The sequence below is a fragment of the Eleutherodactylus coqui genome, chromosome 8 (genome assembly GCF_035609145.1).
Source record: "Eleutherodactylus coqui strain aEleCoq1 chromosome 8, aEleCoq1.hap1, whole genome shotgun sequence".
NCBI classification, from domain to species: Eukaryota; Metazoa; Chordata; class Amphibia; order Anura; family Eleutherodactylidae; genus Eleutherodactylus; species Eleutherodactylus coqui.
In genome coordinates this window covers 199,949,847-200,021,935 of record NC_089844.1, presented here as the reverse complement: position 1 = coordinate 200,021,935, position 72,089 = coordinate 199,949,847, and the positions used below count along the sequence as shown (strand labels likewise).

General features: G+C 47.9%; 1 pseudogene; it reads left to right on the top strand.

The window, feature by feature from the left end:
• Positions 1-21,699: 21,699 nt before the first annotated feature.
• On the top strand, positions 21,700-57,979 carry LOC136577345 (sulfotransferase 1A1-like; annotated as a pseudogene).
• The last annotated feature ends 14,110 nt before the right edge of the window (positions 57,980-72,089 follow it).

Below are 72,089 nucleotides of genomic sequence, written 5' to 3'. Positions count from 1 at the left end.
TATAGGTGAATACCGGGGCATGGGTCGCATCCCGCTGTGAGAATTCTTGCAGGCCGCCTTCCTCAGACGGTGATGTCACATTCATCCGTGCCATGACATTTATATAACTCTGCCCCATTCAAGTGAATGGACTGAGCTGCAATACAAGGAACCAGCACTACACACTGCGCAACACTGAGCCTGGTATACAATAAAGAGGCCGCAGCGCTCACCCAAGCATCGCAGCCCTATTAAAAAGCTGATGCCAGAAGTCAGCCCACCCAACTGATTAGATATAGATGACCTATGACAATATGGAAGACCCAGAAAACCCCTTTAAACAAACACCTGATGTCACCGGGTGCCACATACTGCTTCATGTTCCTCACAGTTACTTAGTAGCGGACCTGTACATATAGAACATCCCGCTCATTGATGAGCAGTAGTGATTTCTTACATTCCCCCCGTGTATCGGCACATCTGCTTCTATATCATCATAATGCAGAAGCTGTAACGCATCCCACCAGTCACAATGTGAGAACCAAGTTCTTCCAATGCCCTTGCCAACGCCCGGCAATTAGAGATGACCCCTTTCTGCTACAGCCTGAACTCTGCGGTCATGGCTTGTTTGTGTCACAGCAATACCTGGAATAAATCACCATATGGAATATATCGGATGAAACCAGAAAGGTTTGGTGGGTGGTGGATACACCATAAAGCCCATTTAATGTCGGTGGGTCGTACCTGCAATAGTGTGATTATGGGGTCCACCTTGTAAGCCAGGAAACACAGCTGATTAATCAGACTCTTGTAATTGTACAGCATTTTCTTCCCCGTCTTTGGATCCAGACTGCGAACTCCTGAAGAAATCCCATCAGTTCAGCATTCGTAAAAGTCCCTCATTCAATCCCCCTGAGGAGGACAACTCACCCTTTCAGTAACAGATAACGCCAGCTCGGCAGCCGCACAGGGCCTTGTGGGTTGTGGTGGTCCCAACATCACAGTGTACAAAAGAAGAAGGCACAGGGGGCGTGGCCTGGAAGGGGAGCTGGATGGACGCACGTTGTCACAGCTCTCCTCCTAACCTCTCTAGTGACTGAACAAGCGACGGGAAAACCAGCTCAAATCCCCGCCATTCTACCCCTGGAGACCACCACCCTCTTACAATATGCCCAAAAGGGTGAAAAAGCTCTCCCCCAAGAAACTTTTATGCCACACGAAGCCGGCGAGAGGAGCTTAAAGATGGCAGACCCGGATTCCTGTGCTCCGTGGGAGAGGAGGGGCCACAGGACGCCATAATAGGACCTGCTGGGGGAGACACGGGCCACGGCGGAGGAAGAAGCTTTCCCAAACTACCTCCAGGAAGGAGGAATCTCCCCTCTGTTTCACCGTGTGAGACACTGCTGACAGTGGTCGCCGCTGATATGGAGGGCTGCCGCTCAAAGCAGAAGCCGGGAGATTCCCCTGCCGCTGATGTGGTCGGCTCCCCAGTGGATTTCCCTGCTATGCACCCTGACGCCGGCGCCGAGGGCTGCTCGAACCAGAGTCCCGGAGCCTCCCGCGCCACACCTGCGGGATCTTCGGCCGCGATCTGTATGGAGGCAGGCAGTGACAGCTCGTCCAGACGCATGAAGGCTCTCCTGCTCTTCCCGGGCACGCAGCTGCTCCGCTTGCTGTTAGTGCTGCCGCTCACTTAGACCGGGTGCATACAACTTCTGCTGACATGGTGGACTGCCCCCGGACTGTCTCAGTAGCGGGGCTCCCAGCCGGGATCGCTTCTTCAAGCCCCAATAAATGCCTGCACCCTACCTTTGGGGCCCCCGCGGGCAGGGGAAGTCCCTTTCGGGAGGCATCTCCTGCCAGTCTTTGGGCCGCCAGCCCTGGGGCGGACGCTGACAGCCGTCTTAAGCCGACAATTAAAGCCTTCACCAATACAGTGTCTGCTTCCTGGGCCAGTTCAAATGCTGAACTCCATAAGCCAGGTACTTTCCTGGAAGATCACAATAACCCAGCATGGGAGGATGATGCCTCTTCAGACATACGAGCCCCTCCTCACGCAACTTCTCCTGAGGAGTCTCTGAGTAAATTGGCACCCATAGCTGACAACAGCCACCCAAACCGGGCATGCAAAAACCACACCGACATCTCCTCTGCCAACTATGCCGTGACTAGCAGCAAGAGAGGAAAGCAGAACTCGCCATCCAATACAGAGGTGACAAAGAACAAGAAATCAAACTCTTCCAGCCCTTGAGGCAGCGAGCTCGCTACTCCTCTAATCCCGATTACTCGCCCGAAATGACCCTACAAGATATGCCAGCTTACAACCAAGCAGCCTCTGAAATGTTGATGAAGGAAGCAATGCTGGCATTACCCACCTCAATACAAAAAGACATTGCCAACAGCCTCGCTGGCATAAGCGCGTCGGTGGAAGAATTGGGAGGTCAAGTGGACCATACAGAGCGTAAAATGGGAGAATTCGCCCACAACTCATTGGTGGACTCACATCACAACTAAGAAGAAGAAGTTGAAACTTTGCGAAACAAGTCGGCAGATATCGAGGATAGAAACCGCCTGAATAACGTCAAATCCAGAGGTATCCCAGAATCAACACCCCCTACTGAACTCGCCTGATCCGGGCGGTCATCCCACAGTGCTCCTCTTTAGATCTTACCATCGACCGAGCCCACAAACTACCAAGAGCTCAGAATCTTCCGACTTCCTGCCCTCGAGACAGTATTGCACGAATCCCCTTTTTTCATATTAAAGACCAACTGATGCGGGCCTCGAGACAACTGCGGGCATTACCAGCTCCTTCCAGAACATTACGCTCTTTGCCGACCTCTCAAGCCACAATAACAGCAAGGAAAAAGTTGGCCCCTTATTGTAAACTTTTGCAGCAATGCAGGTGAGCCATTTGTAGAATTGATGTAACTAGAGGATGGCAGTTGTAGTGCTCACCAGCAATCATTAGTTTGGGATGAAACAAGCGGGCATCTTCCTCTAGTCTGTCGCAGTCTATATAACCGGCGTTTGGATTCACCTGAAACGCAGCCGCATAAATCATCTCATAATAGAAGAGCCATATAGACAGAGTGCATGAAACCAGAGAATAAGTGACATACAAGGATGCCCTCAGTGTAACGGCCATCACTAGAGCTCTGCAAGGACCCGCTGCAATGGCTGCTTACCCGGTACGGCATAGATCCAAAGAAGATGGATGTGGCAGAGGTTTTCTTCTTGCCAGTCATGAAGCCATGGGTAAGGTGCCCCCCATCAGGCAGGTCCAGTCCCATGATCCGTCCATGAGGCTCCACCAGAGCCGTGTACACTGCAAAGTCTGCAGGGGAACCTGAAACCAGAAGTTATAAGGAGATTAGAGCAATAAAGTCCATCAGGTGACGGATCCAGCGCTCCACAACACATCCACAATACCCCGGATGTCCGCATCTTCTGGCAACCTTTATTCAGTCAGGAACACGTACAAAAGACCCCCGTCTGTGAGGGAAGTGTAGCCAGCCCTATATAAGTGACCAGGCCACACTGTAGTTTCTGCACAATGCCTGGTGAGGGCGCTGTTGGACATGGATAAGCAGTGAAGGGGCCACAGTGCTAGATCAGTGCTGCAGTCACTTCATCAACCAGCGAGGAGCCCAGAGATGGTAAAGTGCCGACCTCCATCAGCAACATATCACCAGTGTATAATATAGGAATACCCCCTTAAAGCGACCCTCCAGCCCCGGACAAACAGACGGCCGGACCGCTATGCCCATCTGATGCGCATGTGTGTTAGTGTGCAGCCGCAGTCTAAGGATGTGTTCACATGCGCAGTCCGTCCTTGAGTCTCTCCCTTTATGAGCCTCGCCTGGTTCTGGTTTCAAAATCCACATCCAAACCTCCATGTGTAAATGACCACATCCTGAGACACGGCACGCTGCTCCGACTGGTTAATGCTGCGCACGTGGGCAACGCTGGCCAATCACAACAGGTGTAGTGTCTTAGACTACCGATGTGTACTCATTCACAGTGTGCAGCAGTCAGAGAACCAGTGCGGCCATGTTGGGTTGTCTAGGACTGGAGGGTTACATCAGGCTTTAGTTTCCCCACTGAGACTAGTGTCACACGGCCGAGCGCTATTTGGGGCAAGGAAACTGGTCCGAGTATCACGCTTGTGCGATGTCCCCGCGGATGCTGGGCATGTGTGTCAAAAACGCCTCCCATGACTTCAGTGCGGCTGCGATCCAATGGGAAACCTCGCATCGCACGCTGTGTAATATATCCAGCCCCATTAAAAACAAGGGGTGAGGCGCCCAGAGATAAGACAGGCAGCGGGGGAGGAGAACAAAAAGCTCATGCATATTACCCCAACCAAGAGAACAGGGCTCATAGTCGTGCGTCTCGCAACGCGGGATTTTCTTGCCTGCATGAAAGCAGCCCGAATGGCACAAAGACCTCCAATACTGTGGAGTGTAACATGGCATAATGCAGGTGTCCATGACATGCAGAATCCATGGAAAGCTGGATGACAACTGCGATGGCCACCGTAATGGATTCCATTAGTGGTCAGCACAACAACAATCACAGGAAATGGCCGTATACTTACTGACTTAGGGCTTATGCAGACGACGGTATTTCGGCCGGGTATTCCCGCCGTCTCTCTCTGCAGTATATAAAGGTTGGGTGTCAGCGGCTCATAGTTTTTAGAGGTTTCAATCTCGGTGAATAATGAACAAACTCACCTGGTGCTCAGCGGGACTCCCAACCTGAGAGCCCGCTGGCACCCCATATCCAGGATCGCCCGTAAACCACCCTGGGTTCCAAATCCGAATTGCGAAGAGTCGACTAAGGGATGCAGCCCACCACGGGCTGTGATACAAAGCAGCAATCCAAAAAATAAACAAAAAGTGCCCCGCGCTCATGGATCCAAGGATACGCTGTAGGACTCTGCCGTCCGTATATTACTTCTTTATTTTACATGCAACATGTTTCGGCAAGTTCCTAAGCTCGCCCTTTTCAAGCAGAACATAAGCTAAAACAATACTCACATTTAGACATTTCACTAAATTACAAAATGTTACTCCCATTCCATGATGGACACCGCTGCCGGGATTGTCTCTCTCTGCAGGGGGAGGAGGAAGAGTCGGGAGCAGTGCTCTGAGCTCCTGCCACCTCTCTGCCTCCTCTCCACCCCCTCTCCGCCCCTCGGCACTATCTGCAATGAGAGGAGGCGGGACAGGGCGGGGCTAAGTTGTGGGGTTTTGTTCAATTAGCACCGCCCCCGTCCCACCTCCTCTCATTGCAAATAGTGCAGAGGGGTGGAGAGGAGGCAGAGAGGGGGCGGGAGCTCAGAGCACTGCTCCTGGCTCTTCCAGCCTCCTCCCCCTGCAGAGAGAGACGCCGTATATCGGCCTGCGTGAATACGCGGTCGATATACGGTCGTCTGAATAAGCCCTAAGGAGGGCAGATTGCTGCATCCTCTCACCATGCAGGTAGCAGACTACCAGATGAGGGAGCTAATTACACCTGTGAGGGACACTACATGCAAGGAACCTTGACGAGGTTAGTGGGCCGATGTATCTTGGCCAAAATCCAACTAATGCCTTGCATTTATTATCTATCATTCACATGCAGTGCGGCTTTAAGACTCCAGGGGGAGCCCAGCGTGGCAGTACCAATGTGGTTCACTGATGGAAGTGTAGGGCAACCTGCCAAACTATTATGGCGTCATTAATAGGTTGCTGGTCTGCATGGTGCACTACATGTATCAGAATGGTCTGCCACTTTGTATTTACTCTGTGTGGGAGTATACACCAAGCAGCCACCCCCACTATATAGGAGGCTGTGTGAGTGGCTGTCTCATCGGTGTCCCTCACAGGTGTAATTAGCTCCCTCATCTGGTAGTCTGCTACCTGCATGGTGAGAGGATGCAGCAATCTGCCTCCTTAGTCAGTAAGTATATGGCCGTTACCTGTGATTGGTTTAGGTTTCCCCTTCTGTGACGTACCATTAGTGGTCAGCACCCGGCATCTATTACCCATGTAGGGAACCAAGATGCCTTGGAGACTTGGATGTGCGGGTCATTCTGTAAGACCCTTTTACATGGGAACAAACATTTGTCAGAAGGTTATCTCCCCGATCATCCGCCCGCCTGAATGCGCCCCAATCAGCTGATGAACATCCAGAACGCCCGCTCACCGGCTGACCGGGTCTTATCCGTGGGCAGGACATCCTCCGTGTAATTAGGGGGGCGGCTGTGGACAAGAGCTGCTGCTGGTGAAGGATCACCAATATTAGTGACCGTTCCCCCCAATACTAGTGATCCTCCGCGCCGCGAGCGGCAGAGCGAGGACTGATCGGCCGGCTATACTGTCAGCCGCTCATTACAGCCAGCAGGGGATCCGTCTTCTGTGTAGAAGCGCCTATAGTGCAGTCAGAGCGGAGCGCCTCGATGTCTGACCTCTGGACCATTTGTTTCAGGAGGTTCCAGGACCATCTGGTTATGAGATGCCCACAGATCGGCATGCCCGCCATTCATCACCGGGGAGTCGGCCGTCATCCTGCCTCAGATACTTCACCCCTGGAGCAAAGACAAAACACAAAGCTTTAATTCTGCAGCATTTCAAGATCTTTGCTTGCTGTTAATGAATGGAAGCATTCTTGTTTACTCCCAGAGTTGTATCCGGTCCGGGTAATCCTCTGCGAAGCCGGACCAAACACCCAGATACCGGGGTCTGAGGGAACAAGGCAAAGCGCTCTTTAACCCCTTAACGCTGCAGGGCGCCGGATCTTTATTACAGCTGACACCTGTGGGCAATAGCTGCAATCAGCCACGCGGCTGCTTGGCACTATTTACACTTTAAATGCCCTCAATGGTGTTCAGTGGTCCCATATTGCCCCCCTACCCGAGATGAGATCGCAGGGAGCAGTGTGGGTGTCATGGCAACTGGGGGTCTTCTGAAAGGCCCCAGGGCTGTCTTGGCAGAGTGCCTTTCAAGCCGCCCCCGTGGGGATGCCCGATCGCAGTATGATGTAAAGCATCGCCAGCTGTGGTCCCCTGTGGGGGCTAAAAAGGAAAAAAATTTGAAAAAAGTTGTACTAATTATTTAAAAAAAATGATAAGTTTAAAAAAATTTTTTTTCCATGTTTACAATAAAAACCTGAGTAATAAAACAAAAATCCATATCTGGTATCGCCGCGTCCGTAAGAGTCTGATCTATCAGAGTAACACGTTATTTATGTCACATGGTAAACGGCCGGGAAAAAAATAGTACAGAACACCAGAAATGCCCCCCCCCCCCCCCCCCGTCTGAAAGTAAAAATGCAATGAGAAGCGATCAAACAGTTGTATGTATTCCAAGATGGCGGCAACGCAAACAACAGGACGTACCGCGCAGAATGAGCCCTCGCACAGCGACGGGGAAATAACTAAGATACAGCGGTCGGAGGACGGCGGCAGAACAACTCAAAAACATTAAATGGCTGAAAAACAAGAATCTCACAGAAAATAACGTTCTGTCACTTTTGTTGCGGTTTTTGTGCCGTAGAAACGAGACAAACGAGAAAACGGCGGAATGTCGGATTATTCATCTTACTGCATTTAGGATTCCTGCACATTATATGGAACCGCGGAAAACTACAACAAAACACCCTGATAACAGCGACAGCAACGGGCAATAACGGAGGCGGGAAAAACCAAGATGGACAAGAGGACGGCGTCCTTAAAGGGTTAAGGGGCAACTGGGACCAACCTTTGTACCCGCTGCGGCTCACCAGCAATCACACTACTTAAAGAACGGTACCACAAACTAAATCCCCATCTGCCGGGGCAAAGGTGACCTCCTCCCCCTCCTCCTGACAGCACCCGACCGCAGGGGCAGAGGCCGACCTTCCCCCGACAACCCTCGTCCGCCGGGGCAGAGGCCGACCTTCCCCCGACAACCCTCGTCCGCCGGGGCTGAAGCCGACCTTCCCCCGACAACCCTCGTCCGCCGGGGCTGAAGCCGACCTTCCCCCGACAACCCTCGTCCGCCGGGGCTGAAGCCGACCTTCCCCCGACAACCCTCGTCCGCCGGGGCTGAAGCCGACCTTCCCCCGACAACCCTCGTCCGCCGGGGCTGAAGCCGACCTTCCTTCGCTCAGACAATCCCCGTCCGCCGGGGCTGAAGCCGACCTTCCCCCGACAACCCTCGTCCGCCAGGGCTGAAGCCGACCTTCCCCCGACAACCCTCGTCCGCCGGGGCTGAAGCCGACCTTCCCCCGACAACCCTCGTCCGCCGGGGCTGAAGCCGACCTTCCCCCGACAACCCTCGTCCGCCGGGGCTGAAGCCGACCTTCCTTCGCTCAGACAATCCCCGTCCGCCGAGGCGGACCTCAATGACAGCCAACTTGATATCACAGTACAGCCCGCCCGCGCCCCCAGCTCCTCTGTGGACCCCCGGGCTGCCCCCCGTACACCCTCCCCGGTCACTCACCTCTCCGCCGCCCCCTGTCTGCTCCCGGTCCCACAACGCGGCACAGTCTGACAGCCATAGCTGGGTGCTGAAATCTTACTGTCCAATCATCCAGAGGCACACGCAGCGATTGGCCAATCACTGTCAAGTACTCCTTCTCGCCAGCCAATGAGAGGACGGCAAATTTCACGCGGGAAAACGCAGTTTCTGTCAAAGTGACAGCCGGGATGAAGGAAGGAGAACGTGAGAGAGTGATACATGCCCCGCTATATGTCTGTGCAGGGGCCCCGGGGGCCACAGTGTGGGGGATATTACCTCAGATGGCAGAAGAGGGCAGGACATTGCTGGACTAGCAATCCCTCCCCCCAGCGTCTGGTCACTGTATTACGTCTGCAGTGTGTGGTGTAATACGCAGGACCGATCTCCCATAGACTTTACTGTGACTCAGCATGAGAAATACGTGCGCAAAACATCATGGCGCGCTCCATGTTGGCACACATACCCATCAATACTGGGTACTGGGCATGGCGGCACGCAGCAAGTACCCATGTCACTGCATACCTCCTGGCACACAGCTAACTGCGCCCGTGTGAGAGGCCTTAGGCCGTGTTCACACGCAGGGGATCTGCCGTGGATGTACCACATGGCCCCTCGCACTGTCATCCACACGCCGGGGACGAGATCCGCCGCGGACATTGACTGCGGAGGGGATTGTGGGTCCGCCGAATGCCAATCATAGCGCCGGATCTTGTGCCGATTCACCTCGTCAGATGAGGGGCGAATTCTGCAAATCCGTGCGGACATAGCCGCAATGTGCGCGTGTTACTAGCCACGGCTATGTATTGGGCCCCACCCCCAGGGCGTTGGTCCCGGACCGGATTCACGCGCCGATGTGTTTTTGCGGATGAGTATTTGTGCCACAACTGCAGGTTTTACTGAACTTTTTGTACAAGCAAGTCGTGCGCAATTGTGTGTGAAAAACGACCGCCGACGCTTCCAGCCAGCAAAACGGCCAAATTATTTAATGTGCGCCAAACATGTTCATTTACTGCGCAGGGAAATAGAGCGCGCTGTTTGTTCGTGCAACGTAATTGTGTACGCAAAAAAAGCGCTTGTGCGCAAATTCACTGAAATCAGCGGTTCTGTTCTCAGCATATCGCACAGACGAAAATGTAATGCGCAAATGCGCCCGTGTGACTCCGCCCTGAGACTTGCCACAAATGGGCACATTTGCATGCGGTTTTTGCGTCTGAACATTTTGTGCGCGCGATATACAGAACATAGAACCCGTATGCGTTCACGCACAAGTGCGGTTTTGCTTGCGTAATTCCATATCTCAAACAATAAACGCGGCTCGCTCCATTTTCCTCCACATTTGCACAGGAAGAGAACTCATCGTGAGCCCATTACACTGATTGGCCATTTCACTGGCTGCGGCATCGTTACGTGTTTTTCTGCACGCACAAATACGCAACGCTCATTCTGAAAAACCGCAGCACAAATGCGAACGCAAATCCGCTGCCGCTGGTGTGACGCAGGCCTAAGGCTGAGCCGCGCATATTATCACACGCCCACAATACGTATCCGTCATACGCACATGCTGCAGGTGACATCACAGCCGGACGCCATCAGCATTGGAGGTTTTGGATTCCGCATATTTTCTCTTACTGGACGAATACCGATCCAGATTTGTCCAATAGGAAAGAACAACAAAACGAGGCGAAAACAGAAATAATGCTGAATTTTCAAAAAATGGCTGCGAAAAATACGTCGGAGTGAAGAGATGCACAGATTTACATTAGCGCCGCATTACAGTCCGCAAAACACGGACCAAATACGGAAGTAAAATACGCCCATCTGAACGCGGCTGAATGTGATGAAAGTTACCATCCGGGAATTCCTGTTTCCTCTGAAATAAACCAAGTGATACAAAAACGGCGAATAACATAAAATGGCGCTAAACACTGCCGCTGCTGTAAGTAGGAAGAAAACCCATTTGAGAGCCCAAAGCAGATTGTAGAAAGTGACCCGAGCCTAGAGCGTGTGACTCTATCCTGCTCAGCAGGGACCGGCCGGCCACTGAGCACTGGCCCATGAGCAGCGGCCCCCCTGGGGGCTGTTCACACACGCCCGATTTGGGGGGATTTTCTGTACCAGTTTCTGTGGATTTTGATGCGTATTTTGGTCCATATCCACAGCAGATTTCACCTCTTTAGGCCTCGTGTCCACTGGTTAAATAGATTTAGGAAATCCGCGCTGGTGTCCCGCACACGTGATCCGCGCCCATAGGGATGCATTGGACACCCGCAGGTAAGTAAATACCTGCGGGTGTCCTTTTTCCCTACCGTGTGGATCGCACGTGCGGCAAATCACCCGCAGCATGCTCCATTGTACTGGATCTTATTTTCCTCCAGCAGGTTTCAGGGTATTCTGTAGCTTCCTAATTGCACAGATAATGAAAGAAACCAATCGGACACAAGCCATCAGCCTTGAATCTCAACCAGCTCTCCGGAGTTACAATTCCCAGAGCCCTAATTTATTGAAACACATTTACCTGCCCTTTATGGGCGTGCAACAGATTACATCAGTAACATACACATATTCTTATTCGCTGGGTCATATAGAATTCCCCGCCCCCCTCCCCACCTTCTCTCAAGTCTCAAGTGTACCTGTGGACTTTGTCCTCTCAGCATGCGCTCAAGCTAAAGGAATTCCTTTGAGAAGTTTCAGTCTGGGGGAGGTAGAGCTGGGGAAGCACCCAATAATGAATACAAGTATACATATAGTATTGTGATTTAACTCTTAGAAGCTGCTGTGGAACTTTGTATTAGTCTAACATTATAAAACACACACATCTTTCACTATGCCATTGTCCAGCAATTACCATAATGAGATTATGCAGCCATTTGCCTCTACAGAGTTAAATCACTACAGCTGCGTAATACATCTAGTTTATTACAAATCAATAGACATTTTACGCTAACTAATCATCATGTCTACTACAATCCCCCCTTAAAATGTCTATTCTCTAACTCTCCCCGTCAAGTTTTCCCAGTTCTCTGCGCGTGAGCCTATAACTGGAGCACGTTGAAGGTTCGATTTAGGGTCTTCAAGGCGGTGTAGGACTTGTCCACTCCTTCTGGAGATACATCCAGCAAACTCATTGTGGAAGCGGCTTTTCCAGCATCAGTTTCACAGGTCTCTCTGACACGGGATAACACAGCAGACTAGAACGGAAAAGATAATCAGTTCACATACAACAGCGACACCTATCTGAGCCAGGATCCTTTGCCACCACTCATCCATGGAAAGTACTGGTCCCGAAGGTTAGCTCTTTTTAGTTAGTACGGTCAGCTTCTTAATGGCAACTGCGTCTTTACCCGCGGGTCACGTGTCGTCTGAGATTAGGTACAACAAGTCTCCCCTATCATCTTACAGACACTCCCCTTTTTCAGTTAAAATCATATCTAAGGCCATTCTATTTTGAAAAGTCATAGTCGAGGTAAGTCCTAATTGGTCAACTAGTCCCTATAAGGCATCTCCAGTGTAATTTATAAACCGCTGCTAATTATAATAAACATAATTAATCCAGTCAACATTTTATTTACCATAATGATCGGAAAAATGGACTCGAATCCAGCTTTAACTCGGCCTCTAATTTTTAAAACTCGTCAGGTACCCCCCTTGGCTGTCCTATGACGTCAATGTATGCGTGAAGATCGAAACTACCACCTGGGGTCTTTCTTCTCGCTCTAGTGTAATGTTACAATACTAGTAGTGTGCACAGGTACGCACAGCGTGGGACTCCCTGATCTTCACCCACACCAATGTCCCTCCTGGAGATAGCCCTGAAGGTGGTCAGGTCCAGGCCGCCAACACTGACCCTATACTGCCTAGTGACAAGACTGGAAGGAACCGCCGTACCTATGCAGAAAACAAGGATAGACCAACATGACAGGATAACCACAGAACACAGCAGAGTTGGATCGAGATAAAGTAACTATTGGGGGTAACCTCATTATCCTCAATGCTGTCTGACAGGATGTGGAGGAGCATAAGTGCTTTACTAAGGCACACTCCCCTGCCCAATTACCTTCCAGGCGGGTCCTGCACCTCATGTTCCCACAAAGCCAGTAAACGTCTCCTAAGGACTGGACCTGATTCTGCATCCATTCCCCTCCTATCGTACCGTAGGAGGAGCAATACCCGTTAGTGAATTCCCCAAAAATCTCCCTCCCCCCTGCCCGTTTGCATGGCAGGTGTAGTTTCCAGGGTAGTCAGTAATACTCTCTCTGGTGCAAAACACTTAAGTAGTTATAGAGTATTCCTTTTTCCACTTCTCACAAACAGTGTAATTGGTGGAAGTGTTAATGACGAAACTAAGGAAACACTCTTCAGCATCTACAGTGAGATTTAGGGGGACCATCCCTGAGTGTGGTCGGGCACTACCGCACACGCAACAGTTAGACTTGTTGCTCTTGTTATCATTGTACCTCATCAACTCCAACCAGAGATTCTGGTCGGAGTAGCCAGTCTCTTCTGTCAAGGTGTCCTCAAAGGTAGGGTCGGCTATGATCATCATGTTCTTTAAGGTCTTTATCTTACGGCGGAGAGGGTTAATTATGGGCAGAGGACTAAGTGAAGGCCTCCATTCGGGAGCATCTACCATATACCTTATTTTAAACTTCCCTAAGGGATCTGTCCTCCCGTACCGGTATGTCCCCAAACTGTAAGTCCCCCGGGCTTGGATTTTTCATGGTTAGTGTAAGAACCATATTAAAACCAAGTAACATACTAAGTTCAGCCTTCCAATACCCACTGTCCTTATTATTCTTAAGGAAGGTCATACGACTCATTAGGGATTTCCCGCTATCCTTATTATTCTTATTTAAGGCACTTTATAGGACCAGTCGGTTCCTGTGTTCCATCCCACTGATCCCCAATAACGGCAGTCTTCTCCCCAGACATTATCAGTGGCGCACACATATTGTATTCCCCGGGTATATAAGTCATATAACCAGCTGGACTGAGCTAAATCTGATCTGCGGTGGGATTTTGCGCCTAGACACTGGACCACAGTACAATAGTCGAAGGAATATGCGGCCACTTGAGTGTTGGACGAGTTATACCAGAAGGTAACCGTACCCTCATATTCTTCCGACTAAGGATTCCAGTTGCCACCCTCCTCTCTCACTAGCCCCAACCAGAGTAATGTCCTCGGCACAACTAAGACTGGTCTCCCGGATCTGAGGCTTTCTTACAGTATGAAGCGTGGATCCATATAGGTCTTTCGGCTAGTTTCACAGCTGTGGCAGTAGTCAGAAGCACCTGGTAGGGACCATCAAATCGGGGCTCAAGAGGGTGCTTCCTGAGGAACTTCTTGACACACACCCAACCCCCAGGCTGCAAGATATGTGTCGCAGTGTCTGCCTCTAAGTCTGGAAGAGAACACCTGTGCATAGGTTTTGGTTAGTGCTTTAACAACGGACATCACATACTTAGTCAACACATCAGATTGTAATTGTAACTACTGAGGATAGTAGCAACCTAGCCTTGGGGCTAGCCCAAACAATCTCGTAGGGAGATAATGCATGATCCCCCCTGGGTTCATATCTAACACTGAATAGGGCTATTGGATGACAGTCTTTCCAAAGTAGCCCCATTCTCGGCGTCATTTTAAGTATCGTGCTTTTTAGCGTGCCACCAAGTCTCTCCACCTTTCCACTACTCTAAGGCCTCCTTCCCACGAGCGTGACGGGCTCCGCAGCGTAATATTCCGCTGTGAAGCCCGTCACGGCGCCCCCCAGAGCCCCTATACTTACCTGCGGGAGATAGCGTGAAATCGCTTCCCCGCCCACCGCCGCGCGTCACCGCCCGTCACCGCCCACCGCCCTCGCGTCACCAGCCGTGTCACGTGCATGGCCGGCCGTGTCACGTGACGCGGCCGGACCGCGTCATTTGGCGTCATATGACGCTCGGCGGTGGGCGGGAAAGCGTTTTTTCACGCTATCTCCCGCTGGTTACAGCGGGAGATAGCGTGAATGGACGGCTTCCATTGACTGCAATGGAAGCCGTCAGTGCGTACAGCCCGTCCTCACCCGCAGAAAATAGAGCATGCTGCGGGTGAGGACGGGAGAAATCGCGGTGCGTAATTCCGCGGTGGAATTACGCATCGTGAGCATTGTGCTATTAGGTTCAATAGAACCTAATAGCTGCGGGCAACGCAGCGGATTTTTGCCGCGAATTACGCGGCGGAAATCCGTTCGTGGGAAGGAGGCCTAAGGGTGGTAGAGTGTGCAACAGGCCTGGGATACACCCAGAGCAGACATGACATGTTACATTCACCTGCGAAGTTCGTACCTCTGTCTGACTCTGAATCACTTCTGGTACCCCATATTCACAGTTTACCTCGTTCATGAGCTTCTTTGCGGTTACTTACTTGTTTGCCTTGGTAACAGGGTCGGCCTCCAACCTGCAAAGACATCAACAACAACAAGCGCATATTCATACTTCCCAACAAGTGGGAGCTGAATGTAGTCAATTTGCAATCCCTGAAATGGGTAGAGTGGTCTAGGCAAGTGTGATGTGGCAAATTTACTTCTGCCCTGTCTCACCTATGGCATAGATCATGCTAAACTGGACAAATGATGCAGCAGCTACAGAGAACCCAGGAGTCGCTCGTCCTCTTTCAAGCATCAACGTCATTGCTGCTTTACTAGGTGGGTCTTTCCGTGCGTCAGCTGGGCCATCATGGGATACAGGAACTGTGGTAGGCAAGTGCTGTTGACTGTTCACCATACACGGTTCTATTTCTGCTGCTCCCATTTTAGTCCATTTATCCTTTCCTTCCTTGCTGGCTTGTAACTGTAAAGTCTTTAGCATATCAAAGTCCAAATTCTGTCAATGTCCAAAGTTTTTGCCACTGACTCATGCTGTCAGTATCTTTTCTTCTTTCTTCCACGGCTTGAGGGCCGCTGCCTTTGCTGTGCTGTCGGCGAGGGTGTCGTCTCTCACTTCTCCATTGTAGGAATCCGTGTGAACTCTCCTCTGCCAGGTAGTAGTAGGGCCTCCATGAGACTCTGCACCGCTGCACCATTCTCAATTGGTTGTCCTGCTAAGGTAAAAAACTGTCTGGCCTTCCATATTGGGCCGTAATCATGAGCTATGCCAGATGCATACCAGGAGTCAGTGTAAAGGGTTGCCGCCTTACCTTTCGCCACTCTACATGCCTCAGTGAGGGCTTTCAGTTCCGCTTCTTGTGCTGAGACATGCGGAGGCAGAGCTTCTGCTTCTAGGACATCTTGTTGTGTGACCACTGCATATCCGATGTGGAGTCATCAATCCTCACCCTAGTACCATCTGCAAAAAGCTCAACATATGCATTGTCAACAGGGGTTCCAGTAACTGTTTGCATACCTGCAGTTTCTTGCTGTATCAGTACTAAATAATCATGTTGATGTTCTATTTCACATGGATCAGAGTCTTGTAGCACAAAATCATTTATTTCCTTTTTATTTTATTTATTTATTTTTTAAAAATCCAATAGCTGATCTACAACACCTAGATCACCTATGACCTAGATCACCTATGCCTCCCCCCTTTTGAACCGGAATACTCAATTGAAAAAAGAGTAGTCGGGTTCAAACTAGTACAACGTTGAAAAAGGAAACCAAGAGGCACAAAAACAAGCACTTTGTAGGTCAAGGTGACATTGTATGCAGCGAAGTCTGAGCGAAAATATCCTTTTTTTTCAAGTCACAGTTAGCATTTCTAACACAAGGAGGCGCAACGCAAGCAAAATTTACAGCCACCCAGTGAAATAGCATCCAGGGAATTTCACCGTTTAACTTTCACTATCCTGTCAGAATATAATTATACCTTCAGTGTAGACTGACACTAGAATATACAAAGACATAAGGAAAAAAACTAAAAAGAATGCGGATGAATTGACATCCTACTCTGAGCAATTAAGTCCCTCTTTCTCACGTAAAAACCAAAACTACTTAGTCAAATTACGTGAAAAAGTTTGCTGGGTGACTGTAGGGAAATTATTCCATCTGTAGGATCCTTCCTTAAAGGGGTTGTCCCGCGCCGAAACGGGTTTTTTTTTTCCAACCCCCCCCCCCCATTCGGCGCGAGACAACCCCGATGCAGGGACCTAAAGAAAGCTTACCGGAGCGCTTACCTTAATCCCCGCGCTCCGGTGACTTCTATACTTACCGGTGAAGATGGCCGCCGGGAACCTCTTCCTCCGTGGACCGCAGCTCTTCTGTGCGGTCCATTGCCGATTCCAGCCTCCTGATTGGCTGGAATCGGCACGTGACGGGGTGGAGCTACACGGAGCCCCATAGAGAACAGGAGAAGACCTGGACTGCGCAAGCGCGGCTAATTTGGCCATCGGAGGGCGAAAATTAGTCGGCTCCATGGGAACGAGGACGCTAGCAACGGAGCAGGTAAGTATAAAACTTTTTATAACTTCTGTATGGCTCATAATTAATGCACAATGTACATTACAAAGTGTATTATTATGGCCATACAGAAGTGTATAGACCCACTTGCTGCCGCGGGACAACCCCTTTAACTTCATCTGTCTGAACATCCATTGGAGAAGCAGGCAGCGGAAAACAGAGCCCCTGGGAACACACCATGAGAGGGCGTCCCCTACTCATGGGTTCACGGCTTCTGTCCTCCATGCATCAACTCCAATCTTCTATACACTATAAACCAGCTTAGTCATCTACTATGTCCTAAGCTGCATCTTCACAAAGAACAAAGGTTTGTTTCCCTGAACTTATCACACATCCAAGGTGGCCACATTTTGGAGTGTAACAAACTCTGGTCAAACAAGACCTTACTTCAGACAATCTTGATGTTAGCACTAGATACAGTGGCATTGGGGAATGTAGGCCTCCCAAGTGCAGCAAGATGGCCACCAGAGGCAGAAAGGGGCCACCAGAGGCAGAAAGGCCCAGGTGAGGCAAGATGGCTGCTGGAGGAGGAAGGGGCAGGGGCTTAGTCCTGTCCCGGATCGGAATGACCGGAAGTAACGTCACACACCCTGAAAGTGAGCAAATGGGGGGAAGTAATTTCAGGATGGGGGCAGGGCTCACCACACTTGCTGCAGAGTCACACTATGTGGGGGTTTTAAACATTGCAAGTGCAGCCGCCATTATAGGGATGGGCTATAGTCAACACAAAGGCATTACATTGTTCATGATACAGGCAATACACATCCCCCACTAAACTCCCCCCCCCCAATTCTGCTCGCGAACCCCTTTCCTACATTATACAACCTCCTAGCAATCTAAAGCACCATTCTGTCTGCCAGGGCCTCCTGCTTATCTTCTGAAAACCTTTCTGCGGTCTGTCTACAACCCAACATTCCTTTCTTTCAGCAACTTTCCTGATCCTTATCTTTGCTTGCTTTTTTTCCCACCATTCTCTAGAATTCCTAGACAACCTAGATCTATGCCGTATTCTATTCTGCCTGCTCATTCTATCCTATTTGAAATTTCTGGACGCAGTAAAACTTTACTAGATTCCACCTATCTCTTCTTACCTCGCAAATCACAATGTACATTAACTGTATAAACACAAAACAAAAGGAACAGACGGGTTAACTGGGAAATGCTCAGTGGCTTAACATCAGCCCACTCTCTTATCAGTAAAACCCCCAGTAACAAACACTGCACATTCTTTAAACAAGACCTTTGACTATACACAAAGACTGACGATTATATTCAGTGACCAAGACTAACAGTATTTGGAGTATCAAGCCGTCTCACACCACGGCTATAATCCCCGCGTATCCCTTTCCACATATGAGAACATAACACGCTCGATCATACAGGTAAATACGCCTATTTTAACCCCTGCGTATCCCTCCTTACGTATGAGAGCATATACCACGCTCGATCATACAAGTGCATACGCCTATTTAAAATTTTCCTGGCCTCGCTCTCCAAGTGTATTAGAGCAAACCGTGCACTATTACATAGGAGAGTGCGCCCCGGGCGCGCTCCCTCAGGCTTATACAGCCAAGTCCGCCCTTCTGACACATTAACCCTCACAGAATCTGTCTCTTGGTCTTGTATACACAATCTTTAACCGCCTCAGACACAACATTCACAGCATACAGAATACCACTAGACAGGTTAAACGGTGATAATCGGGTAGACAGAACTATATTACCTGCCTTTCAGTGATTTATTACTCTGGCTGTAGAGGTGGGCAGATAAACAGACAGAAGTCATCTCACACAGGTAGATTAACATAAAGCTATCTTACCATATTCCGTAGATTTTCGGGCCCCTGAGTTCTGCGTTTTATCTACCAGTCTCTGTATCTTTCCAGAATAAAAAAAAAATCACAAATCTACCCGGCCCACCAAGGGACGCCAAATTGTACTGGATCATATTTTTCTCCAGCAGGTTTCAGGGTATTCTGTAGCTTCCTAATTGTATAGTGTGCACACATAATGAAAGAAACCAATCCGACAAAAGTCATCAGCCTTGAAGCTCAACCAGCTCTCTGGAGTTACAATTCCAGAGCCCTAATTTATTGAAACACATAATACCTGCCTTTTATGGGCGTATAACAGATTACATCAGTAACGTATACATATTCTTATTCGCTGGGTCATATAGAATTCCCTGCCTCCCTCCCCACCTTCTCTCACGTCCAGTGTACGTGTGGACTTTGTCCTCTCAGCATGCGGTCAGTTAAAGGGGTTGTCTCGCGAAATCAAGTGGGGCTATACACTTCTGTATGGCCATATTAATGCACTTTGTAATATACATCATGCATTAATTATGAGCCATACAGAAGTTATTCACTTACCTGCTCCGTTGCTAGCGTCCTCGTCTCCATGGTTCCGTCTAAATTCGCTGGCGGCTTGCTTTTTTAGACGCGCTTGCGCAGTCCGGTCTTCTGCTCTGAGCACGAGCCGCTTCAGTGTGCTCGCCGCTACAGCTCTTTTGCGCATGCGCAGACGAGCTGTATCTTCTCGGGAGCGCGCTGGAGCGGCCATTCTGCTACCATCCTCTCTTAGAGGAAGGTGCAGAGCCGCCCAGCCCTCCAGCAGAGCTGCCCAGCCCAGCCCAGCCCAGCCGCCCAGGTAAGTGATCGGTGACGGACTGACGGGGGTGACGCGTGACTGACTGCCGCTGTGGCCCCGGAGCCTACCATTGTGGCCCCGGAGCCTACCGCTGAGCCCCCGAGCCTACTGCTGTGGCCCCGGAGCCTACCGCTGGGCCCCAGAGCCTACCGCTGGGCCCCGGGGCCTACCGCTGGGCTCCGAGGCCTACCGCTGGGGAGCCGGGGCGTAGCGCTTGGGAGCCGGGGCGTAGCACTGGGGAGCCGGGGCGTAGCGCTGGGGAGCCGGGGGCTAGCGCCGGTTACCTGCTCCCTGGCGATGGGTGACTGGTCGGCCGCGTTCAATCCCGGGGTCCGGTCGGCGGCTGCGGGGCGTCTGGTTGTCAGGGAGACACAGCTGGTAGCGTCTTGGGAGCGCGCACGTCGGGCTACAGCAAGCGACGGGAAAAGAGCCGGCGGCCATCTTGGGAAAATTTTTATAAGTTGCTGAAACGCTGGAACTGTAAGTACAAACCAGCTAGAAAAGTCATTTACAGGGGGGCTTAGTAATGTATGCTTAATTAGGGGGACTGGGCAAAAAAAAAATTCACTGCTTCCTCGAGACAACCCCTTTAAAGTAATTCCTTTGTTGGAGAAGTTGAAGGTGGGGGGAGGTGGGAGGAGAACGCCCAAAATGCATACAAGTAAAACACACAGTATAGGAATGTGATTTAAAGGGGTTGTCCCGCGCCGAAACGGGTTTTTTTTTTTTCAACCCCCCCCCCGGTCGGCGCGAGACAACCCCGATGCAGGGAGGTAAAGAAAGCTTACCGGAGCGCTTACCTTAATCCCCGCGCTCCGGTGACTTCAATACTTACCGCTGAAGATGGCCGCCGGGATCCTCTGTCTCCGTGGACCGCAGCTCTTCTGTGCGGTCCATTGCCGATTCCAGCCTCCTGATTGGCTGGAATCGGCACGTGACGGGGCGGAGCTACACGGAGCCTGCATTCTGCACGAGCGGCTCCATAGAAGACTGCAGAAGACCCGGACTGCGCAAGCGCGGCTAATTTGGCCATCGGAGGGCGAAAATTAGTCGGCACCATGGAGACGAGGACGCCAGCAACGGAGCAGGTAAGTATAAAACTTTTTATAACTTCTGTATGGCTCATAATTAATGCACAATGTACATTACAAAGTGCATTAATATGGCCATACAGAAGTGTATAGACCCACTTGCTGCCGCGGGACAACCCCTTTAACTCTTTCCTTATGTAGTGGAGCTTTATATTAGGCTAAAGTTATAAAACACACATCTTTCATCATGCCATTGTCCTGCAATTACCATAATGAAATTATGCAGCCATTAGCCTCTACAGAGTTAAATCACTACAGCTGTGCAATACTTCTAGTTTATTACAAATCAATAGACATTTTAGGCTAACTAATCTTCATGTCTACTACAAATGCACTGCTCAGATATGCTGATGTGAAGGAGCCTGCAGGCGGGTGGTGCTCCACCGCAGGCACAACGCTGCTCCTGCCTCACACTTTTGGGTTTCTCTAGTCTGGCTGTCTTGGCCTTGCGCCCTTTGGGGGACCCTACACACCGGTATACACCCTGTGAGACCCAACGCTCAACCACCTCCTAATTCCAACTGAAAAGGTAAAAGTGTTATCAATTTGGTACATTGCACACTCTCTCATTGCATCATTTAAATGCCCCAATCGGCGTTTGGAGGTCCTGAACGTCCCACTCTGCCTTCAGTGTTATCGGAGAGTTAGGATCGGTTGTCATGGCAGCCTAGGGCCTCCTGAAGGCCCCCAGGGATGCCATGAATGACCATCTATCAAGGCACACCTTTATAGATTACCCTTTCAGAACGCGGTATAATGCAATACTATTGTACTGCAGTATACTGTATGAGCGATCAAAAGATTGCAAGTTTAAATCCCATTAAAAACAAGTTTATAGGAGTTTTTTATTAAATATTAGAAAGAAAATTAAAACTTGTAACCCCCCCCAATAATGGCACAATTTTATTTCCTAGGTCTTTTCACACATTAATACTTCAGAGTTTTCCAGCACATTATGGGGTACACCAAAGAACGGAGAAAGGCTGCAGCAGGAAGGGTTAAACAAGTTCTATAATTATGCTCTAGTCACATCCAGAGCTGCATTCTCTTCTCTTATATAGGCTACAGCCATGGCTAATCGTCCTGCGATGAAGGTGGTCGGTGGGATGCCCCTCCTAGGGCCTTTTGCAGAAAACTGGGAGAGTGTTCAGTGTTTCCAGGCCAGAGAAGAGGACTTGCTGATCGCTACATACCCGAAATCTGGTGAGACTGAGGAACTTTATACACAGGGGCGTCCCTATCCTTGTCAGTCCCAGAGTCTCTGCTCTTCAGGTAGTAGCACTGCTGGCTGGGGTATCGGTATGTGGCACCGCTCCTCTTCCACTGTCCTTGTAGCTTCACCAGTCTTGTTGCGGGTCTGACTTGTCGCTACCTCTGACCTACCCTATAAACCTGCCCTTGTGTGCTCTGCCCCGCTCCTGAGTGCTTCATAATACCATCTTTAGGCTGCCTGTCCACGGGCGTTGCGGTATCTTGCGGGAGATCTCTGCCATATGGGAGCAGGGGCTGTCAGACGGATCTCCGCTGTCAGCCTATCTGACAGATAGGCTGACCGCAGAAAATCGCAGCAAATCACAGCATGCTGCGACTTGCTGGCTGCAGCGAAGAATCGCAATGATTCTCCACTCGTGGACAGGGGGCATGCGCATACTGTCAGGGGTTGAACCGGCGACCCAGCCCCTGTGCTTGAGGGGGCCCAGAGGCCGTCCTCCACCATATACAGGTACACTTTCAGATCGCACTGTCTGCGGCCGCCTGATTAGTGCGGTCTGGCCGACAGCATGAGCCAGAGACGAGAGTAGGAGGAGGAAGGACTAGATGAGGACAGGGGAAGAGGAGGGGGGATGAGGGAAGGAGCAGAGAGGACACAGACTCGTGCACAGCATGGCATGGAGCATGGATGATGAGGTCCTCTCCTTGCTGCTTCCCTCCTGCTGACACTGTGTACAGCTGCTCTCCTCACCACAGAAGTAGTCCAGGCCCCGGGGTATCTATCTAGTATCTATCTGGCCTCATGTCCACTCGCACGCACGGATTTCACTGCTGAATCCTGCACATGCGCACCAATTTCTTTTAAAAAATCTGTCTTTCCGCATATCCGCGGCACAGCACAAAAACAGCTGCGGATACGGACATCTTCCATAGGCTTCAAAGGAAGCTGCGGGAGCCGCCTGTGTGGCAGATCCACAGGAAAATGGAGCATGCTGCGATTCCTTCTCGTGCATGCGACCCGCACGCCAGGAAGGAATTCATCTGCATGCTTTTAGCTGCCTTACTGATGCTAATGCATCCCTATGGGCAGCAAGAGGCACGGATCTCCCTGCAGGGGCCACGCGCCAGTTTTATAAGTAAAATCTGCACGTGGGCATTGGCCCTCAGGTATAGGGAGGGGGGGAAAAAGGGCCTGGGGGGGAGGGCGGACGGCCCAAGCGGAACTTTTGCACCCGGGCCCGTGGTACGCCTTTAGGTATGCCCCTGGTTCACTGCGTTCCCTGCGGCCGAATTATCACTACAGGGAATACAATCCAAACCCGCCCATGGACCACCAGCCTTATGCCTGCATCACACGAATGTATTTGCAAAGTGTTTGCACGTACAATATGTAGTGAATAGAATGCTCTGCAGCTCGGTAGCCTCACGCACGTGCCATGCCTGGCCCACGTCTTTAATTTGGTGGTTCAGCGCTTTCTGAAAAGCTACCCACGCTTGTCAGACCTGCTCGGAAAGGTGCGCCAGCTCTGCGCACATTTCCGCAAGTCCCACACAGACGCTGCCACCCTGTGCACCCTGCAACATCGGTTTAATCTGCCAGTGCACCGACTGCTGTGCGACGTGCCCACATGGTGGAACTCTACGCTCCACATGTTGGCCAGGCTCTATGAGCAGCGTAGAGCTATAGTGGAATACGAACTCCAACATGGGCGGCGCAGTTGGAGTCAGCCTCCTCAATTCTTTACAGAAGAGTGGGCCTGGTTGGCAGACATCTGCCAGGTCCTTGGAAACTTTGAGGAGTCTAACCAGATGGTGAGCGGGGATGCTGCAATCTTTAACGTCACCATTCCTCTGCTATGCCTCTTGAGAAGTTCCCTGCAAAGCATAAAGGCAGACGCTTTGCGCTCGGAAACGGAGGCGGGGGAAGACAGTATGTCGCTGGATAGTCAGAGCACCCTCCTGTCTATATCTCAGCGCGTTGAGGAGGAGGAGGAGGTGGAGGAGCATGAGGAGGAGGGGAAAGAAACAGCTTGGCCCACTGCTGAGGGTACCCATGCTGCTTGCCTGTCATCCTTTCAGCGTGTATGGCCTGAGGAGGAGGAGGAGGATCCTGAAAGTGATCTTCCTAGTGAGGACAGCCATGTGCTGTGTACAGGTACCCTGGAACACATGGCTGACTTCATGTTAGGATGCCTTTCTCGTGACCCTCGCGTTACACGCATTCTGGCCACTACGGATTACTGGGTGTACACACTGCTCAACCCACAGTATAAGGAGAACTTTTGCACTCTCATACCCGAAGAGGAAAGGGGTTCGAGAGTGATGCTATACCACATGACCCTGGCGGACAAGCTGACGGTAAAATTCCCATCCGACAGCGCTAGTGGCAGAAGGCGCAGTTCCGAGGGCCAGGTAGCAGGGGAGGCGCGGAGATCAGGCAGCATGTATAGCATAGGCAGGGGAACACTCTCTAAGGCCTTTGACAGCTTTCTGGCTCCCCAGCAAGACTGTGTCACCGCTCCCCAGTCAAGGCTAAGTCGGCGGGAGCACTGTAAAATGATGGTGAGGGAGTACGTAGCCGATCGCACGACCGTCCTCCGTGACGCCTCTGCCCCCTGCAACTACTGGGTGTCGAAGCTGGACATGTGGCCTGAACTCGCGCTGTATGCCCTGGAGGTGCTTGCTTGTCCTGCGGCTAGCGTCTTGTCAGAGAGGGTGTTTAGTGCGGCTGGGGAATCATCACGGATAAGCGTACCCGCCTGTCAACCGACAGTGCCGACAGGCTTACACTCATCAAGATGAACAAAGCCTGGATTTCCCCAGACTTCTCTTCTCCACCAGCGGACATCAGCGATACCTAAACAATACGTAGGCTGCACCCGCGGATGGAAGCATCGTTCTCCATCACCATCAAAAACGGGGACCTTTTAGCTTCATCAATCTGTATATTCTATTCATCCTCCTCCTCCTGCTCCTCCTCCTGAAACCTGACGTAATCACGCCGAACGGGCAATTTTTCTTAGGCCCACAAGGTTCAGTCATATAATTTTTGTAAACAATTTTTATACGTTTCAATGCTCATTAAAGCGTTGAAACTTGCACCTGAACCAATTTTTATTTTAACTGGGCTGCCTCCAGGCCTAGTTACAAATTAAGCCACATTAACCACAGCGATTAATGGGTTTCACCTGCCCTCTTGGTTGGGCATGGGCAATTTTTCTGAGGTACATTAGTACTGTTGGTAATTTTTTTGGGCCCTCACCTACAGTGTAATCCAATTAATTTTTTGCCCACCTGCATTAAAGCTGACGTTACATCAGCTGTGCTGGGCACTGCAATGGGATATATTTATGTACCACTGGTGGGTTCCTGGGACCCACCCATGCTGTCGGTCCACACGGAGTTGTAACTGCATGTGTCCACTTCTAAAGAACCCCAGTCTGACTGGGGCATGCAGTGTGGGCCCAAGCCCACCTGCATTAAACATGACATTACCTCAGCTGTGATGGGCAATGCAATGGGATATACTTATGGACCGCCGGTGGCTTCCTGGGACCCACCCATGCTGTCGGTCCACACGGAGTTGTAACTGCATGTGTCCACTTCTAAAGAACCCCAGTCTTACTGGGGCATGCAGTGTGGGCCCAAGCCCACGTGCATTAAACATGACATTACCTCAGCTGTGATGGGCAATGCAATGGGATATACTTATGGACCGCCGGTGGCTTCCTGGGACCCACCCATGCTGTCGGTCCACACGGAGTTGTAACTGCATGTGTCCACTTCTAAAGAACCCCAGTCTGACTGGGGCATGCAGTGTGGGCCCAAGCCCACCTGCATTAAACATGACATTACCTCAGCTGTGATGGGCAATGCAATGGGATATATTTATGTACCGCCGGTGGCTTCCTGGGACCCACCCATGCTGTCGGTCCACACGGAGTTGTAACTGCATGAGTCCACTTCTAAAGAACCCCAGTCCGACTGGGGCATGCAGTGTGGGCCCAAGCCCACCTGCATTAAACATGACATTACCTCAGCTGTGATGGGCAATGCAATGGAATATATTTATGTACCGCCGGTGGGTTCCAGGGAGCCACCCATGCTGTTCGTCCACACGGACTTCACAATAGGGAGTTGTACCTGCCTGTGTCTACTTATAAAAATCCCCAGTCTGACTGGGGCATGCAATGTGGGCCGAAGCCCACCTGCATTTAATCTGATGTTAGCCCTGCTGTCCAGGGCACTGCAATGGGATACATTTATGTACAGCCGGTGGGTTCCAGGGAGCCACCCATGCTGTGGGTGCACACGGAATTCCCATTGCGGAGTTCTACCTGCCTGTGACTATTTATAAAAAACCCCGGTCTGACTGGGGCATGCAGACACCTTGACAGAATGAATAGTGTGTGGCACATAGGTTCCCCATTGCTATGCCCACGTGTGCAGCTCCTGATGGCGGTGGCACAGGATTATATTTCTCATTGCTTCTGTACAGCATTGTGGGCTATCGTCCTGCCCCTTTTAAAGAGGGTCGCTGCCTAGCCGTGCCAACCCTCTGCAGTGTGTGCCTGCGGTTCCTCCTCATGGCAGACGCACTTATAAATAGACATGAGGGTGGCGTGGCATGGGGGCAGCTGAAGGCTGCGCAGAGACACTTTGGTGTGTGCTGTGGACACTGGGTCGTGCGGGCGGGGGGGGCAGCATCTAACCCAGGAGAAGTGGCAGCGGAGTGTCATGCAGGAAGTGATTGTGCTTTGAGGGAGGTAGTGTGGTGCTTAGCTAAGGTATGCATTGCTAATAAGGGCTTTTCAGAAGTTAAAATTGTTGGGGGGGGGGGCACTCTTGCCGCTATTGTGGCTTAATAGTCGGACCTGGGAACTTGAGATGCAGCCCAACATGTAGCCCCTCGCCTGCCCTATCCGTTGCTGTGTCGTTCCAATCACTTTCTTGAATTGCCCAGATTTTCACAAATGGAAACCTTAGCGAGTATCAGCGATATACAAAAATGCTCGGGTCGCCCATTGACTTCAATGGGGTTCGTTATTCGAAACGTACCCTCGAGCATCGCGAAATTTTCGTCCCGAGTAACGAGCACCCGAGCATTTTGGTGCTCGCTCATCTCTAATTGGTACGGGTTGAGACCTCAGGTGCCAGTTCAGAAGAGTTTTGTAAACTAACTGCTCTCTTGGTGGATCCGGCTCATGTATTTGTCTTGACAGCCACTGCAGAAACTGAGCTTTCCGCAGGTCCTGACAAATAGTAAGCCACGTCCAATTCTGCAAAACAAATGTTCTCCTGAGTCATCGCTTAGCCCAAGGAACTAGACATCTGACATAGGAACAAAAGCCATACCTGTACTTACACCTGCTTCTAAACTCCGCACCTTTCTGGGCTTTGTTTCATGCTGCCGCCCATGGATCCACTCTGTTTCCTCTCTTATGCAACTACTCTATGACTGTCTTTCAATCATTCTTTTCTCTCTCTCACCCCTGCACCCTTTTACACTTTATCATTTATTCTTTTCTGTACTGAATTTTCTGGCCATATGACGACAGTATTGACACAAAAGCACGGGGGACAACCACGGCCACTTGGATACTACTCCATGAGGCTGGATCCAGTGGCTCGAGGAGCTCCCTCATGTATGTGCGCTGTGGCAGCAGTACAGGCAATGGTTGACAAATCTTCGGAGTTGGTATTGAACTACCCCGTAGTGGTCCTCACCCCTCATGACATCCGGAGCATATACACGCAAGTGCAACCCAAGCACTTCTTTCTGGCCCATCAAATCTAGCCACAATGTGCTCCTGTCATTCTTTTCAATGTTACTACTACCTTGAACCCGGCTACTCTTCTTCCAATTAAGTATCCTAGTTCAAAAGGGGGGGAGGAGAAGACATAGGTGATCTAGGTATTGCAGGTCAGCTATTTTTAAACAAGGTTCTGATCTGTTTGAAATAGAATACCAGCCTGATTGTCTAGCGGTAATCGGTGCAAGGGGTTTCAGGAGTTCCAATTCAGCTGGCAGAAACTGAACCGCTTGAGGTAATATTTAAAGGGTAGCGATGCCTCACGCGCTTCCTTGTGCTGGAAGGTCCTGAAAGCATATTGGGAACCGATGTGATGGGACCCTTGGGATGTTGTATCGAACTTCACCCGTCCGGTGAGGCTCGTATACACCCCGGGTCTGAAAGTCACCCGACCTTCTGTCGGATAGCAGCAGACCAAGCGACACCTCTCCCTGTCCTCACTCTTATGCACGCAGAGGAGCAAGATTTTAATGTCATTCTCCGAGCCTTTGGGCTACCAGACAGACGGACCTTGGCAGACTGTCAGTCTCATTGGTAATGGTCTACCTAAAGGAAGGGGAAAAAGCCCCCTTGGTCCGTCAGTACCCCCTGGCACATGTCCAGGAAGATACAATTGCAGACACTGTCTCTTCTTTATGTTAACTTAATGCCCTTAAGGACTGTGTCTTCCCAGCCAATACCCCTTTTGTTCCCCGTTAAAGAGAAAGAGTTTAAAGGGCCAGCCAGACTGTCAGTATTTGTTTGCATTTATTTTCAGAGGAAAGCAGTACTGTTGGACAGTGCTGCCATAAGGGGCACAGAATAGCCCAAAACCAGTTCACCAGATGCATGAAGCTGGTATTAGATGCCTGGCCAATTCCCGAGGGCACCGCCCTCTTGTAATATGTTGATGATTTACTTTTTTTTATGTACTCCTGACCCAAATAGTTACCTCAATTCATCACTAAGCCTTCTGTGTTTCCTCCATCAGAGTAGAATGGCCGCAAAGCCAGCAAAGACAAACTTCAGTTCTGCAAATCTCACGTAGTGTTCCTGGGCCACTGCCTAGGTCCAGGTGCTAAACACCTGACGCCAGAGCGCACGAAGGTGGTAAGTGACATGCAACTTCCCACCTCCCATGCCCAGTTGCGTACCTTCTTGGGACTGGTTTCATACTGTCGTCCGTGGATACGCTCTGCCTCCATGACCATGCAGCCTCTGTACGACTGTTTGGGTTCACGGCCATTTGCCCTAACCCCGCAGGCCGAGTCAGCCTTCCATCAGCTGAAAGTACAGATAACCAGACTGCCAGACTATGACAAACCTTTCCAAATGTACATCACTGAGATGGCGGGACACGCCACCGCTGTACTGACACAAATGCATGGTGACAAAAAGCGACCTGTAGCATACTACAGTGCCCATCTTGACGCGGTGGCTAGAGGGTCTCTATCATGTGTCCGAGCGGTTCTAACAGTCCAGGCGCTACTGGACAAAAGTTCTGACGTTGTCCTAGATCAGACCATGGTGATCTACACCCCACATGACATACATGGTATCCTGACACAGGTAAGCCATAGACATCTGTCTCTTGCCAGACAGATAAAAATTGAACTCGCAGTGCATTCCTCCTCGAACATCTCATTCCAAAGGTGCACTACCTTGAATCCAGCCACCTTACGTTTACTAGGTGACGTAGATTCAAATGGGGGGAGTAAGTACAGGGGACCAGTTGTTTTACAACTCCCTGAGTGACGAACAGGAGGCATTTGACACCCGAAACCAGCATGACTGTGTGGCCCTCATGGCCCAGGAAATGGCTGGGTTTGCGCATGTCACAGACAAGCCCCTGCAGAACCCTCAGTTTGAGCTGTTTGTGGATGGATCCAGATACATGAATGACGAAGGAAGGTTTGTAACCGGTTTTGAAGTAGTCACACTGAATGAGATACTTGTACAAAACCACTGCCGCTACACATGTCAGCGCAGGCCTGTACAATCGCGAAGGATACCACTGCTAACATCTACACTGATTCCAGGTACGCCTTTGGTATTGCACTTGACTATGGGCCTATCTGGCGCGCGCAGAGCTTCACAGCTCAAGGCAAGCCGATCAAGAATAGAAAAGCTGTAAGTTTACTAATGAAAGCCATCATCTTGCCAGAACAGGTGACCATAATAAAGGTTACTGAAGCCCCTGTTAACAAATGCATATTTTGAGTTGTTTTTTTTTTATATACATGGTCCCAGGGTGAGGATGGACAACTCCACACTGGATATGCAGTGGTCACACAACAAGATGTCCTAAAAGCAGAATGCCTCCGCATGTCTCAGCACAAGAAGCGGAACTGAAGGCCCTCACTGAGGCATGTAGAGTGGCAGAAGGTAAGATGGCAAACATTTACACTGACTCCCGGTATGCATTTGGCATAGCTCATGATTACGGCCCAACATGGAAGGCCAGACAGTTTTTTAACCTCAGCAGGACAGCCAATTAAGAATCATGCAGCGGTGCAGAGTCTCTTGGAAGCCCTACTTCTACCTGACAAAGTGGAGAGCTCACACCAATTCCTACATCAGAGAAGCAAGAGGCAACGTCATCACAGACCACACAGCAAAAGCAGCGGCCCTCAAGCCGTGGAAGAAAAGAAGAATTTGACAAAAACTTTGGACATTGACAAAAACTTTGAACTTTGATATGCTAAAGACTTTACAGTTAAAAGCCCGCAAGGAAGGAAAAGACAAATGGACTTAATATGGGAGCAGCAGAAACAGTACGGTGTATGGCGGACAGTCGACAGAACTTGCCTACCACAGTCCCTGTGCCCCATGATGGCCCAGCTGATGCCCGGAAAGACGCACCTCTCAAAGTAGCAATGATGTCGACGTTTGAACAAGGAAGGGTGGCTCCTGGGTTTTCTGTAGCTGCTGCATCATTTGTCCAATTTTGCATGATCTTTGCCTTAAGCAACAGGGCAGAAGTAAATTTGCCACATAACACTTGCCTAGACCACTCTACCCATTTCAGGGATTGCAAATTGACTACATTCAGCTCCCACTTGTTGGGAAGTATGAATATGTGCTTGTTGTTGTTGATTTCTTTTCAGGTTGGAGACCTACCCTGTTACTAAAGTAAATAAGCAGGTAACTGCACAGAAGCTCATGAATGAGGTAATCCGCAGATACGGGGTATTAGAGACAATTGAGAGTGACAGAGGTACACATTTTACAGGTGAAGTGATGCGAGAGGTGATGTCAGCCTTTGGGGTGGAACAAGCGTTTCACACCCCATACCACCCGCAGAGTTCAGACAAGGTTGAAAGACTAAATGGTACGCTTAAGTTGAAAGAAGTGTTGTTTGGCTCTATGCCAAGATTGGGGCTGTATCATCCACAGGCCCTACAGCAGGGCTATGACACAGTAGCCGAATATGTAAAGCACCTGTGTGACCAACTAACAATAACACAGAATCTAGTCTTTTTCTTCCATTCCAGACCCAGACAATTTAGAGGTATCACACTCTCTACAACCTGGAGACTGGGTGCTCGTAAAGAGGCGTGTCTGGAAATCCCTAGGGCCCAGATTCAAGGGGCCCTATCAAGTCCTGCTGACCACACCTACTTCAGTAAAAGTTGAAGGAACTGTTGCTTGTCTTGGGACTAATGGGACTTTTCACGCCCTGCTTTGCCCCCCCCCCCCCCCATGAGAAGGAAAAATGAAGGACATTTTGTTTATTGATGGACTTTTTGGACTCCTCACTCCATGCTTCGCCCCTATGAGAGGGTGCAAAATGACAATGCCCAGAACCACTTTGTTAGACACCACCAAATACTGGTAGATGGACTGAACACCGCACAGGTGAAGGACTGTTGGACTTGCACACACACACCTGGTGCCACTAGTTTTCTTTTCCTGGTTGTTACTGTTCCGCCAAAAGAATTGCTTACATGGACAAATGAAAACTCAGAAATCTGAGATAGCTGGTGGGGTAACACATTTAGTTCTTTGAACCCTGCCAATTGGTTCTCTGGTCTGGGAGGGTGGTTCATGGGAATTTTACAAGGTATGCTTCAAGTAGCAATGATTTTGCTCGTCACATATATATTGCTTTAAAGTTAATCACGTCTTGTACCACACGTTGTAGTGAAAAAGCTTTTGCTAAACTTTAACCCAGATGGACTTTGGGACCACCACATGACTCTAGGGAATCTGGCAGGAGCTGGCACCACTCGGGTGAAGTACCTAGCATGATGGTGGACCCTATGTCCAAATGGGGGAATGTGAGGGGTTAATTCGTGTTTATGCTTTTCTAAAGAGAAAGATAAGTGTATTTCATCTTCTTAAGCTTAACCACAAATACATGTAAGGGTTGACGCTTTTAAAATGGACTACAAAGACTCCATTTTGTCTCTTTGCTTGTCTGCTATAATACACATATATTTTGTATTAATTTCAACTTTCACTTGAGAAAAATGTTAGATTTCAGTTAGAATGATCCACCTGGAAATATTAATTGGATTACCACTAGGTTTCTGTCCTGTTCTTATCTTTAAATAATTCTAGTTGAAACTTAGTAACAAGCTTACAGGAATGTACCTCCCGATTACACCTACACAGAGGAAGACATACCGATAAGAGGCTGAGATGTTTTAAATCAATACATGTGCTTATTAATTGTAATTGTATCTGGCATAAAGCCACTTGCTTCGTAGAAATGTATAAAGATTGAATACATTGTACATTAAACAGGCATTTCTTTGGTTAACACATACGGTGTGGTATCCATTGAACTCCTCAGAGTATACTCGCAAGATTCAAACAGATTGGGAAGCAGACAGCATCAGCTGACGGGTCCCCTTGTGACCCCCCCCAAACAATATGGTGTGTATGGTGGCAGTAGGTCAGGGGGGCAGTGATATGGTCTGTATGGTGGCAGGAGGTCAGTGGGGCAGTCATATGGTCAGTATTGCAGCAGGAGGTCAGTGGGGCAGTCATATGGTCAGTATTGCAGCAGGAGGTCAGTGGGGCAGTCATATGGTCTGCATGGCGGAGGGGTCTCTGCATACACAGTGTATTATAGAGGTAATGTATCCATTGTTCCCATATAATCTTATTTCCCCCTATTTATACTTGAGTGATGTATTATATATAAGGGATGCACTATATACACGGTGCAGACAGGATCGCTGAGCAGAAGAACGATTTATAAAAAATCACTGATTACAGTTGTGTTTGTATTAGTTTGTAATCAGTATCTTCTACCACCAGGTGGCGACATTGCACTGCTGAGGCAATCACTAGTACAATGCAATGGTGTGTTGCTGCCACCTAGTGTTTCTACACAGAATGTGGATTGTGTTTAATATATTACCGTGTATTTAATGTCAAAGCTGTTCTACAGGTCCCTCCCCTTTATAATGGCTCCTCCTCTTTGTAGAGGCTGCACCCCTCCATTTATGCATAGGAATTATCAAACAATTTTGTCCTGTCACCAGTAGTTTACTTTCTTGTAGTTTATAACTGTTTTGCCCTTACCATCATGAAAGTCATTTTTGCAGGAGGTGGCAGGAGGTCAGTGGGGCAGTCATATGGTCTGAATGGAGGTAGGAGGTCAGTAGGGCGGTCATATGGTCTGTATAGTGGCAGGAGGTCAGTGGGGCAGTCATATGGTCTGTATGGTGGCAGGAGGTCAGTGGGGCAGTCATATGGTCTGTATGGTGGCAGGAGGTCAGTGGGGCAGTCATATGGTCTGTATGGTGGCAGGAGGTCAGTGGGGAAGTCACATGGTAAGTATTGCAGCAGGAGGTCAGTGAGGCAGTCATATGGTCTGTATGGTGACAGGAGGTCAGTGGGGCAGTCATATGGTGTGTATGGTGGCAGGAGGTCAGTGGGGCAGTCATGTGGTCTGTATTGTGGCCGGGGCTTAGTTGGGCAGTCATATGGTCTGTATGGTGGTAGGAGGTCTGTGGGGCAGTCATATGGTGTGTATGGAGGCAGGAGGTCAGTGTGGCAGTCATATGGTGTGTATGGTGGCTGGAGGTCAGTGGGGCAGTCATATGGTGCGTATGGTTGCGGGAGGTCAATGGGGCAGTCATATAGTGTATATACAGGCAGGAGGTCAGTCGGGCAGTCATATGGTCTGTATGGTGGCTGGAGGTCAGTGGGGCAGTCATATGGTCTGTATGGTGGTAGGTGGTCTGTGGGTCAGTCATATGGTCTGTATGGTAGCAGGAGGTCAGTGGGGCAGTCATATTGTGAGGGTATATATATATATATTGCCATATGTTTTTTTATGCTTTATACCTATATGCAAGTTTTATTCAATTCCAAATGAGAAAAAACTTATATGTCGCCTTACATTAGATATTCCAAGGCTTTGCAAGGCTGAGAGATGTTCTAGAAATTCAGAGATGATACCGAACCAGACATGAAGGCCGCGTGTACTTGGCCGTTTCCCCAGAAGCGCTGGAACAAGATATCAAGATGTTCAACCATGTACATAATTTTCACTGTCTCAGGCCGGAAATCCGGACTGCCCATATATGGTTATTAGCCCATCACCCCTTGATGGTGATGGGACAAAGGGTATAAGATCTCATGTAATTTGTAATAAAGCTCGACACGTCGGCAAAGCGCAGCCATGTCCCGTGTGAGGAATTATACCAGACCTCCCTGTGTGGTGTCTCTTCTTACCGCCGGCAACGGGGCAAGTGGGGTGGGCCCGATTGGTGCTATACTTAGAATATTTTATTATATTGATAAATGGCGCAACCAACTGGGGCGACAAAGCCAGAGCCTACAACGCATTCCACCCAGATCCACGCCACTGAGAAGCCGTCCTGCTGCAAACCGAGCCTGATCAACTCACTTAGAACTCCAGGTAAGGCCAGCATATATTTATGTTGTGTTTTACACTGCGAGTCTTGCAGCGGGACTGACTATCTGTGGTTTGTGACCGGACGGGTTGGGTTAAGAGTTCTACACGGTAACTCGTGTGGGCTCCGGGTTTGCCGTCACGGACCACTGACCGTGATATGCGCACCAATCGGTCACCCAGAAACTAGTCTGTAGTCTATTTGTTGTTGAAGTCCGTAGCGTTTTAACAATAGTGGAGATTGTTTGTTGTATCTGCAGAAGTTTTTTTCTCTTTCTTTTTATTTTGTCTCATAGAAGAAGGGACCCTGGGGTTTAGTTAAGTTAGTTAATGGTTTAGCTGAGGAGGAGACGCACTCTATGAGATAAGTCTCATAGAAAAAGGGACTCTCGGTTGTTTTGCCTTATATATGGGGCTAACGATTTGATTTCAGAGAGATGCATTTTTATGGGACTGGTTCCATGGAAGAAGATGCCCTCGGTTGTCTTGCCGGTATATAAGGGGCTGACAATTTGAAAATTAAGAGGGATGCACTCTATGGAGCGTGTTATTTTTATTGTTGTTGTTGTTGTTGTAATATGCGTAAGATCCTATTAAAGACGATAGAGCCCCTCAAGGGCTGCCGCCGTGCAGATGAATCTGTAAAATGTAAGAAAACTCTAATGAAAATGTGTGACACCGACCCGCACGGCAGATTACAAAATGGTGTCTGGAAGGGAGGTCTTTAGGACCGAGAGGTGCCTTGGAAGATCAAGGTTTGCTAGAAAATGCTGGAGGAGGAGGAGAGAGAGAGAGACAGTCAGAGAAAGTATGTACACATTATTTGTTTAAGAAAGTGTCCGTAAGTGAACTGTTGAAAAGTACAGTAAGTGATCAAGAGGGTGTCGGGAGAGTGTCTATTGAAGGTTATATTGGCAGTTAGGTAAGGGAGAGAAGTATGAGAAACAAGCAAGTCGATAAGAAAGTTACAATGCATGTGATTTGTTGGCAAAGAAAGAAGAAAATGTGTATAATACAAGATAGATAATAGATATGGATATATATGTGTATATATGTATATACTGTATGTGCAAATAGTTAACTGAGCTTGCTTTTAGGGGAGAAGAGTTTTGTTGACATGTAGCTGCGAGCTTATGTTTAGTCTTCAAGGTCAAGAGATAACGAAGCGAGAGAAAGAATGCAATAATAACCCTGGATAATATCTTTGCTTGCTTAAAATGAATTGAAATGAATTTAATTAATTATACTGTCTTAGTAGGCAAGAAATATAGCAATTTCTAACATATATTCTTACTTATACAGGGGTTGAGAATGAATGTTGCAAGGTCCCAGCATATGTGTTAATTATGAGTTCAAATGCAGGGCTGTGCAGTCTGTGTTTCATATTCGTAGAGAGATAACAGTTTGTTTTAAAAAGGTGGGGGCTTTCAGAATTCACTCCAAATTCAGGGTCACAGATTCTAAAACACTTCAGCGTTTAATACAGCATATAATAGCTTCAGTAGATAAGAAATATAGAATATCTCAGTCACTCAGCAAACTTTTTTTCACATAATTTGTCAAAGATAGCGCTCATTCACAATCTCATCTCAATAGAATCATGTAAGTTATAGCACTCACCTCAATGTTTTTCAGCTGATGTATGTATGTTTGTCAAACTTTTTTTTGTCCGTGCATCTGTGTGTACTGGTACACCTTCAATAGGGGGTGACGGAGCAGACTTGAGAGCATGGATGGATGAGAGTTAGTAACCCGTGTTCGGGCTGTGTGGAATGTGTGATGCAGGTAATGACTGGAGATAAAAGTCCCCCCATGCATGGGACTTTGCTTGGTTGAGATGTGGACGTGTAGACGGTTAAGCTGAAATGAGCTGAGAAGACGGACGCACGGAGCCAATATCGAAGGGGTGGAGCTAGATGATGTAATAGTACGTAGTAATGTTTCATCCTTCTTGTCCAAGGGAGGGGTGAGGAGCGTGAGCAGCTAGTAAAAGTTTTTGTTTTGTTTTTTTTTTTCTCCCGTCTAAGACATTGCAGGCAGGAACAGACTAATAATGAATTCACTTAAAGGGATCTCACATTTCCAATATTAATAGGTGTTTGTAGATTATTCTGCCCCGATGTAACTCATGTGTCTGTTATAGGTGCTAACATCTTACAGGCCTTATCTGCATCCATCAAATCTTTTTACAATGTTGTACTACCTTAAACCGGGTACTATTGTTCCAATTGAGTACCCTGGTTTAAAGGGGGGGAGGAGAAGGCATAGGTGATCTAGGTATTGCAAGTCAGCCATTTTTAAATTCAGCCATTTTTAAATTTTTTGCAAGCCATTTTTTAATTTTTTACAACAAGGTTCTGATCTTTTTGAAATAAAATACCAGCATGATTGTCTAGCAGTGATGCAACAAGAAAATTTAAGTTTAAAAAAGTTACTGAAAGCCCTTGTTAATAATGCATATTTTGAGTTGTTTTTTATAGAGGGTACCCAGGGTGATTGACGACTCCACACTGGATATACAGTGGTTACACAACAAGATGTCCTAAAAGCAGAATGTCTCCGCATGTCGCAGTACAAGAAGCGGAATTAAAAGCACTCGCTGAGGCGTGTAGAGTGGAGGAAGGTAAGACGGCAACCATTTACACTGACTCCCGGTATGCATTTGGCATAGCTCATGATTACGGCCCAACATGGAAGGCCAGACAGTTTTTTACCACAGCAGGACAGCCAATTAAGAATGATGCAGCGGTGCAGAGCCTCATGGAGGCCCTACTTCTACCTGACAAAGTGGAAAGCTCACACCAGTTCCTACACCGGAGAAGCGAGAGGCAACGCCATCACAGACCACACAGCAAAAGCAGCGGCCCTCAATCCGTGGAAGAAAGAAGAAAAGAAGAATTTGACAATAACTTTTGACTTTGATATGAACTTGGACTTTGATAAAAACTTGGACTTTGATAAAAACTTGGACTTTGATATGCTAAAGACTTTACAGTTAAGAAAAAGACAAATGGACTAAAAAGGGACGGCGTATGGTGAACAGTCAACAGCACTTGCCCACCACGGTCCCTGTGCCCAATGATGGCCCAGCTGACGCACGAAAAGACGCACCTCTCAAAGCAGCAATGATGTCGATGCTTGAACGAGGACGGGTGGCTCCTTGGTTTTCTGTAGCTACTGCATCATTTGTCCAGTTTTGCATGATCTTTGCCGTAAAGCAACAGGGCAGAAGTAAATTTGCCACATCACACTTGCCTAGACCACTCTACCCATTTCAGGGATTGCAAATTGGCTACACTCACCTCCTACTTGTTGGGAAGCATGAATATGTGCTTGTTGTTGTTGATGTTTTTCAGGTTGGGGACCTACTCTGTTACCAAAGTAAATAAGCAGGTAACCGCACAGAAGCTCATGAATGAGGTAATCCGCAGATATGGGGTACCGGAAGTAATTGAGTCAAACAAAGGTACACACTTCACAGGTGAAATAATGCAACACATCATGTCTGCTTTGGGTATATTCCAGGTTTTTCACACACCCTACCATCCGCGGAGTAGTGGGAAAGTAGATACAAAAGGCAATGAAGAAAATGGTAAAATTTTGAATTGAGTGTCTTCTATTAGTTTTTCTTTTTCTTAGGAGGGTACATGCCTCAGTAGCACAGTTTGGGGAATGATTTTCTTGTTAATTTTGTCATAGGCCTCTCTAAGGAATTGTCAATAATGCATTCTGCAGTCTCTGCTTTTCTCCCAGGTCCTACAGATGAGTGTCACAATCTGAAACCAGGTGACAGGGTCTATGTGAAAAAGTTTGAGCGAGAAACCCGGTTTGAATGTCCTTACCAGATGTTGTTCACCACCCCAACTGCAGTCAAGCTTGAAGGAGAGCCCACTTGGATCCACACTTCGCACTGAAAAAACTAATGATCCTGATCCTTTACATGCTATAATGTGGTACAATTCCTCTAACACACACCTTTGACTACTGCACACTAGCCCCCTGTTTCAGAACAAATTAATACAATCAAATGTGCAATATGTAGCCTACACTGAGGGTGAGAATCCAACACCGCATCGTGCTAAGAGGGAAGTTGACGCTCCAGGTGGTAACTTTGATCCACATGTATACATAGATGCTATAGGAGTGCCAAGGGGGGTGCCAGATGAATTTAATTCTAGAGATCAGGTTAAAGCAGGTTTTGAGTCCTTATTTGTTTTTGTCACTGTTAATAATAATGTAGATTGGATGAATTATATCTTTTACAATCAGCAGAGGTTTGTAAACTACACCAGAGATGCTTTACAAGGGTTAGCTGACCAGTTAGGGCCCACTGCATCCATGGTGTTCCAAAATAGAGTGGCCCTGGATATGATTTTAGCAGAAAGAGGTGGGGTATGTAACTTCCTGTACGTGTATTATCCCTTTGATCAAAAAGAGTATGAGTAAGGGACTGGACAATGTGAGACCAAAATTTCCCTTGTTTGAAAAAAGATGAAGAGCCAGTTCCGATAATGCCAACCAGGTATGTTACCAGAAGAATGGAGAGATGGACTAGTACTGCGCCGCCCCGGTCTCATAAGATGGACTGTCAGTGGACTTCCCATTTGCCTAGGGAAAGTGCAGAAGACCTTAGGTTCCGGCGAGGGCACACCCTGCGGGGTGTTAACTCGTACAGATAGAGGGTATGGATGCCCGGAAATAAGCCCAGGGAATCCATGGCCTCCTTCTGAGGTGAGTAGGGATCCCTCCCTTTTAGGAGTAGGGACTTACGGGCAGTGGAGAAACCCTGACGCAAGGGAGACCGAGGAAGAGTGCAAGGTCTGAAGCTTGATCTCCATATTAAGTTTTTTAGGGGGGTTTGTGAGGGTATATATATATATATATTGCCATATGTTTTTTTATGCTTTATACCTATATGCAAGTTTTATTCAATTCCAAATGAGAAAAAACTTATATATCGCCTTACATCAGATATTCCAAGGCTTTGCAAGGCTGAGAGATGTTCTAGAAATTCAGAGATGATACCGAACCAGACATGAAGGCCGCGTGTACTTGGCCGTTTTCCCAGAAGCGCTGGAACAAGATATCAAGATGTTCAACCATGTACATAATTTTCACTGTCTCAGGCCGGAAATCCGGACTGCCCATATATGGTTTTTTTTTTTTAAACTCGTTTTATTGACAAATAATCAATTTGCGATAACAAGAACTTCTGCAGTACAAAGTCATACATAGGTTTCAAAGATATAACAGTCACGGGTTTACAGTATTCAATAAGTACAGTGCCCTTCATGGATATGGAGGATATAAAGAGGATAATGAGGGAAAGAAGCTTGTAGGGGGTTCCCAGAGGGGGAGGCAGCGGCGGAACCCATGGTAAAGATCGCGTACTGGATGTTGGGCTTGTTAGTAAGCGTGTAAGCCTCTGTGTGGAGCAGCAAGAAAGGGGGGAGGGGGGAGAGAGGATAATAAATGTGCCCATAACGGGGAATTTAGTGTGATGTGCACTATAAGTGTGTGGTGGTGGTAGCCGGGGGGCTTTTGAATGAGTTGTTCTGCCTGATGTGGTCAGGAGTCGTAGTTGGGTTTTGTAGTGTGGTGGTCCTTTTCCAGAATTGTTAATGTCGTCTCTGCAGTGCTGATATCGCTGATGTGAGAGGTTGCTGGGGAAATAACGTTAATGCCGAGTCGCACCACTGACCCCACACCTTTTGGAATTTATCCTGGCATTTACGTGCCTTATACACCAAGTTGTTGTAGGGTATGGTTGAATTGGTGATCTTTTTCCACATCGCTAGCGTTGGGCCCCTTGGGTCCATCCACCTCATTGCGATGACCTTTCTTGCCAGGAACAAGACTTCCCGCAAGAAAATTCTGTCATAATGTTGCCAATATTCTACATCCAGGACACCAAAAAGACAAATTTCGGGAGTGATGGGAACCGGGACGTCCAGGACCGCAGACAGCAGGCCAACAACCTCACCCCAGTATGATCTAATCGGCGGGCAGTCCCAAATCATATGCCAAAAGTCCGCGTATGTGCATGTACATCGGGCACAATGGGGGGATGGATATCTGCCCATCCTATGCAGTCTCGCTGGGGTGAGGTAACATTGGTGGACTATGTACAGCTGAGTCATTCTATTGTTTACTGAAGGGGAGACGAGTCGGGGGGACTCCAACACTTCTTGGAATGTTTCCTCCGTCAGTGCTGGGATTAGGGATTTCCATTTCGAGAGGGCTGGGGGGATCTCTCGAGCGGCTTTTGAGGTCGTTAGGTGAGAGTATAACGTTGAGATAAGACCCCTAGGTCCTCGCGATCGTAGTATTCCTATTAACGGGTAGTTCGATATATTGCTACTCGCCGGCGGGAATTGTGTCTGGAGGGCGTGACGGATCTGTAGGTATTTATAGAAGTGAGTTCGGGGGATTTGATATTGATTTTGTAGCTGCTCGAAGGATAGCAGAACGTTGGAATTGTATAGATCGTCTAGGCACTTTATATCATACTGTTCCCATATCCTGAGATCTGCTAGTGGTAGCAATTCTCGCAGCCCAGGGTTTCTCCACAGTGGCATCTCCGCGACAATGTCGGAGAATCTCATTACTGCTTTAGCCTGACTCCAGACTCGCGACGCGAGTCTGTGGATAGGAAGCATCTTACCCCCCAGGGTATCGGGGAATTCTAACACCGGCCATAGGTTGGCAATGTTTAATACCTGGGCCAGATGTGCCTCGGAGTTGGGTAACGGGCAATCTGTCAGCCAGGGTTTCAAGTGGAGTAATTGGCCAGCTAAGTAGTATAAGAACAGGTCTGGAAGAGCCGATCCAGCGGCACTCTTAGGTCTTTGAAGGGTTGAAAGCTTAAGTTTTGGTCGGGATCCTCCCCATATAAAGGAGATTATGAGGGAGTTCATAGTCTGGAAGAATTTCCTTGGGATGGGTACCGAGATGTGTTGAAGGATGTAAAGGCACTTGGGCAAGACTATCATTTTGATTAAGTTTATGCGGCCTGCCACCGATAAAGGGAGAGATCCCCAAGTTCTGAATTTGGATCTGTAGAGGTCCGTCAGAGGGTATACATTCAAGTCTAGGGCCCGACTCGTCGCGTTTGCAATCTGTATGCCCAGATATTTAAAATCGTTAGTTACCTGCAGGCCGCATATGGAATCCATAAGATGTAGGGGACTTGATGTAAGGACTGGCATTAGGGCTGATTTGGACCAGTTGATATGTAGTCCCGAGTAGGACCCGAATCTGTTGATAAGGCCCATTGCACGGGGTAGGGTAACTGTTGGTTCCGCCATAAAGAGCATAAGGTCGTCGGCGTATAGCGCCACACGGTCCTCTCTGTCTCCTATTATGATCCCACGGTACGTCGAGCACGCCCGGAGCGAAATGGCCAGCGGTTCAATGGCCAGGGCGAAGAGGAGTGGGGAGAGGGGGCAACCCTGTCTCGTGCCTCTATACAGAGGAAAGTACGAGGAGCAGGCGCCATTTACTGATATTGCTGCCTTAGGTGTTTTGTATATTAGGGAGATCCATTGAATGAATCTATCCCCAAACCCAAACCTCTTCAACACCTGGAGCAGGAAAGGCCATTCAATAGAATCGAAGGCTTTAGTGGCATCTAGAGAGGCCAAAGCCCAGTCTCTCCCCTCCGCCGCTCCAATCTGCGTAACCACTTGGACCCGTCGTAGGTTCTCACGCGTTGACTTCCCCGGCATAAATCCGGCTTGGTCAGGGTGTATTAGATCTAATATAACTGAGTTAAGGCGTCGGGCCAGCATTTTAGTCAGGAGTTTATAATCTGTATTGAGGAGGGAAATGGGCCTGTATGAGCCACAATCTAGCGCGTCTTTTCCTGGTTTTAGAATGAGTACAATTGTGGCCTCATAAAAGGATGGGGGCAGTGATCCGTTTCTAATGGCTGTGTCGTAGGTCTCTAGGAGTACAGGCAAAAGTGTTTCTTGGTACTTGGCGTATACCTCTATAGGCAGGCCGTCCGGGCCTGGAGCTTTACCGCTGGACATCTCCCGGAGGGCCTCCGATAATTCTGTTAATGTGAATGGGGCGTCTATTAGCGTCTGCTGGTCTGAGGAGAGCGTCGGGAAGTTTAGGTTTGAAAGGTAACTCTCAAGCTCTGCCCATATATGGTTATTAGCCCATCACCCCTTGATGGTGATGGGACAAAGGGTATAAGATCTCATGTAATCTGTAATAAAGCTCGACACGTCGGCAAAGCGCAGCCATGTCCCGTGTGAGGAATTATACCAGACCTCCCTGTGTGGTGTCTCTTCTTACCGCCGGCAACGGGGCAAGTGGGGTGGGCCCGATTGGTGCTGTACTTAGAATATTTTACCCTGACAATATGGTGTGTATGGTGGCAGGAGGTCTGTGGGGCAGTCATATGGTGTGTATGGAGGCAGGAGGTCAGTGGGGCAGTGATATAGTGTGTATGGTGGCAGGAGGTCTGTGGGGCAGTCATATGGTCTGCATGGCGGAGGGGTCTCTTCATGCACAGTGTATTGTGGAGGTAATGTATCCATTGATCCCATATAATCTTATTTCCCCCTATTTATACTTGAGTGATGTATTATATATAAGGGATGCACTATATACACGGTGCAGACAGGATCGCTGAGCAGAAGAACGATTTATAAAAAATCACGGATTACAGTTCTGTTTGTATTAGTTTGTAATCAGTATCTTCTACCACCCGGTGGCGACATTGCACTGCTAAGGCTCTCACTAGTACAATGCAGTGGTGTGTTGCTGCCACCTAGTGTTTCTACACGGAATGTGGATTGTGTTTAATATATTACCGTGTATTTAATGTCAAAGCTGTTCTACAGGTCCCTCCCCTTTATGATGGCTCCTCCCCTTTGTAGAGGCTGCACCCCTCCATTTATGCATAGGAATTATCAAACAATTTTGTCCTGTCAACAGTAGTTCACTTTCTTGTAGTTTATAACTGTTTTGTCCTTACCATCATGTAAGTCATTTTTGCAGGAGGTGGCAGGAGGTCTGTGGGGCACTCATATGGTGTGTATGGTGGCAGGATGTCAGTGGGGCAGTCATATGGTCAGTATTGCAGCAGGAGGCAAACGAGGCAGTCATATGGTGTGTATGGTGGCAGGAGGTCAGTGGGGCAGTCATATGGTCTGTATGGTGGCAGGACGTCAGTGGGGCAGTCATATGGTCTCTATGGTGGCAGGGGGTCAGTGGGGCAGTGATATGGTCTGTATGATAGCAGGAGGTCAGTTGGGCAGTCATATGGTCAGTATTGCAGCAGGAGGTCAGTGGGGCAGTCATATGGTGTGTATGGTGGCAGGAGGTCAGTGGGGCAGTCATATAGTCAGTATTGCAGCAGGTCGTCAGTGGGGTAGTCATATGGTGTGTATGGTGGCAGGAGGTCAGTGGGGCAGTGATATGGTGTGTATGGTGGCAGGAGGTCAGTGGGGCAGTCATATGGTCAGTATTGCAGCAGGAGGTCAGTGGGGCAGTCATATGGTCAGTATTGCAGCAGGAGGTCAGTGGGGCAGTCATATGGTCAGTATTGCAGCAGGAGGTCAGTGGGGCAGGCATATGGTCTGTATGGTGGCAGGAGGTCAGTGGGGCAGTCATATGGTCTGTATGGTGGCAGAAGATCAATGGGGCAGTGATATGGTCTGTATGTTGGCAGGAGGTCATTGGGGCAGTCTTATGGTCAGTATTGCAGCAGGAGGTCAGTGGGGCAGTCATATGGTGTGTATGGTGGCAGGAGGTCAGTGGGGCAGTCATATAGTCAGTATTGCAGCAGGTCGTCAGTGGGGTAGTCATATGGTGTGTATGGTGGCAGGAGGTCAGTGGGGCAGTGATATGGTGTGTATGGTGGCAGGAGGTCAGTGGGGCAGTCATATGGTCAGTATTGCAGCAGGAGGTCAGTGGGGCAGTCATATGGTCAGTATTGCAGCAGGAGGTCAGTGGGGCAGTCATATGGTCAGTATTGCAGCAGGAGGTCAGTGGGGCAGTCATATGGTCAGTATTGCAGCAGGAGGTCAGTGGGGCAGGCATATGGTCTGTATGGTGGCAGGAGGTCAGTGGGGCAGTCATATGGTCTGTATGGTGGCAGAAGATCAATGGGGCAGTGATATGGTCTGTATGTTGGCAGGAGGTCATTGGGGCAGTCTTATGGTCAGTATTGCAGCAGGAGGTCAGTGGGGCAGTCATATGGTGTGTATGGTGGCAGGAGGTCAGAAGGGCAGTCATATGGTGTGTATGGTGGCAGGAGGTCAGAAGGGCAGTCATATGGTCTGTATGGTGGCAGGAGGTCAGTAGGGCAGTCATATGGTCTGTATGGTGGCAGGAGGTCAGTGGGGCAGTCATATGGTCAGTATGGTGGCAGGAGGTCAGTGGGGCAGTCATATGGTCTTTATGGTAGCAGGAGATCAGTGGGACAGTCATATGGTCTTTATGGTAGCAGGAGGTCAGTGGGGCAGTCATTTGGTCTGTATGGTGGAAGGAGGTCAGTGGGGCAGTCATATGGTCATTATTGCAGTAGGAGGTGTGTGGAGCAGTCATATGGTGTGTATGGTGGCAGGAGGTCAGTGGGGCAGGCATATGTTCAGTATTGCAGCAGGAGGTCAGTATTGCAGCAGGACTTCAGTGGGGCAGTCATATGGTCTGTATGGTGGCGGGAGGTCAGTGGGGCAGGCGTATGGTCTGTATGGTGGCAGGAGGTTAGTGGGGCAGTCATATGGTCTGTTTGGTGGCAGGAGATCAATGGGGCAGTGATATGGTCTGTATGGTGGCAGGAGGTCATTGGGGCAGTCTTATGGTCAGTATTGCAGCAGGAGGTCAGTGGGTCAGTCATATGGTGTGTATGGTGGCAGGAGGTCAGAAGGGCAGTCATATGGTGTGTATGGTGGCAGGAGGTCAGAAGGGCAGTCATATGGTCTGTATGGTGGCAGGAGGTCAGTAGGGCAGTCATATGGTCTGTATGGTGGCAGGAGGTCAGTGGGGCAGTCATATGGTCAGTATGGTGGCAGGAGGTCAGTGGGGCAGTCATATGGCCTTTATGGTAGCAGGAGATCAGTGGGACAGTCATATGGTCTTTATGGTAGCAGGAGGTCAGTGGGGCAGTCATTTGGTCTGTATGGTGGAAGGAGGTCAGTGGGGCAGTCATATGGTCATTATTGCAGCAGGAGGTGTGTGGAGCAGTCATATGGTGTGTATGGTGGCAGGAGGTCAGTGGGGCAGGCATTTTGGTCAGTATTGCAGCAGGAGGTCAGTGGGGCAGTCATATTGTGATGGGTTAATTCGTGTTTATGCTTTTCTAAAGAGAAAGATAAGTGTATTTCATCTTCTTAAGCTTAACCACAAATACGTGTAACGTTTGACGCTTTTAAAATGGACTACAAAGGCTCCATTTTGTCTCTTTGCTTGTCTGCTATAATACACATATATTTTGTATTAATTTCAACTTTCACTTGAGAAAAATGTTAGATTGCAGTTAGAATGATCCACCTGGAAATATTAATTGGATTACCACTAGGTTTCTGTCCTGTTCTTATCTTTAAACAATTCTAGTTGAAACTAACAAGCTTACAGGAATGTACCTCCCGATTACACCTACACAGAGGAAGACATACTGATAAGAGGCTGAGATGTTTTAAATCAATACATGTGCTTATTAATTGTAATTGTATCTGGCATAAAGCCACTTGCTTCATAGAAATGTATGAAGATTGAATACATTGTACATTAAACAGGCATTTCTTTGGTTAAAACATACGGTGTGGTATCCATTGAACTCCTCAGAGTATACTCGCAAGATTCAAACAGATTGGGAAGCAGACAGCATCAGCTGACGGGTCCTCTTGTGACCCCCCTAACATTACTTGGCGCCAGAACGTGGGGCAAAAGTTAACTTCTTACCTGCAGCCGATACCTGACGACCCTACCTGCCGACCAGCCGGACCAGAGGCCACGGGACCCCAGATCTACAAAACACCGGTGTAAGGTAAGCCCTTGACTTACCACTTCAGCTCTGGGCTCCCCTGACTTCGGTAACGTGTTGACAGGAGGTGAGTCGCTGCATCTTTATAGGACGCTACTGCCTGTTATTTACGGTGTTCTTAGTAACCGTGCTAGACGGAAGAACCCTTGTGTGTATATTGCCATGCTGTCTGCTGTAGAAATTATTGCTTTTTGCCGCACTCATAATGTTAGCTGTAATTTGTAATAAGATTACTAAAAGCCGCCCAGCAAGGCAAGCTGTGGTCCTTCCTCTATCCCCGTAAGAAGTAAAGATATTGCGAATGAATATCCTGCCTGTTGCGGACGTAGCAGAAGGGACTGAAAAGTCCATAAGTATTTCTGCCAGTTGCGGACTCGCAGAAGAGAAGTATCCTGCCAATACTTGGCAGGAGGGCCCTAAATAAATATCCTGCCCGTTGCGGACGTGGCAGAAGGGACTGAAAAGTCCATAAGTATCCTGCCAGTTGCGGACTCAGCAGTAGGGACAATAGTGGTAAATCGAGAGCTAAGTCCATAGTTAGAATGGGGTCCGACCAGTCTCAGACTTTCTTGACACCCATTGAAATAATAAGATTGGGGAAAGGGAAGGACATTTGTAGGCAAGCCTATAAAATATATCAACAGATAGGACTTAAAAAGAACAGACAATATAGAAAACAGCTAGAGAATGTAGTAAGTTGTTGAGAAAAGCAGGTGTTTAGAATTTTGGGAACCTTAGACCAACGAGTTTGGGAAAGATTCAGAGATAGTCAAAGGTTGGATAAAAGTAAGCTAGACAGATGGATTGAGGCAAGTGTAGATACGGCAGTTATCAGAGAAAGGGAATTCTTTATAGTCTGTGTTCCTTTGGGACATAAAGCAAGTTCATGCAGAATCTGTTGACAATTATGTGACAAATAACCATCATTGTTTGTCTTGTATGTCTTGATGTTATGTAATCTAATCTTTGTTGTACGTCTTAGTCTCCGTCATACAAGTGTAAGAAAGTGTAAGAAAGTTATACCCTCCTCACGGCTGTGGGGGCTTTTAAGAATACAAGGGTTAAAAATGCTGCCATGTCAAAAGCGCTTAGCATGTTGTCTTTTCTATGTGTTTAACTATTCCCCTGCCGTCCGTGTTTGATAGTCTGTGCAGAGAAATACACCTCTTGTTGTTGCTAATGATTGGTGTTGTTTGGAGTCTGAATGTTCTGGCCACTTTCTAGAGTCTTGGTTGTTGTTCTATTTCATAGAGAGATAAAATTCAAGGTCATAGAAAGAAAGATGTTGATGAAATAAGAAACTTGTAATGAATTACATAAATTAATTGTCTTGAAAGTGGAAAGCATGTAGGGATTTTGAGGTATGTTTTTGCTTTTTGGGTAAATGTCAGTTCTGTGATTGGTTGGATGTCTGTATCACTGCTGAATGCTGTTAGTACTGTACTGTCTCTGAGAGAATGTTCTGCAGGGGGTTGTTGTAATTCATGTCTTTTGTTATTTGTACTGATATCTTACAAGCCTTATCTGCATCCATCAAATTCTCACCAGATGGATCGGTACTAGAGATGAGCGAACGTACTCGTCCGAGCTTGATACTCGTTCGAGTATTAGCGTGTTCGAGATGCTCGTTACTAGAGGCGAGCACCACTCGATGTTCGAGTTACTTTCACTTTCATCTCTGAGACGTTAGCGCGCTTTTCTGGCCAATAGAAAGACAGGGAAGGCATTACAACTTCCCCCTGCGACGTTTAAGCCCTATACCACCCCCCTGCAGTGAGTGGCTGGCGAGATCAGGTGTCACCCGAGTATATAAATCGGCCCCTCCCGCGGCTCGCCACAGATGCATTCTGACATAGCTCAGGGAAAGTGCTGCTGATGGTGGAGCTGCTATAGGGAGAGTGTTAGGAGTGATTTTAGGCTTCAAGAACCCCAACGGTCCTTCTTAGGGCCACATCTGACTGTGTGCAGTACTGTTGAGGCTGCTTTTTGCAGTGTTGCACTTTTTTTTTTTTTTGTATATCGGCCATGCAGAGCATTGCGTCCTAAGTCTGCAGTAATTTTACATAGTCCAGGGCCAGTAGTGGTGAGGCAGGGACAGTGAAAGTGATATACTGTGTATATAGGCAGTGGGCTTTTCCAAAACAATTTGGGAAAAAACATTCTATTTGGGCTGCCTGTGACCGTCCTGAGTGTACTGCGTCTCTGCTGGGGGTAGTAGTCCTAATTAATACGCAGCCAGCTAAGTGTTAGAGCAGTCTTGCGCAAAATTCTTTCCTGGCTCTGCTGTGCGTTACACATCACCGCTGTCATCCTCTCCAGAGGGAAACAGTCTGCAGTAATTTTACATAGTATAGGGCCAGTAGTGCTGAGGCAGGGACAGTGAAAAAGGTGAAAGAGATATACTGTCTATATAGGCAGTGGACTTGTTCCAAAGAATTTGGGGAAAAAAAATCTATTTGGGCTGCCTGTGACCGTCCTCAGTGTACTGCGTCTCTGCTGGGGGTAGTAGTCCTAATTAATAAGCAGCCAGCTAAGTGTTACAGCAGGCTTGCGCAAAATTCTTTCCTGGCTCTGCTGTGCGTTCCGTAAACGAAGTCAGCCTCCAACCACAGGCCAATAAGCGGCACATTTAATTACAGCATTCTGTTTCTGCACTACTGGTAATACACCATGCTGAGGGGTAGGGGCAGGCCTAGAGGACGTGGACGCGGGCGAGGACGCGGAGGCCCAAGTCAGGGTGTGGGCACAGGCCGAGCTCCTGATCCAGGTGTATCGCAGCCGACTGCTGCGGGATTAGGAGAGAGGCACGTTTCTGGCGTCCCCACATTCATCTCACAATTAATGGGTCCACGCGGTAGACCTTTATTAGAAAATGAGCAGTGTGAGCAGGTCCTGTCGTGGATGGCAGAAAGTGCATCCAGCAATCTATCGACCACCCAGAATTCTGCGCCGTCCACTGCTGCAACTCTGAATCCTCTGGCTGCTGCTCCTCCTTCCTCCCAGCCTCCTCACTCTATTACAATGACACATTCCGAGGAGCAGGCAGACTCCCAGGAACTGTTCTCGGGCCCCTGCCCAGAATGGGCGGCAATGGTTCCGAATCCTCTCCCACTGGAGGAGTTTGTCGTGACCGATGCCCAACCTTTGGAAAGTTCCCGGGGTCCGGGGGATGAGGCTGGGGACTTCCGGCAACTGTCTCAAGAGCTTTCAGTGGGTGAGGAGGACGATGACGATGAGACACAGTTGTCTATCACTCAGGTAGTAGTAATTGGAGTAAGTCCGAGGGAGAAGCGCACAGAGATTCGGAGGAAGAGCAGCAGGACGATGAGGTGACTGACCCCACCTGGTTTGCTACGCCTACTGAGGACAGGTCTTCAGAGGGGGAGGCAAGGGCAGCAGCAGGGCAGGTTGCAAGAGGCAGTGCGGTGGCCAGGGGTAGAGGCAGGGCTAGACCGAATAATCCACCAACTGTTTCCCAAAGCGCCCCCTCGCGCCATGCCACCCTGCAGAGGCCGAGGTGCTCAAAGGTCTGGCAGTTTTTCACTGAGAGTGCAGACGACCGACGAACAGTGGTGTGCAACCTTTGTCGCGCCAAGATCAGCCAGGGAGCCACCACCACCAGCATGCGCAGACATATGATGGCCAAGCACCCCACAAGGTGGGACGAAGGCCGTTCACCGCCTCCGGTTTGCACCGCTGCCTCTCCCCCTGTGCCCCAACCTGCCACTGAGATCCAACCCCCCTCTCAGGACACAGGCACTACCGTCTCCTGGCCTGCACCCACACCCTCACCTCCGCTGTCCTCGGCCCCATCCACCAATGTCTCTCAGCGCACCGTCCAGCCGTCGCTAGCGCAAGTGTTGGAGCGCAAGCGCAAGTACGCCGCCACGCACCCGCACGCTCAAGCGTTAAACGTGCACATAGCCAAATTTATCAGCCTGGAGATGCTGCCGTATAGGCCTGTGGAAACGGAGGCTTTCAAAGGTATGATGGCGGCGGCGGCCCCGCGCTACTCAGTTCCCAGTCGCCACTACTTTTCCCGATGTGCCGTCCCAGCCCTGCACGACCACGTCTCCCGCAACATTGTACGCGCCCTCACCAACGCGGTTACTGCCAAGGTCCACTTAACAACGGACACGTGGACAAGCACAGGCGGGCAGGGCCACTACATCTCCCTGACGGCACATTGGGTGAATTTAGTGGAGGCTGGGAAAGAGTCAGAGCCTGGGACCGCTCACGTCCTACCCACCCCCAGAATTGCGGGCCCCAGCTCGGTGGTGGTATCTGCGGCGGTGTATGCTTCCTCCACTAAACCACCCTCCTCCTCCTCCTACGCAACCTCTGTCTCGCAATCAAGATGTGTCAGCAGCAGCACGTCGCCAGGAGTCGGTGTCGCGCGGCGTGGCAGCACAGCGGTGGGCAAGCGTCAGCAGGCCGTGCTGAAACTACTCAGCTTAGGAGAGAAGAGGCACATGGCCCACGAACTGCTGCAGGGTCTGACAGAGCAGACCGACCGCTGGCTTGCGCCGCTGAGCCTCCAACCGGGCATGTTCGTGTGTGACAACGGTCGTAACCTGGTGCCGCCATTGACTTGAATGGGTTTGTTTGCATAAATGCATCTGGTGTCCACGGGCGTGATGCTGGCGGTAAATCGCTGGCAAATCACGCTGTCTGAAGCTTTCGCGAATAGTTGTGATTCTCCATGGTCAGCCTAGCTGTCAGATAGGTTGACAGGGGAGATCCGTCTACCGTTTCCTGCGGCGACCGCAATGCCCGTGGACAGGCAGCCTAAGCTGCTTGACACATGGTGATTTCCACACTGGTGTGGAAGACTGGGGCAGGCAGAATAGAGAAGCTTCCTGGTCTGGGTCGGGTGCAGGGGCTATTTAGGAGGCTGTTGGCAGGGCGGGTTTCCCTAGGATGGGTGCAGGGGCTACTTAAGCCCCCGGCAGGGCAGGTGCCTTCTGGATGGCTGCAGGAGCTACTCGGGAGGCTGCCGGCAGGGTGGGTTCCTCCTGGTCAGCTGCTGAGCACCCTTGGCGGTGAGTGACATGCCAGCCGTTTCCTCCAGTACGGCTGAGCTGTGTCCATGGTGTGCTTGATGGCAGGAGACGTACCTGGCTTGGTGTGGAATTATCTCTCTAGCATAACTGCACTTAACAACAAAAGTTACAGACTGTTTTCAATAACTGAAGTCGTAGAGCAGTAACCCATGACTATTGGCACCGTGCACAGTGTCAATTCCCACAACTCCTCTAATTACCATTGACAACGGGGACCTTCACATGACCATGCTCAATAGATGTTGACTCTTTACAGGTACCACTTGGGTGAGCAAGGTTGTGGACTTAATGCTCCAAAATGGAGATGTTGCAAAAAGCCAACGTGGAGCCATATTTGAGCGGGTGCCCTTTCTGGAGTATGCGGTGCCTGACATGTCGTCAGGTAAGTGGTGCCAATAAAGTTATTTTACAGTGTTTTTTGGGGTTTGAATTTCCCAATAAATGAGCAGGTAACACCAAAACCTTAATGAACCATCGGCCTTGTAGGAGTCCATGTCTTATGTTGTCATCACATTCCTTCATACATAAGTCCAACTTGTCACCTCTTCCTCAGGAACGGAGATCCTTGATGCTATGGACTCTCCCCGCGTGATTAAAACTCATTTACCCGTGCACCTCCTGCCAAGCAGCTTCTGGTAGAAGAAGTCCAAGGTAGTGAGTTCTTTGTAGACCACAGCTGATCTCACTGGAGTCTGGTTTGATATGGAGTCTTGATTTCCTTCACTTTGGTGTGAATCCCCGTTTTTCCTCCCCTTATAGCCAGGCCTTTTACATTTTCCCTCCCATGCTATAATGGCTGGCCTATAACTCTTGCTGTAGTTCTTGATTTATCAGTATAGAAGGCTTGTATGATGAGGTCTACCTCTCTCTAGATAACAGGCTGGTCCATATAACAGGTCGGTCTTTCCTTCTTTACAGCCTGATTCTTTTGCTATCTGTCTTCCCTTAGAACCTGGTCTGTTTTTTTTCAGTGCCTATTGGAAGAGTCTGGTCCATTTCTTGCTTGAGCAAAATCTGTCTTGTAGAGTTTGGTCCCCCTACTACAATGTATCGAGGTCTATTGGACTTGCTGTAGAACCTAATCTGCCTACTTGCCTGCAAACAGCCTATATAAAGAGTTGCACAGTCTCTTTTTCCTTTTAAAGCAGGGGTGTTAAACTCCTTTTCACCGAGGGCCACATCAGGCTTATAGTGACCTTCAAAGGGCCGATTGTAAGACAGTATAGTGAGGTCCTGTTCACACCAGCGTATTTGCGTACAAAATATGCAGTGAATAGAAGCCATTGATTTCAATGAGTCATTCACATGAATATAGATTTTCACAAAGCATGACCTATTATGTTACATACTACGTACCGCAATAGGCCATTAAAGTGAATGGGCCGCGCAAATACATGGTGAATGCGCAGGAAACCTGTGTATTCACTGCTTATTTGCGCACCATTTCAGTGGGCCCATCTGCGTGTTTTTTTTTTCTCTATTGTGGAAATACGCAGTGTATTTGTACGACCGAAACACTATTACGCCCTCGTGAACGAGCCCTAATGGTGACACACTCACCTCCCTCTCCCCCCTATAGTGGTCGCAGTAGTCATAGTGACTCTCATAGTAGCCCCAAGAGTAACAGGGTACCCCCACAGTAATAGTAACCCCCCATAGTAATAAATCCCCGTCAGTAATATTAACCCCATAACAATATTAACCCCAACCCATATACTTCCTCCTTGCTGTCAGCACCGCTCCTCCTCTGCTCGCGCTGAGCCTGGATGCACACTGACGTCAGCGTGTAGCCTGGCACACTTCCTCCCTGAGTCCTCTCCTGCGGAACTGAGGAGCAGAGGACTCAGGGGAGGAGGATCCTGCCTGCACACTGACGTCAGAGTGTGCGCCAGAATCAGCGCTGCCAACGTGATTTCCAGTGGGGAGCTACAGCACCCCAGCTGGTAATCACTACAGTGGTGAGCGTCTGTCGGCACGCCGCGAGCCACATAAAATGAGGCAGCGGTCCTTGTGTTTGATACCTGTGCCTTAAAGGCACTGTTTTGTTTTGTTTTTTGCTTCTCCAACTTACAAAAAATCTTAACTCTTATTTTTCCAACAATGTGGCTGTCTGAGGGCTTATTTTTGTGGGGCAAGTTATATTTTTCAATTCTACTATTTTTAATGTATCATTCACATTAATGTAAACATTTATATATGGTGTAAAATGGAAGAAGACACTATTTCAATATCTTTGGTGGGAGGGAATTGTTTTTACAGTGTACACACAGCGGCAAAAATTACATGATAACTTTATTCCGTGGGTCAGTAGGATTACGACGATACCAAATTTATACATATATAATTTTATTTTTTATTTTTTTTACGACTTTTTGATCACTTCATTAAGTTTCTACTTGGAGATGGGATGACCAATAGAAGTGCAATTTTGCCTTTTTTTATTTATTAGTATTTAAATGTTTATTATGTTCACCATGTAGTGTTGATGTGAGGAGAGAGAACCGACCCCAACTTCTTAAAAAAAAAAAAAGCAGGTACCCATTCACAATACAGGTGTTTTTCTATGCGGCCATCCGACTCTAGGATCACCGCACAGAGGTGCTTGATTGTGACACCCATGCGTATGTGGGGTGTATCTAGGCTAAGCCTTTTCTGGAGTAACTGCCTGCCAAAGAGTCTGTGGGGGGACTCCTTACCCCCCCCCCCTCCTCCTCCTCCTCTGGACTGTATTGATCCTGTGTATCCTCCCTACCTCTGAGCTATAGCCTGTCAGTACGTCAAGTGACTTGTACCTGTAATACCTGTGCAAGTCTTTTTTCAGGTAAAAGTTATACTGGGCCTTAACTGTTCCTAAGGACTCGAGGTTATATATCTATATCTTTCTCTGTGTTTATTACTCCGCCGCATAGAATAATGGTATGTGGGAACGGTTGCATCACAAGTGATATCTACTACAACACCCACACACACCACTATCATCCCCTTTATTGGCACTCCCAGCCAAAGGAGTGTTGAAGCCTGGCATGCAATCTACACTGGCCTTGGCAGCATGTCATCCCTCCGGGACCAGAGCATGGCGAGTGACACGTCAGCACTTAACCTTCCCAGCTCTTCACGTTAGCCAGGTGCCCAGGGTCACCCCTCTGGAGTGTTGCACAATCTCATCACTGTGGAGCCATTCGGGACACCCTAATGCCGATTGGGTCATTTGAATTCCGCTGTCAAAAGTGGTGTGACTGCTGCTTGCAGTTGTTGTGGATGGTGTCAGAGGCAGTTGGCCCTCGCTGTGTATGGAGCAGGATGGGCTCACCATCCATACAAACCCTGCTGCTGCTGGGCGTCTATGTATGCCATCTAGTGTCAAGGAGTTAAGGTGGTCATACACATTCAATAGCTTTCTCCCCTCCTGTAGACCCTGATCACCCCCTGGTCCTATACCCAGGGCCATCTCTCTTGCGTAGAGCCTGGTTCATAAATCAATGTGTTCCCTCATCAGGCCGATCACATCTCTATCTCTAGTTCGCCCTCCTTTCATGGCAGAATCAGTAACTTCTTGTCGCCTTTTCTCCCTGCAGATAATTTACGTGGCTCGGAACCCTAAGGATGTATTTGTGTCATATTATCACTCTTATCGCATGTCCTATGTGCACCCAGATCCGGGGACGCTTGAAGAATATCCAGAAGATCCTAAAAGGAACAGGTACAAGTAATGTATCCTCTCATTATGCTGGTAGCATAAGGGTTAACTCCTATAGGGGTCTGTAGTAGGGGAACTGGACTGCAGCCTTCTCTGGTGCAAGGAAATGCTTCCTCTACCAAACACATACCAGTTACTAAACCGGTGGTCTGCAGCCTGTGAGACCCCTGTGTTATAGAATTACGACCCTCAGCAGGCACCTTCTAGATGTCCTGTCCATGCTCATACTTGTCCTTTCTCCCATAGTTGCCTTTGGGCCATGGAGTGACCATGTGAAGTGCTGGTGGAAGATCAGACAGCAGAAGGACGTCCTCTACCTGTTCTACGAGGACCTGTTAGAGGTAGCAATAGATATTTACTCATCCTAGGTATCCATTGTGGATTAGATCCGAGTGCAGAGCACCCTGGAAATGACCAAGATAATGTTCACTTTATATTAGACAGACGGGGGTTAGCCAAATCAGTAGCTATATTGTGCACACCAGGGGCCGATTACGGTTACCAAGGGTCTTGGCCTGTCTGGAAACTGTGGACCCCCAAGGAGTCTAAAGTTCTATAATAATCTGATATTTACTACAGAGACAATACCAGAACCAAGCTCATTCCATAGATACGATAACAGAACCAAGATATCTACATACCAACCTCTAAACAAGAAAAAAAGGACCCACCATGATCACATAGTATCACCATATAGTAACTAATACCACCATAGTGTTACTAAAGTAAGACCACTGCAAAGATCAGTACTGCTAATAGTGAAACTATATAAGAGCCAAATAATACCGCCATACTGTTACTGAGAAAAATACTATACAAAGACCAATATTGCCGCTATATAGTGGTAGATATCTGCTCTAGACAGGCTCTCTGCAGACCATATCAGTAATTACAGTACCGTTACCTCTAATGATAACAGGTTATGTCCTCTCTGACTGGAGTTGTTCACTTTCCCTTTTCTTCTCCATCCGACCCAGAATACCAAGATGACTTTACCAATTCCCCATAATGTCCCCTCTGTGGCCCTGCTTCCTAGTAGTGTCCCTTCTAAGGCCCAGCTTCTTATTAATGCCCAAATTTGTAATATTGCCCCATCTATGGCCCTAATTCCTAGTTGTCCCCACTGTGGCCCCAGTTACTACTAGTGTCCCCTCTGTGGCCCCATCTGCTTATAGTGCCCCTTCTTTGATTCTGCTTACTAAAGTGCCCAGCCACCACCCAATACAGGCTTCAGCCTAACAATCCCACATGCGTTGCGCTGTCTGTTGCTTGATGCTGAGCGCTCTATGTAGAGTTTAACATGTCTCCTCTCTCCCGTCTCCTGCGGTCAGTACAGTGACCCAGGAAGCAGCAATGTTATAGCACCCCTGCTGCACAGTATGAAGGTACATTTAGTCACCGAGTAACCTTTGGTTTCATAGAATTGCACAGTCCCTGTTAGTAGTGATGGGCCGGCCGCTAACGAGCCGGCTCCTGTAAGTAAACGATGGGGGTGGGGGAAGTAGGACTTCATAGAGCGGTGCCACACACCCATAGATGCCGCTCTAAGCCCACATAACCTGCAATGATGACAGTTTTTTTCGCTTTTTGCTGAGTCAGATCATTTAGCTCAGTTCAACAAGAAGAAGACGCTCACTGTTCAACTAGTCCCAACTGGGGTCGTTGCTGCGCAGAAGAGAATTTCAAGTTATCCACTAACCACATGATAGGGAATAACTGATTAATGGGGGTCTCACCTCAATCTTGAGAACAGGACTCCCATGTCCTGCTCTCCTGTCCTTATGGGGATCGCTTCTCTCCCCGCAGTGACGTCACTCTGAATGCAGCATTGGCTGCTCATGTGCGGTCAGTACTCCATTCACTTCAATGGGGCTGATGGAAATACCCGAGCGAGAAGTGAATGTATCACTGGTATACTTATATGACCAGCGCTTCATTCAGTCTCTTCCTTACTGGGGGGTGCAGTAACATCGCACTGAGGAGGATGGGGGACATGAGACCCATCGATCAGCAAGTTACACTTTGCCCTGTGGATAGGGAATAACTTGAAATTCTTGTACAGCTCCTTTAATGATACTCTACAAATTCTGTGCAACTTTCTTACCCTTGACGTACCCTTGGATGAGGGGTTGAGGCGGTTTTCTAAGCTTCTCCATCTGCTTGGTACAGGACTCAAAACGTGAGATCAGGAAGGTGATGAAGTACATGGGGAAGTATCTACCTGAGGATGTTCTGGAGAAGATCCACCAGCGTACAACCTTCAAGACCATGAAGGAAAACCACATGGCCAACTACAGCTCCATCCCGACCCATGTTATGGACCACGAGGTCTCTCCTTTCATGAGGAAAGGTACCGTCTATTTCCGCGTTACTATTAACTACTGATAGCGTGTTACTTATGGTCACTAAATCCTGCACTTCTGCCTTTCTAGGAATTTGCGGCGACTGGAAGAACCATCTCACTGTGGCTCACAATGAATTACTTGATGCCTGTTATAAGAGGGAGATGTCTGACACCGACCTGACCTTCCGCTTCGAGGTCTGAGTCAATGACCTGCTGACTGTCTCGCTTCCATTCCCAGTCTCTGCCCGCATTGCACATGGACAGACATCCTAAAGAATACTATTACTGCCCCATGACTTCTTATCACCTTTTCTTCTGTATTTACCCCGTTCCAAAAATAAAGACATTTCATGATTTATAGCAGTGGAGGAATACTTCTTCTGGCAGGTAAATGGCAGCCAATTTGTGTACGGGTCATTACTTAAAGTCTAGGCTGGGGGCGAGGAGGTAACAGTGCTGTCGGGCTTTCGGCACCTTAATGACCCCCACACCTGATTAGGTCTGTAGTGGAGATTACCTTCATCATTAATACACGCACTAGCTGTCTGATGGCGATGTGCACCGTATAGCTTTTTTACTCCTCCTCCTGGCTCCAGTGCTCGGAGTACAGCGAGTACCGGGGAGAGGAGGAGTAACGAAGCTATGCGTGTAACATTGCCAGACTGCTATTGTGTGTATTAATGATGAAGGTAATCTCCACCATGGATCAGATACCAGTTCTGGGGTGATAAAGGGAGTTCTGTTACTAGATGGGGCCACACAGAGGGTCCAATTATTAGGTGGGGCCACTAAGGGTGGATCTACGTAGCGGGATCCCTTTTACTAGATGGGCCTACACAGAGGGTCCAATTATTAGGCGGGACCACAGAGGGTGTCTCATTATAAAGGTGGGTCTACATAGTGGGATCTTTATTACCAAGTGGGGCCACATAGGGGATCCCTATTCCCGAGTGTCAGGAAACTACTGAATGTATGAATATTTAGATTCAATTTCATTTTAATTCCTTCAGTCAGGAGTATACAGTGTGTGATTCTTTCAGACATGACTTCTGAACCATCATTGTTGTGGACCGAGAGCCAAGGCAGATAGTCGTGTCTGGGGAGAGGTATTTATTGGTGTATGCACACACCAGAATCAACATGTTGAGTGTGTAGTTTGAGATATATCTTGTCTTGGGTAGAGAGACGTACAATGGATGGGGGTAAGTGGTGAGTCCCTATTACCTAGTGGGGCCATGCATAGGGGGGTAGTCCCTATTACCCAGTAGGGCCATGCATATGGTGAAGGGGGGTCCCTGTTATCGAGTGGGGCAATACATTGGGGGGGGGGGGGAGACCCTATTACCGAGTGGGGCCATGCATATGGGAGGGGAAACCCTATTACTGAGTGGGGCAATGCATATGGGAGGGGAGACCATATCACTGAGTAGGGCCATGCGTGGAGGGAGTCCCTATTACGAGTTGGGCTATGCATGGGGGCAGGGAAGTCCCTATTACCGAGTGGGGGCATGCATGGGTGGGTGTCCCTATCACCTAGTGGGGCCTACATATAGGGGAGGGAGGGGAGGAGTCCCTATTACCGAGTGGGGCCATGCATATGGGGGGGGATGTAAGTCCCTATTACCGAGTTGGGTCATTCAGGGGGTAAGGGGGAAGTCCCTATTATCTAGTGGGGCCATGCATATGGGGGAGAGGGGGGAGGGAGTTCCTTTTACCAAGTTGGGTTTTGCATATGGGGGTGGGGGAGTCCCTAATAATGAGTTGGGTCATTTATGAGGGGTAAGGGGGGTGTCCCTATTACCGAGTGGAGCAATGCATACGGAAGAGTCCCTATTACCGAGTGGGGCCATGCATATGGGGGGTGGGGGTGGGGGTGAAGAGTCCCTATTACAGAGTTGGGTCATTAATGGGTGGTAAGGGGGGGGGGGAGTCCCTATTACTGAATGGAGCCATGCATATGGGGTATCCGTATTACCAAGTGGGGCCATGCATATGAGGGGGGTCCCACACATTTGTTACCTCTAAAGCAGTATCCTAGGGTGTCCGTGTATATGAGGTAATTGTCACATCCATAAAAGGGACTGAGTCTTTATTGAGCCCATGTAAGAAAAGACGTTTCGGTTGCTAACTGCTTTGTTAAGCCAATATGTGGTTTATTTACATTGGGGGGAGTCCCTGTTACCTAGTGAGGCCATGCATGTGGAGGATGGGTGAATCCCTATTACTGAGTGGGGAAATGCATATGGGCGGGGTCCCTATTACCTAGTGGGGAGATGCATATGTGGGAGTCCCTATTACCGAGTGGGACCATGCATATAGGGATGGGGAAGGGGGAGAAAGACCCTATTACTGAGTTTGGTCATTTGAGGGTAGGGGGGGAGTTCCTATTACCAAGTGGGGCCATGAATATTGGGGGGGGGGGAAGTCCCTATTACCGAGTGGGGTCATTTGTGGGGGGGTAAGGAGGGAGTCCCTATTACTGAGTGGGCCATGCATGGGGGGGGGGGGGGGGGTTTCCTGTTACAGAGTGGGGCCATGCATATGGGAGTGTCATAATGACCCAGTAGGGGCATGCATATGGGGAGAGGGAGTCCCTATTACGGAGTTGGGTCATTCATGGGGGGTAAGGTGAAAGTCCCTATTCTCTATAGAGAGAAGAAAACCGTATATGGACGATTCCAAGCTGAAATGTCACCTGTGATCACTGGAGGTAACTGCACTGTAATGACTATCACTGTAGAGAGCTGTTAATTGAGTACATTATATGGTGACTGCATTATTTATAGGTAAACTAGAACAGATCCGCTGTACCTAAGCCTGCCACATTATAAGGTGGTTATATAGGGTGAGTTTAATATGTTCTTCTTTCCTGTAGTTCAAAAGCAGCGCATATACATATTTATTCCCCTACCTCATGTTTTGAACAGATGACACAAAGAGTTAAAAGGTATAGAGCAGCCCTATAAAAGGGTCCTAAGCCCCTCCCCCTTTGTGTATTTTAAAAGAAGGTACCAGAAACATTAACTAAAAAAAAACTTGATTGGGAGGGAAGTTAAGTGCTGCTGTTTGGAGTACAGCAACAAAGGCTAGCATAATAAATTCTACCATCTGAAACAGCAGCTCATATATATTATATATATATATATATATATATATATATATATATATATATATATATATATATATATATATTAGTGTGTATGTATATTATAGCACAATTTCTTAAGGGTGGGAAATACCAAAAATTTTATATTGAAGGTCCAACGGAAGATTCTTCCCTTGCTGAGAAGTCTAGTCTAAAATGGCAAATGGAGGTATTAAGAGTTCTCCACCATGTCACCCGGCAGATGCTTTCAGTTGGAACTTGAGCACCTCCTGCTCATAAAGTTGCTGTTGGTCTAGTAGATGAACCTGAATTCCATCAGAGGGAAATATTCCTTTCTGCTATAACAAGATCTGGTAGCCACCATCAAGCTATGGTTAATTTTGAGGTCTTATCCCCCTTTTTTGGGCCACTATTGAGCACAAAAGATGATCTGTCCTCCAGAAGACTTCTGTCCGGGCCAGATAGATCCTTAGACTTCTGCTTACATCCAATGTCCAGTGTGATTGTTCTCAGTAAGAGAAACCAGGCAATCTTGTAGATATGATACCTTTTAATGGCTAACAAAAATACATGATGTTACAGCAGGCTTTCGGATGGTTCTGTTATCCACACTTCATCAGGCTAAAATGAAACTGGTTTGGATGGCACACAATTATAACACACAGATGCGGAGGTGAGGGGGAGGGGTGGGAGATACACCTTTTGATCTAAATAAATGTTCACAAACAGAAATTTGAGACTTAAGGCTGACTTGGACACCGATTTTTCCCTAAAATCGCTCAAAGCCATCTTTTGAGCGATAATCGTTCGGTCTAACTGCACTGAGATTGTGCAGTTTTCGTTAACTGATTGCTGATCCTTCAGCAACAACTTATCAGTGATTCACAGCGGGATACAGCTGATACTATTGTTTCAGCTGTATCCCGCTACCTGAAGACAGGCGAGGTATGAAGAACACAGCTGTCCAGCTGCGTTCTTCATACCCCGCTCGGAGCGCTCAGCTGTATAACAGCTCGGCGCTCCAAGCAGAGAACAGCTGGATGCAGAAGACAAGCGATCCGGCTTGTCTTCTGCATCCCCCGCTTGAAGCGCAAGGTGATCGCTCAACGTTTTTTGGTTTTAGTTTATCGCTCAATCTAAACAAAGACACAGATGCTTAATTAGTCCACTGAGCTGCAGAATGTGACAGTTTTATGATGCCTCTTATTTTTACTTGAACTGCACATGGAAAGATGGTAATACTAGCTCTGTAGCACCACCTATTGGATGGCAACATTCCTACAATAAATTTCAGAATTTTTATTAGAAAACCAAAACACAGACAATGGTTGTGAAGAGGACAAAGTCTTGACTTTCTTCAGACCTTTCATATTCTCCACTTATGCAAGAATCTCGGGCTGAGGTTCATTCCATTCTTGAGGGTATCAGACATTGCCATAAATTTATACCCCCAAATTATTCTGTGACGCTGTGACTTGAAGGTGCCCTTCAGTATATCATGTATTTAGCATCAAGTATTTTTGTTGGCCATTAAAAGGTATCATAGCTACAAGATTAACTGGTTTCTCTTAATGAGAACAATCACACTTTGCTCTACTGGCTAACACAGTACCAAACCCCCTTTTTTTCATACATTCAGTGTCTGTAGTGGCTTTCCTTCTCCAAGAATGGTTCAATGTTGGTATGGGAAGGACACTTGGGTTTGAATGAGAGGAGAGTTCTTAGTAGCACCTTGTCTTGGTGAAACAATAGAAAGGGTTCTTTTGCAGCTAGTGCTTGCAATTCACTCATCCTCTTGGCCGATGTAATTGATACTAAGAATACAACCTTTCTGTAAGAGATGATAACTCTGCTTTTGCAATGGCTCAGAGTGGTTCATGCAATCTTCTTAGTACCAACGGCAGGTCCTGTTTTGAAAAAAAGATTGGTTGTGGATTGACAAAGCTTTTGGATGGCCACCAGAAACCCTTTTTTTTACCATGGGTGCTTGGCAAGAGATCTTCCAAAGAAAGCTGATAAAGTCGAGCCCTGAACCCTAATAGTATTAAGTCTAAGCCCTTTTTCAAATACATCCTATTAAGAATTGTAACAGGCTTGCTATTGAGGGTTGTTCTGCTGAAAGCCTTCTTTGGTCACACCATATTTAAAGGTGGACACCATAATGGAGTAGGCCTTATTTTTTGCAACACCTCTGGCAGCCATCAAGGTTGAGACTACTGAGTCTGACTGGCCTAGGTTTCCCTATTAGGGGCCCGTCAATCTCCATGTCGTCAGGCTGAATATATTAATGTCCTTGGACAACAATCTGTTCTGGTACACCATGTGCGGTCTAAGCGGAAGACTCCATTAGGTTTCTTGTCTCATCCTCAAGAGCAGGGGAAACCACGCTCTTCACGGCCAAAATGGTATGACGGCAAACACTGGGGCTTGGTCTTGCCTGTCCTATGCCAGGACTCTTGAGACCATCGGCACAAGAGGCAACACAGAAGCCAGCTGAAAGTTCCGCACGATGGAAAAGGCATCTAGCAAGTACGGTTTCTCCCGGTGATAGAGTTAAATTTCTCAAGCTTAGTGTTGGCCCTCATTCAACAGCTGGTGGGCAGATGGGATCAGCCCAAAATTGACCTGACAGCAAACACTTTTGGGTATAGTGCCTATTTATCTGGAATCAGTTGAAACCAGCTTAGATAATCAACCCATATGTTCAGCTTTTCCCGAATGTGGACCATTTCTGTAGGACCCTGAAGTGCCATATAGTCCATGAAACAGCCTGTTAGTTGCAGACATCATCCCTGGACCTGTCATCACCTAGCGAAATGAGACTTGACCCGGTATCAACAATGCCTGTACCTGTGAGTTCAGGCTTTTAAATCTTCTCAATGTGATCAAAAGGAAATTGCAACTCTGTTAGCTCCTCACCTCTGAAGAGGAGCAGCCAACTTCATTTACTGACTTGAAAATCTCTTTCAGAGGGGCAGGAAGTTGGACTTTTACCTCATCGGCACTCTTGAGAAGATCCCTGGTCTTGCAAGTTCTCGCGTAGCTCCCTCATGGATGTGCGAACAAGGTCCTTTACCCAGGACATCATCCCCTGATAGGTGGTAGAGGAAACTAGTGCTGACTCCCAATTTAGAAAGTCCCCTAAGGAGAAGGATAGGATTATAGATTAAAATCTCTTACCTTCAATACTAAGGAAGGTTGGGCAAAAAAGAAAAAAACCTTTACTGCAAAGCCAATCTCGACAGCCATCTGGAAGTGGTATTACACAATTCTTACAAGATGCATGATGTCTTTTTGAAGTCCTCACTAGATCTAATTCTACAAAAGAATCACTGATCAGCAATAGGCAGAGAGAGAAGGATGCTTACCTTGCACACATCCTATGGTTTAAATAGCTCCCCCCCCCCATTAATTGGGATGCAGGCTCTACAGCACAGCGTTCTGCCCCAGTGTTGGCACAATGTGCCCATAAAAAGACCAAACACAGCACATAGAATGCAGAACAATGAATCCCTGTCTGATTAGGAAGCCTAATGTGCTTCTCCCATTATAGTGCACCACTTTCCAAGTTGGCAATGAGGCAAAAAAGGTACCTTTTTAACAGTGCGACTTTTAGCAAGAAAGCCACTGCTGCTTCACCCATAGACTCACTAGCAGGGACACTGACAATTTACTTTTTGCTTATCTGATCACTGCTGTCCAGCTTTAGCAAGATGGCTATGACAGCTCCACAGTCCAATATAGCACAGCTTCGATGTAGAACCATAATGGAATTATCAGCATAGCTGGATATATCAGCGCCGGCTTGTCATCCTCAGCTCTAGTAAAAACACTGTAATGCCCTTTACGTGGGCCGAGAATCTCACAATTCTCGTTTGTCCCATGGTACGAGCTGTTGACGAGATCACCAGCTCACTCGCACTAGCGTCGCTCGGGCGCTCATCATTCAGTGTTTAAACTGCCCGACCGACACACCGCCTGGCGTTGATTTTCATGTCAGCTGAAACTCAATGACAAACAAAAACCACACAATGCTCGTTCGCGTCCAGTCGTTGGCTCAAGTTTAACCCTTTCAAATCCAATTTCCCTGCAACCTGCAAATTCCACAGCGCTTATATATTTTGGGTGGGAAATAGCGTTGTGGATTCCTTGGAGTTACTCAACAGAGATGCATAGAAATGATGGCATGATGATTTTATTAGCACTTTTTTGAAAATTAAACGTGAGTTATGAGATTTTCACGTTGGGAAACTAATTTATAATAATCCTGTAAATATATGTATATTGATATAACATATCCGGCGTCCAGGCGGCAGGCAGACTAATGCGTGGGAGACCGCGGGTAATAAAGATGGATGTTACGGGTGGCTCTGTAAACTCTGCCTACACTGGTGGCAAAACGGCCCAGCTCAGCCGCGCAGTGGAACAGGGATAATAACTTTTAGCAATTAAGTTAACGGTTGTGTCACGGTGACGCCAGTACCTTTTGGGGGGTGAACTTCAGTAGATGGTAATGAAATAATTGAGACAAGTCCACTGTAGCTTAGTTGCAAACTGAAGGTACACAGTTTACTCAGCAATGTGTTAAATAACGAAGAAATTACACAGTCCACTGTGATGCAGGGTTCAGCATTCAAATAACGTTCTTCCAGTACATCAACATCACAAGCAACTTTATTTTCAACACTGTCGCTCTCTTTTTGTTTAAGTTTACTCAAGACAGAATCCCATCAGTAAGTTATTTGAGCGTTGTGTCCAAAGGATTGCTTTACAGACATTTGTAGTTATGGAGAATGGGGTTACTTGTATTTTCCCTGACTTTAGATTTAGCAGGGCCTCGTATCACTCACTGTTGTGTCAGGGAAATTCTGCGTACAGCACCAATCAGGCCCACCCCAATGCCCCGCTGCCGGCGGTAAAGAAGAGACACCACACACGGAGGTCTGGTATAGTTCCTCACACGGGGACATAACTGCACACTTTATTACAGATTACATGGGATCTTATACCCTTTGGTCTCATCACTAGGAATGGATGATGGTCTCATTGGCTCAAATTCACCGCATAACCATATATATAAAGTCCGGATTTCCGCCTGAGACAGTGAAAGCTATATACGTAGTTGAACAGTCGTTATCCAGATACGGCGCTTCTGGGAAAACAGCCAAGCACACGGCCTTCGTATCCGGTTCTTCCTTGCGGTGTTTAAGATACATTTGGTCTTCGCCTTGCAAGGCTTTTGGAATATCTGATGTAAGGCGACAGATTGAGTTTTTCTCATTTGGAATTGAATAGAACTTACATATAAGTATAAAAGCATAAAAAACATATGGCAATATATACATATATCCTCACAAACCCCCCTAAAAACTTAATATGGAGATCAAGCACCAGGCCTTGCACTCTTCCTCGGTCGCCTCTCCCTTGCGTCAGGGTTTTCCCACTGCCCGTAAGGCCCTACTCCTAGGAGGGGGGATCACTACTCACCTCAGAAGGAGGCCATGGATTCCCTGGGCTCATTTCCGGGCATCCATACCCTCTATCTTTACAAGTTAACACCCCACAGGGTGCGCCCTCGCCGGAACCTAAGGTCTTCTGCACTATCCCTAGGAAATGGGAATTCCACTGACAATCCATCTTAGAAGATCGGGGCAGGCGCAGTACTAGTACATTTCTCCATTCTTCTGGTAACGTACGTGGTTGGCACTATCGGAACTGGCTCTTCATCTTTTTCAAACAAGGGAAATGTTGGTGTCACATTGTCCAGTCCCTTACTCATACTCTTTTTGATCAAAGGGATAATACATGTACAGGAAGTTACATACCCCACCTCTTTCTGCTAAAATCATATCCAGGGCCACTCTATTTTGGAACGCCATGGATGCAGTGGGCCCTAACTGGTCAGCTAACCCTTGCAAAGCATCTCTGGTGTAGTTTACAAACCTCTGCTGATTGTAATAGATATAATTCATCCAATCTACATTGTTATTAACAGTGACAATAGCAAATAAGGACTCATAACCTGCTTTAACCTGATCTCTAGAATTAAATTCATCTGGCACCCCCCTTGGCACTCCTATAGCATCTATGTATACATGTGGATCAAAGTTACCACCTGGAGCGTCAACTTCTCTCTTAGCACGATGCAGTGTTGGATTCTCACCCTCAGTGTAGTCTTCATATTGCACATTTGATTGTATTAATTTGTTCTGATCTCTGAAACACGAGGCTAGTGTACAGTAGTCAAAGGTGTGTGTGGCTATGTGTGTGTTAGAGGAATTGAACCACATTATAGCATATAAAGGATATGCAGGATCATGAGTTCTTTCAGTGCGAAGTGTGGATCCAAGTGGGCTTTCCTTCGAGCTTGACTGCAGTTGGGGTGGTGAGCAACATCTGGTAAGGACCTTCAAACCGGATTTCTGTCTCAAACTTTTTCACCTAGACCCTGTCACCTGGTTTCAGATTGTGACACTCATCTGTAGGACCTGGGAGAAAAGCAGAGACTGCAGAATGCGTTATTGACAATTCCTTGGAGAGGCCTATGACAAAATTAACAAGAATCATTTCCCAAGCTCAGCTACTCTGGCATGTACCCTCCTGGGAAAGAACTAATGGAAGACACTCAATTCAAGATTTGCCCATTTCCTCCATTGCCTTTTGTATCTACTTTCCCACTACTCCGTGGATGGTAGGGTGTGTGAAAAGCCTGGGATATACCTAAAGCAGACGTGATGTATTGCATTATTTCACCTGTGAAGTGTGTACCTTTGTTTGACTCAATCACTTCCGGTGCCCCATATCTGCAGATTACCACGTTCATGAGCTTCTGAGCGGTTACCTGCTTATTTACTTTGGTAACAGGGTAGGTCTTTCCAACCTGAAAAGAAATCAACAACAACAAGCACATATTCATACTTCCCAACAAGTGGGAGCTGAATGTAGCCAATTTGCAATCCCTGAAATGGGTAGAGTGGCCCCGGCAAGTGTTACGTGGCAAATTTTACTTCTGCCCTGTTGCTTATGGTAAAGATCATGCAAAATTGGACAAATGATGCAGCAGCTACAGAAAACCCAGGAGCCACCCATCCTCGTTCAAGCGTCGACATCATTGCTGCTTTGAGAGGTGCGTCTTTCCGTGCGTCAGCTGGGCCATCATGGGGCACAGGGACCGTGGTGGGCAAGTGCTGTTGACTGTTCACCATACGCCGTCCTGTTTCCGCTGCTCCCATATTTAGTCCATTTGTCTTTTTCTTCCTTTCTAGCTTGTAACTGTAAAGTCTTTAGCATATTAAAGTCCAAGTTTTTATCAAAGTCCAAAGTTTTTAGTCAATGTCCAAAGTTTTTATCAAAGTCCAAAGTTTAGTCAAAGTCCAAAGTTATTGTTAAATTCTTCTTTTCTTCCACGGCTTCAGGGCCGCTGCTTTTGCTGTGTGGTCTGTGATGGCGTTGCCTCTTGCTTCTTTGGTGTAGGAATTGGTGTGAGCTTTCCACTTTGTTAGGCAGAAGTAGGGCCTCCGTAAGACTCTGCACCGATGCACCATTCTTAATTGGCTGTCCTTTTGAGGTAAAAAACTGTCTGGCCTTCCATGTTGGGCCATAATCATGAGCTATGCCAAATGAATACCGGGAGTCAGTGTAAATGTTTGCTGTCTTACCTTCTTCCACTCTACACGCCTCAGTGAGGGCCTTCAGTTCCGCTTCTTGTGCTGAGACATGCGGAGGCAGAGCTTCTGCTTTTAGGACATCTTGTTGTGTGACCACTGCATATCCAGTGTGGAGTCGTCAATCACCCTGGGACCATCTATAAAAAACAACTCAAAATATGCATTGTTAACTAGGGGCTTCAGTAACTTTTTAAAACTTAAATTTTCTTGTTGCATCAATGCTAGACAATCATGCTGATATTCTATTTCAAATAGATCAGAACCTTGTTGGGAAAAAATTTAAAAATGGCTGATTTGCAATACCTAGATCACCTATGCCTTCTCCTCCCCCTTTTGAACCAGGGTACTCAATTGGAAGAAGAGTAGCCGGGTTCAAGGTAGTACAACATTGGAAAAATATTTGATGGATGCAGATAAGGCCTGTAAGATGTTAGCACCAATAACAGAGACATGAGTTACATCGGGGCAGAATAATCTACAAACATCTATCCATATTTGAAATGTGATATCCTTTAAGTGAATTCATTATTAATCTCATCCTGCCTGCAATGTCTTATCAAATTTGAGAGAGAAAAAAAACTTTTACTAGCTGCTCAAGATTCTTACCCCCTCCTTTGTGGACAAGAGGGATGACCCATTACGTCATCTAGCTCCACCCCCTCGATACTGGCCGCTTGCTTCTTTCTACACACCTTCATTTAAGCTTAACAGTCTGCACGTCCACATCACAAACAAGTAAACTCCTATGCATGGGGGGGGGGGACTATTATCCCCAGTCAATATCTGCATCATACATGTTACATTCATCACAGCCTGAACACTGGGCATTAACTCTCATCCATCCATGCGCTCAAGTCTGCCCCGTCACCCCCCATTGAAGGTGTACCAGTACATACAGATGCACAGACAAAAAGTGCGACAAACATACATACATCAGTTGAAAGACATTGAGGTGAGTGCTATAACGTTATAAAGTACATGATTCTATTGAGATGAGATTGTGAATGAGCACTATTTTTGACAATTTGTGTGAAAAAGTTTGCTGAGTGACAGAGACATTCTCTCTTTCTTATTTACTGAAGCTATTATATGCTGTATTAAACGCTGACATATTTTAGAATGCGTGGGTATCTTTCAGCCCCCCTTGTGACCCTGAGCTTAGAGTGAAGTCTGAAAGCCCCCACCTTTGCAAAGTTATCTCTCTGCCTTGAGAAGCTAGACTAAGACACTGCAGCTTCAAGTAAACAATCCTTCTCCCACTAAAAGCAAGCTCAGTTAACCATTTGTACATATATACACACACACATACATCTATATCTATCCACCTAGTATTATACACCTTTTCCTCTCTCTCTCTGCCAACAAATCACATGCTTTGTAACTTTCCTCACGACTTTGCTTGTTCCCCTTACTTCTCTCCCTACCTAACTGCCAATGTAACCTTCAGTGGACACTCTCCCGACAGCCTCTTGATCACTTACTGTACTTTCCAACATTTTACTTACAGATACTTTCTTAATACTTGTACATACTTAACTTTCTCTGACTGTCTCTCTGCTTCTTACTTCAGCACTTTCTAGCAACCCTTGGTCTTTCAAGGCGCTCTTCTTGGTCCTAAAGACCTCCTCCCAGTCACCATACTGTAATCTACCGTGCGGGTCCATGTCACACATTTTCATAAGAGTTTTCTTACATTTTACAAATTGGGACCCTTGTCTCTCCTCCACCAATTCATCCGCACGGCGGCGGCCCTTGAGGGGCTCTGTCTTCTTTAATAAGGTCTTGCGCATATTAGAACAACAACAACAATAATAAAACGCTCCATAGAATGTATCCGTCTTAAACCAAATTGTCAGCCCCTTATATACTGGCAAAACAACCGAAGGTCTCTTCTCCTATGGAACCAGCCTCACAGAATGAATCCCTTTGAAATCAAATCGTTAGCCCCATATATAAGGCAAAACAACCGAGGGTCCCTTCTCCTATGAAGCCTGTCTCACAAAATGCATCCCTCTTAAATCAAATTGTTAGCCCCTTATATATATGGCAAAACAACCGAGGGTCCCTTCTCTTATGAGACTAAATGAAAAGAAACAGAAAAAAATTCTGCAGATACAACAAACAATCTCCACTATCGTTAAAATGCTACAGACTTCAAAGTACAAATAGACTACAGACTAGTTCCTGGGTGAGCGATTGGTGCGCTTATCACGGTCAGTGGTCCGTGACGGCAAACCCGAAGCCCACGAGTTACCATGTAGAACTCTTAACCCAACCCGTCCGGTCACAAAACACAGATAGTCCCTCCTGCTGCAAGACTCTCAGCGTAAAACACAACATAAATATATGCCGGTCTTACCTGGAGTTCTGTGAGTTGATCAGGCTCGGTTTGCAGCAGGACGGCTTCCCCGTGGCGTGGATCCGGGTGGACAGGGCTGCACGGCTCCGGTTTTACCGCCGCACATTTGGGCGCCATTTGTCAGGGAAATTCTGCGTACAGCACCAATCAGGCCCACCCCAATGCCCCGCTGCCGGCGGTAAAGAAGAGACACCACACACGGAGGTCTGGTATAGTTCCTCACACGGGGACATAACTGCGCACTTTTTTACAGATTACATGGGATCTTATACCCTTTGGTCTCATCACTAGGAATGGGTGATGGTCTCATTGGCTCAAATTCGCCGCATAACCATATATGTAAAGTCCGGATTTCCGCCTGAGACAGTGAAAGTTATAAACGTAGTTGAACAGTCGTTATCTAGATACGGCGCTTCTGGGAAAACAGCCAAGCACACGGCCTTCGTATCCGGTTCTTCCTTGCGGTGTTTAAGATACATTTGGTCTTCGCCTTGCAAGGCCTTTGGAATATCTGATGTAAGGCGACAGATTAAGTTTTTCTCATTTGGAATTGAATAGAACTTGCATACAGGTATAAAAGCATAAAAAACATATGGCAATATATACATATATCCTCACAGTTGTGTAGAAAGATCCAAGCTTTTCTCCTCCATCCTGCACTTTGTTCTGCAGCTTATGGTCTCTCACTCTTCACTCCAGGTAACATTAGTTTCTGCAGCACCGCTGCACACCTCCTTCCCCGTCGACCTCCAGATGACTACTCCTCAAACTCCTCCTTCACTTCCTGTCTCTTCTCCCACACTTTCTCTCTAAGTCCTCCTCACATCCTGCCTCGCCCAGCTCACTTTCCCGGGCTTGCATCTCCTCCACCAATCAGGGATTTTTATTAACAGCAACCAATCAGGAGCTAGCGTTATTGGGCAGAATAGCCTATCGCCCATGAAGAAAGGGGAAAGACAGGGTCTTTCTCACGTTGATACCGCTCATGTCTTCGGAGGAGTACATAACCAGGTGTTTTAGGACCTGCGATTATGTTACTATCCTGTAGGACCTCTTGGGCCACTACACATACATTTATATAATAAGACTATTAATTTCTAATTTCCTTAATCATAGATAGATAGATAGATGGAGAAATATGAGATACATAGATATTAGATAGATATATAGATATTAGATTGGTACATACATATGAGATACATATAGATTAGATAGATATGAGATAGATATTAGATATATAAATAGATATAAGATAGACATTAGATATGAATTCGATAGATCAATATTAGATAGATAGATATGAGATATATGCGATAGATAAATGATACATACATATGAGAT